We start from the raw sequence: 72,089 nt of genomic DNA, 5'->3' as shown, positions 1-72,089 counted from the left end.
TCGTCCATGCCGACTAGATACCCTGAATTCATCTAGTCCCATTTGCCAGCATTTTGCCCATCTCCCTGTAAACCTTTCCTATTCATACTACTGCCCAGATGCCTTTTAAACGTTGCATTTGTACCAGCTTCCACCACTTTCTCTGATAGCCCATTCCATACATGCATCACCCTCTGCGTGAAAAAGTTGCCCCTTACGTCACTTTTAAATCTTTCCCTTCTCACCTTAAACCTATGCCCTCTAGTTTTGGACTCCCCTATTCTGGGGAAAAGACCTTGGATATTCACCCTATCCATGTCCCTCATGATTTTAAAATGGTCACCCTCTTATAAGGTCACCCTCAGCCTCCAATGCACCCGGGAAACTAACCCCAGTCTAATCAGCCTCTCCCTGTAGTTCAAACCCTCCAACCCTGGCAACATCCTTGGAAACCTTTTCATGAACTCTTTCAAGTTTCACAACATCCTTCGTATAGCAGGGAGACAAGAAATACACGTAGTATTCCAAAAGTGGCCTAACCAATGTCCTGTACAGCCACAACATGACCTCCCAAATCCTATACTCAATGCACTGACGAATAAAGGCAAGCATACCAAACGCCTTCTTCGCTATCCTGACTACCTGGGACTCCACTTCCAAGGAACAATGAACCTGCACTCTGAGGTCTCTTTGTTCAGCAACACTCCCCAAGACCTTACTATTACATGTATAAGTCCTGCCCTGATATGCTTTATCAAAATGTAGCACATCCCATTTATTTAAATTAAACTCCATCGACCATTTCTCAGCCCATTGGCCCATCTGTTCAAGGTACCATTGCAATCTGAGGTGACCTTCTTCACTGTAAACTAAACCTCCAATTTTGGTGTCATCTACAAACTTACTAACCATACCTCCTATGTTCACATCCAAGTCATTTATGTAAATGACGATAAGCAGCGGACCCAACACCGGTCCTCGTGGCACATCGCTGGTAACAGGCCTCCAGTCTGAAACAACCTTCCACCACCACCCTCTTTCTTCTATCTTCGGGCCAGTTCTGTATCCAAATGGCTAGTTCTCCCTGTATTCCATGTGATCTAACCTTGCTAACTAGTCTAATAGGAGGAATCTTGTCAAACGCCTTACTGACCAATGACCAGTTCTGAGGAAGGATCACCAGACCCGAAACGTTAACTCTGTCTTTCTTTCACCGATGCTGCCAGACCTGCTGAGCAACTTTGTTTTTGTGATTTGAAGTTGTGCTACAGCACAAGCATGCACATCAATCACAACTGCTTGTTTTATCTCTACATCATGAGATCATTAAACATGTTCTGAGGAAGGGTCACCAGACCCAAAACATTAATTCTGATTTTTCTTCACAGATCCTGCCGGACCTGCTGAGCTTTTCCAGCAATTTCTATTTTTGTTCCTTAATTACAGCATCCGCAGTTCTTTCAATCATTGAATAGGCTTCATTCATCAAGCATTGAATCTAGACATTGTCTACAAACCAAAATAAAACAGCTAAAATTATTACCAAATGTAACTGGATCAAGATTTAATGCTGGCTGACAAAGTTGAATTGGGTTGGGGTGGAGTGGGTAGGATGCAGTGAAAGAACATTGGAAACATCAAATTACTTCAGTTAGTAGTAAAAGATAAATCTGAATTTCCACCTGCTTCTTTTCATATCAATTTCCAATATCATGGATGCATAAGAGCTCAGGTTCCACCTATCAAAGCATAAGTGGTGTAAGGTTCCAGATATTTGGTCCAATGTCACTTGTAGGAATTCATCCTCACACAGTGAACCATGAATAATAACTCATTTTGGTGCAACATGGGAAGATTTACCACTTTTAAAAATTCCATGATTTGGCACAACTTTTAAAAATAAATTCAGTGCAGGGATTTCTGCTAATAACGTGCGTTTCATTAACACGAATTGGCTATGACACGATTTATGAATAGTGGACGCAGTTTGGATAATGCAAACTTTCTATTGTACAGTATAACGATTTCCCCATAACGCAATTTTCTATGGTGATTTTCTATAGCACGAGGTCACACAAGAATGCAACTATTGCGTTATAGGAGATTCTCCTCCAATCCCTCCAACAGAATCTGAGACCATAAGACCATAAGATGTAGGAGCAGAAGAAAACCATTTCATCAATTGAGTCTGCTTCAGCATTCAATGACATCATGGCTGATCTGAAAATTCTCGACACCACTTTCCCCGTGTCTTCTTTTTCCTCACTGATTAAAAATCTGACCATGTGAGCCTTGAATATACAAGACAACCTAGCCTCTACAGCCTTCTGTGGTAAAGAATACCACAGATTGCAGACCCTCCAAATGAAAAAAGAAATTCTCCTCATCTTTGTCTTAAGTGAGCAACTCCTTCTCTTCCCCTGAGATTATGCCCTCTAGTCCTAGAATGTCATCACAAACGGAAACAAATTCTCTCCATCTATCCTGTCAAGCCCCTATAATATTATATATTTCGATAAGGTCTCCTCTCCTTACTCAAGACTTGAATCAGTACAAGCCCAACCTCCTCAATCGGGTTATGTCATCCTAACCTATCACCTAGCAAACCTTCTCTTGACTGCATCCAATGCCATTACATTTTCACTTGGATAAGGGAACCAAAACTGTTTACAGTATTCCAGGTGTGGTCTGACTAGCACCTTATATTGTTTTAGTATGACCTCCCTACTTTTACACTCCATTCTTTTTGAAATTAAGGCTATTAGTCCATTTACTTTCCCTATTGCCTGCTGAACTTGGATGCTAGCTGTAAGTGATTCATGTACAAAGACCCCCAAATCCTTCTGTGTTGCAGCTTTCTGCAGTCTTTCCTCACTTAAATAATATTCAGCTCTTCTATTCTTCCTGCCTTTAAATCAACTATTTCTTCAGCTCATAGTTTTATGGGGCTCTGACTTACCTGATAACATAGCCTCTTGTGCCTGCTGAATGTTCCTACTGCTCTGGAGAAAGCTGCATGGAGGAGAATTCCAGATGTCACTAATTGTGAAATTGTTCCTATTTTTTAAAATTGGCATGGATCATTTAAAACTTTATATTAGATATTATTTTTATTGTGGTTTTGGGTATTGAACTCCAACATTTTACCAATTCTTGCACAAAAATATACAGACAATTTTGCCAAGTAAAGGATGCAGTCTTCATTGAGGGGTCTTCAATAGGGTTGCAAGTTTCTGCAAGTTGGAATTGTGGGAACAACAAAGCTCATCGGAATCTGAATAGATTTCATCAATTTTGACTATCCCTAGTTCTCTTTCCCTAGTTGTTCAAAACAAGGATGATGGTTACTTATGGCTAGAAGCAAAGAATGGAGACTTTTCCTATGGACAGACTGTTGTGTTGCAGCCACCACATGGTTCTGACTGACAAGAAACACTCCACCCTGCCATAGGTGTATCAGCAGGATTTCACATCAGGATCTACTCTGATCTGGGCAGGTGATGAGTGTTCCATCACCTTCCTGACTTGAGCCAGCTTTTAAATCTTGTTCTTTATTGAATGTGAGACTGAGATTTAGTATCAGGGAAGAAGCTAATACATAAAGGTGATGGAATCCATTTATAGTATCATTGATCTAGGTTCATTGTGTAGCTATTTTTAAAGTGAAGCCTAAAAATTTCCACATATCTATAACATTTGCTGTTTGCAACACCATTAACAGGGCAAATTGAAAATGTTAACAATAAAAGTGAATATTTATTAAAGTAATTGTTTTTGAAGATTTAAGTTGTAGTTAGCATCTTAGAGATGATGTAGTACTCTATCACCTTTTAACAATCCATTAGCTTCCAAAAACAAGCAATTAAATTACACAGTGAGATTTTGGGGAATGTAATTTACCTCAGGGCATGTGCAAGTATTCCATACATCTTCTTCCTCAGGATCCAGGGGGGCACAGCCCAGAATAAATGACAATATCGGAATTCAGAAATGTGTCACTGATGAAGACAGACCCTCATGTGATAAAACATAGGTGGTGACCAGTCTACATGCAGTTTTGTTAATTCTCAGGTGTTTTCCTTACAGGAACTATAGAAATAGTGGCTTAGCCATAAAGGAAGCTGACATGCATGCTCAGTTGGTAAATTTAGAACTTGCTCCCATGTTTAGGCAAGCAAGTGTGGTCACAGCTGACCATTCTCAAAGTTTACTGAAGAAACAGTGTTGATATTTTGTTGTACTGAATTATTCAGTTGTTCAGCTTTGATGAGCAGTAAACTTACAAGGTGATATTTTTCACTACTAGATACGAGAGATCCAAAGTTTAGCCCATTACAAGTCTGGAATTATATGATCTTGGCTAGGCAAAAATAGGGTTCCAGAAATGACCACAGTATGTCTAGGCAGAAAATATGTAATGTAGAAGTTGGACAAAGACAGGAGTGAGTATTGATCTCAGTGTAAAATAAGTCATTGATACTGCCCTCTCGCACTTGTAGCTGTAGCATATTGTAGGTATCTATTGAACAGCTTCCTCCAATTACTTAGCACCCGATCCCTCAACATGTTAAACATTAAACAGATAGAAGGATGCAGAAGTTATGCTGTAGGTATATAAAGACCTGTGAGACCTCACTTGGAGTACTGTTACAGATATGGGCACCACACATTAGGAAGAATGTATTGGCTTCGGAAGGAGATGTTAGGAAGCACTTCTATACACAAAAGATGGTAGATGTTTGGAACTCACTTCCACAAATGGCAGTGGATGCAGGATCAGTCATTAATTTTAAATATGACATAGATTTTTTTTTGTTAAACAAAGGAATTAGGGGAAATGTGCCAAAGGTAGATATACAGAGTTAAGCCATGGATCAGCCATGATTTCACTGAATGGTGGAACAAACTTGAGGGGCTGAATAGCCTAGTCCTGTGCCTATGTTTCTAAATTTCTAAATCACTGTTCTCTATCTCTTTCTGGAATGTAACAATACTGATAAGTTCTGGAAAGAGATTCAGTGTATTTTTTGTTCTGTTTAATTCTGAGCATCTCGATAAGACTGTGTTCAATCTGCTGATCTCATGAATTCACACTAAGAAACGTATCAACTGCTGCTGGAGGACCATCAATACAATAAAAGTGTTCTTTGGTCTGCGCATGAAACCTGTCAGTCTTCCAATGCAGTGACCAGATGTTGCAGACTGGCACATTCAAGGTCGGGGATTAATGCTGTGCGATGTACTAAAGCTTTAGGTGATGCCAAAGGTTCAATGGTGAATGGCTATAGTCAAAGACCCTCTAAGACATATTACACCAAGAGGCTGGAACCAATAAAGAACCTTTTGGGCTGTATGCACCGGAGAATATTGGTGATGAAATGTACATGCATTTTGCAAATAAAACCAGTGAATGTAAGCACAATGAGGCACCTCCGAATGTCACAAACTATATTGAAATAAATGGAACTGTGGTGTACTATATGAAATGTTAGAATTCAACTGTTATGTGATCTTCTTTGACAAACTTTTATGAATAAAGTGTGTGTTTAATGATTAAAATATCCTAAGTCTCATTTTCAATCTTTCTGAGGTCTTGCTGTCTATTTTAGCTCTAAACTTGCCCGCAGCTGATGCTCTGTAGTCCTTTAGTTGTGTCTTTCTCCTGTGTCCACTTCATTCCACAATGTCTGCAGAACCTTTATCTTAAAAACAATTTCCACATTAGAGTGATCAAAATTTGGATTTTGCATTCTAAGCAGTCATAACTTCATTCAAGTTTGAAATTCTTTTTGCTCCTTCTTCTAAAATTCCAGAAACTAAATGCTGTTGCAAACATTTTCAGATTTAGCAAAGTTTCGGGTTTTTCACAACTGATGCGGTTAGGGACATCGAGGGCATTCAGCACATATTCACCCTTAGGTACACCTTTTTAATAAACTTAATGAAGTCACTTTTAAAATATTAATGTTCTTTTATTTTAGGCACACATACTTCTTTTGTGACTATGTTTAGAAGCTCAAAAGCAGTAACACAGTCTTGTCCTCCAAGTCATCACCATTCATTCATCATTTGATCAATGTCCAGACATTCTCTACAAATATTATAACGAGAGAAGCATTATCACAAGGTCTGTAGGTGTTCAAGAAAGAGGTCTAGCACCAATTTTTCAAGGCAACGAGGAACGGAAATAAATGCAGTCTCGAAAGTTTTGTCCTTATCCATTAAACATTTTTTGTTTAAAAGTTGTGATGAATACTTGTGGGCAACACTAAAAAATCTTGACATAACCCAGTTCCCAATGGGAAATAGCCCTCACAGGAAATGTACCTCAGAGGTACACAGTCCATGTCATCATGGTCAAATCAAACAGTCTATGCAACTGAAATTTCCCACAATGTGGTAAATTTTCCAAAACTTTTTGAAAATTATAGGATTGTTGCTCATGATTTTCTAATATGTAATAGTATTAGTTGAGGCATTGTGGCATTTAAACTTAGTGTGTATTTTTAGGCTCATATTTTGTATTTACTTATTCTATATGAAATATTACTAAATGGATATTAGGAATATACACACTGGCTACATTCACTAATTTGATCAAGAGTCTTTTGATCACTCCATATTGTTACCAATTTTGGAGTAAATCTATAATGACATAACTATTTTACTGAAAAATTCCTTTGAACAGTGGGTTGACTGTTGTATGGGCAAACCATAAAACTGCTCATTATGTCATGCAAACTCGCTACTGTTGCTCAGTATAAGGTGGGGTAGCTACCATAATTATCTTCCAGAATATAAATTTTCAAGCCATGTGTGATAGAGGAAAATGAATTGGTAGTCTAATAAGAACAGATTCTTGACATAAACAGGGTGTAGCTTATTGCATGATAGCGACGATGTATAAATTACACTGAAATGATAGACAATCTTATAGTGACTATGAGGAAGATCCAGATGGCAGGTCTTACTCCTTTGAGATCCTGTGCTATTCCCCCATCAAATGTATATGATATCTTCATAGTGGCTGCTGCTTTCAGCTCTCTTCAGCATTAACCCTTTCAAATTCTTGCACCGTTACGCAAAATCTGATCTGACTTCTTTTCACCTAAAATTATTTCCCCCAACTTCAAACAAGAGCCAGAATTCTGCAGTTTCCCTCATAGAGTAAGAAGAATCTGAGAGTTGGTGGGTCAGAGAGTTCTAAGGGTTAATTTCGATCCAAATTCTATCTTTTGCTTCAATTCATTAATTAACTAAAGATAATTCTTTAAATTAAGAGAAATTCAGTGTCATTCCAGGCTTGCAATAGGAGTTTCCAAGCTCCCTGAGAATAGTTGTAGTTAGTTGAATGGCTGGCTTAAATTTTTTTTCTTATGTCAGTTGTTTTACTGAGAACATGAAAAGTGGTCTTCCTCAGTGCTGCCTGAATGATGTTTTGGATACACAGATATAAAGTGATAGTTTAGCTAGCGAGAGAGTCTAACTAAGAGGGGAATGAGATGCTGCTTTCTTTTTCTACCCTTTGCAGCCTTCAGTACTTGGCTCTTACTTTGGCATAAGGTAAGAAACTGATTGATGAGTATTTGATAAATTATTCTACTTACTTTAATTGTAGCAAATCACTTTGAAAGATGCTGTATGGCAGGTCAGATTGGGCAAGTACGATGTACATTTTGCAGCATATGGAAGTCATGGATATATCATTTATCCTACAAGAACACACCTGCAGATAATGTAGGAGGAGGAGATCACATTTATGAGGCATCTGGACCCGGTTCTGGGGCCTGTAGGACCTGTGCAAGCTGGAAGGATTATGTGTTATTAGGACCAGGACTAATATCCTTTCAGGGAGTTTTACAAGTGCAATTTGGAAGGTTTGAGATAGTTTGTTGGGTGTTGGGAAACTAACGAGTAGCTCAATTTGGAAGCAAATAAAGTTGGCAACAGAAAATAGAAAAGTAGTAAGTGAATTCAGAAGGCAGTCCAAAGGAAAACAACCATCAACTGAGCTTAGAATGTGGAATAATGTAAAAGCAGGATTAAGGACAATTTAATTGAATGCACATGGCATTGTCACAAGGTAGATTATTTAAAAGTACATATGAAGTTAAATGGGTATCAACAAATTGCCATTACAGAAATATAGTGGCAGGGTGAAGTAAAATGGATACTGAATATTCAAGGAAAGTCAACATTTAGAAGGAACGAGCAGAAAGGAAAAGGAGGTAATGTTGTGCTGGTAATAAGAGGTGGTTTCAATAGTACACTAGTCAGTGAGGATTTCAGAATGGTAGAATAAAATCAGTTTGACCGCACGGAAGAAGCAGCAAGAATCTGCAGACATTGGTAACACAAATCACCAAATAGTAGTGGTATTGTGTGATATTAATCAGGACATTAGAAAAGCATGTAACATGGATAATGCAATAATCCCATGGGTGATCTCAATCTGTATGCAGCCTACATAAACCTATTGAGTAACTGAAGGAAGAGTTTCTGGACAGGTTTAGGGATAGTTTTCGAGAGGTTAATTGAGGAAGCAACTAGGAAACAGGTTTCTTTATATCTATTGCTATCTAACAAAAAGGGCTACTTAATAGTTACTTCTAAACAACCTGATGTGGAGATGCTGGTGTTGGACTGGAATGGACAAAATCAGAAATCACACAATGCCAGGTTACAGTCCAACAGGTTTATTTGAAGTCACAAGCTTTCAGAGCATAACTCCTTCATCAGTTGACAAAGAGGCTACGCTCTGAAAGCTTGTGATTTCAAATAAGGCTGTTGGACTATAACCTGGTGTCATGTGACTTCTGACTTTAATCGATCTGTTCAGTGATATAATCTTTCTGAAGAATAATTTTCTGAAGAAGGGTCCTGACCCAAAACATCAACTTTCCTGTTCCTCTGATGCTGCCTGGCCTGCTGTGTTCCTCCAGCACTGCATTTTGTTATCTCTGACTCCAGCATCTGCAGTTCTTGCTATCTCAGTGATATAATCAACCTGGAGCAGGTGGGAAATAAACCTGAGTTTAACCACTTCACTACTTTGTAATTTTGCTATGAAAGAACTTTTTACGAATGAGTGACCATAATGTGACAAAATTTTACATCATGTTTGAAAGTGAACTACATCAATGAAAAGCCAGTGTGTTAAATTTGAGCAAAGAAAATCATGAAGGTAGAGAGTAAATTTGGGAAGATGAATTGAAAAGGTAGATTAAGAGATATGCATTGGACAGTCTTTTTGGAAAATTACTTTGTTTGCAGCAACTACACCTTCAACACTCAGTCACAAAAGAAGTCAATCAACTGTGGCTAGCAAAGGAAATTAATATTGCATAAGATTGAAAGAAAAGACCTTCAACATTTCTAGTCATAATAATAAGCTTGAGGATTGGAACAATTTTAGAGCTCAACAAAAGGAGGACCAAGATTGGTAAAGTAAGGGAGAATAGAATTTGAATATAAACTAGCAAAAATGGACTGTAGACATTTATATAGATAAGTAGAGAAGGACCACTTGAATAAGACAAATGTGACTTCATTCTAAATAGAGTCAAGAAAATTTATTATAGAGAATAGGGAAATGGCACAGAAGCTCAATAATTATTTTGTTTGCCTTCACTGAGGAAAATGCAATAAATCTTTCAAAATCAGAGATTCAAGGGACTAGGGAGAATGAGGAAATGAAGGAAATTGATATTAGTTGCGTTGGAGAAATCAACAGGTCTGAACATTGATAAGTTCCCAACATTTGATATTCTACAACCCAAAATGTTGAAAGAGGTACCTATGGAGATTATGGATGCATCAGTGGTCATGTTTCAAAGTTCAATATATTTTTGAATGATTCCTGTAGACTGGAAGGTAACAAATGTCACCAATTATTTAAGCAGGCAGGGAGAAAGAAAATGGGGGACCTAAAGATGTATTAAACTTGCATCAGTAATAGGAAAGATACCTGCATATATCATGGAGGAAGTAATAAATAGACACTAGGATAATAATGATCTGATTTTGCATAGTCAGTATGGATTTGTGAATGGGAAATCATGTTTGAGGGCATTATTAAGAGAAATAAATGGGGGTCAGTGGTTGTAATATACTTGGATTTTCAGAATTTTTTTGATGAAGTCCCCCACAAGAAATTGGTTAGCAAAATTAAAACATATTGGATAGGAAATAATGTTCTGGCATGGATTAAGGATTGGCTAACAAGCAGAAACAGTATGAATAAATGGATCATTAATGCAATGGCAGGCTGTAACAAGTACATATATAAAATTATAATACATGATAGAAAACTTTCCATAAATCTAAAAACAGCCAAAATGTCCAATTTTTTTTTGATCCATCTCTACATAAAACATAGCTCCTGCTCCTTAATCCCAATACCTTGATTGTCTTTCTGTTTCTCTCCTTCTTTCTAAATTTCTTACTAAATTGCTTCCTATTTCTGTTTTTAAAAAAATGTTGCAACAATTTCTAAAGCTCCTCAAAAGACTTTTCTTTAATGGCACTCTTCTTCAGCTTTCTTAATGGTGCCAAGATGGCTTAACATTTCTCTGAGCTTTTTAATCTTTCCTAAAATGGTCCTGATAATCTCCAATGTAACTTTTCCTTCTAATTTTGTTTTATACAATACTTTTAACTCATTTAGCCTTTATTGTTTCATATTTCACTGTAGGACTCTTAAAGTTATTTCCTTTAATTAATATCTGTGTTTACCATTACTTATTTCATTCTTTTTCTCTTTCTTCCCTCCTCACCACTCTTCCACAGATTCCTTTTCCATACATTCGCAAAAATCTTACCCTTTCAAGAATTAACCTTGCTGAATTTTCACCGACATGCATTGCATCTTTAAGAGAGTGAAGTGATAGTGTTGTCCTCTGATTTCGAAGTTTCTACCCACCACTTCCACACTATTGTTACAATTTTTGAGAATTTGCTCATGGGATATGGGCATCACTGGCTAAGCCAGCATGTATTCTCCATTTTCAAATGTCCAGAGGGCAGTTAAGACTCAATCACATTGTTGTAGGTCTGGAGTCACATGTGGGCCACACTAAGTAAGTACAGCAGCTTGCCTTCCCTAAAGGATATTAACAAACCAGATGGGCTTTTACAACAATTGACAATGGTTTCATTGTCACCACTTTAATTACAAATTTCACAATCTGCCATCTATCATGGCAGGATTCACCCACGTCCCCAGAACATAGCCTTGGCCTTCTCGATTAATAGTCCTGCGACATATGTGGCTGTGGGGCACTAGCCTCTGAAGGTTCTGTACCACAATTATGTAGGTGCAGAGTCATAGAGCCATTGAGATTTACGGCACAGAAATATGTCATTCGACCCATTGTGTCTGTGTTGGATATTATGCACTTATCTGCTCTATCCCCATTTTCCACCATTTGGTCTGCACCTTGTACGCTATGGCATTTTAAGTGTTCAACTAAATTCTTAAACATTGAGATGGTTCTCATCGTTACCAAATTTTTAGGCAGTAAGTTCCAGATTCGCACCACCCTCTGATGAAAAAAAGAGTTCTTCATTAAATCCCATCGAGCCTTCTTGCCCCTTTCCTTAAATCCATGCCCCAAACTAATGACCTCATTACTAACCAGAAAAGTTGCTTCCTATTTATAGCCTTCATTATTTTGTACACAAACTTCAGGATTGGTAGTTGCAGGGCTGAATCAGAGATATACATTTCTCATTTCACTCTAGTGCTGAGTGAATGTGAGCCTTGGCTTAAGTGTTCCTTATTTGGCATGATTGAACTTGGGAATCTCACCATTTGAGATTCTTTGGCATCAAGTGGTGTCCTTTCCTTTTCTGGGATAGTAAACTAGAGTTCGACGATGTTGCCCCTAATGTTCTTTCTATCAAAATTGTAAGCTATTTAAACTGAAGGTTTAAAAAGATCAAGCATGGGTCTTCCACTCTTGTTTATTATTGCACTGAAAAGGACTAACATCTGTTTCATGTGGTTAGAAACCATAAATTAAAACGGAGACACATTTTCTCAGGTGCTCTCATCTGTGGTATGAAGTTAAAATGTTACAGGCTCTTGAAGGGAGTTTCTGTTTTCATTCCTTTTAAATTCACTGCAGACATTTTCATAATGCTGTGCATATTCAGACCACCCAGAACGAGAAAAAAGGCAGCAACTCTCTTGAAAAGCTAACTTGTACATGCAATGAACTGCAGCCAAGTATAGTAGTAATGAATTTGAAGTTCTTATTCCTTTATCATTTGTCGAAATATTCAGGTTACATTTAATTAGCACTTCACCTTTTTTTTAAAGATTTTCCATGGCCAAGCATTTGACAAGATATCTACAAGATGAGGTCTGAATTGGCTGTAGTGGACTGGGAAAGAAGTTAAGCAGAAATAATGATTGAGGGACAATGGCAGACATTTAAGAAAATAGTTCATGACTAGCAGCAAAGATATATTCCGGTGAGGAGGAAGCATTCTGGGAAGGGGACAAAGTGACCATAGCTAATCGAGGAAGTAGAATACAGTATCAAATTGAAAGAAAAACCATACGATGTGGCAAAAATCAGTGATAAACCAGAGGATTGGGATTAGAAGTAAAAAAAAAGAGAGTAAATGGACTATGAGTATGTAATTGCTAGCAAACAAATAAAAACAGACAATAAGAGGATCTTTAAATATATAACAAAAGAAAAGACAGTCCAAAGAGAACATGGGCCCCTTCGGGAGTCTTCGTGACAGAGGATATGAATGGCATTCCAAAAAATACCAAATGATCAAGTGCCTCAGGGACTAATGGAAAATGTGAGGTTAAACACTTTGGCATGAAGAATAGAGGAGCAGAATACTATTTAAATGAAGAAAGACTGCAAAAAGCTGTAACACAGAGGGATATGAGGGTAAAATCGAATCAGAGATAGTAGGAACTGCAGATGCTGGAGTACTTGTGCATTAATCTCAAAAAGCTAGCCTCCAAGTTTAGAGTGTAATATGGAAGGAGAATGGACTGTTGGCCTGTATTTCAAATGGAGTATAAAAATTGAGCAGTCTTGCTAAAATTATACGAGGTATTAGTCAGACCATACGTGGTATACTGCAAACAGTTTTGGTTCAATTAAAGAAAAGATATGCTGGCTTTGGAAGCAATCCTGAGAAGATTCACTAGGTTGATTGCAGTTAGACAGTGATTTTCTTATGAGAAGAGATTTGAGTGTGTTGGGCATGTACTCAGTTGAGTTTACAAGAATGAGCAAAGATCTTATTGAAATGTATAAGGGTGTATGACAGGGTAGATATGGAGAGATTGTTTCCCTTGTGGGAGAGTTGAGGATCAGAGCAAGGTGTTGTCCATTTCAGACAGAGATTAAGATTTTTTTTCCCTGAAAGGGTAGTAAATCTGTGGTAAAAATCTGTGGAACTCTTTACCACAGAGAGCTGTTGAAGTTGAGTCAATAAGTACATCGATGGCTGAGACAGACAGATTTTCAATTAGTAAAGTAATCAATGGTCATGGGAAAAAGGCAGTAAAATGAAGGTGAAGATTTTCAGATCATTCTCATTGAATGACAGAGTAGATTTAACGAGCCGAATAGTTTGCTTCTGCTCCCACATCTTACGGTCTTAACCTGCTTTTTCCTTTTATCATTTAGCCCAATGGTGGCCAGTTTCAACATGGTTAACCAGGAGACACTGAAATACCAGAACTAGGGACGTATGGAAATACATAAAGTATAGTAATACTAGGAATAGGATAAGAAATTGAGAACAGAAGCACAAGATAGGTAATTCACTCCTTCAAATATACCCTATCATTTATCATAAAGATTGCTGATTTTCTTCCTCAACTCCCTTTTCTTACAATATCCCCACATCCTTAGTATTCAAAAATGTATTGATTTCTGTATTGAATATATGCAAGAATTGAATATTCAGAGCCCTCTGAGTAAGGAAATTACAAAGATGAAGATATTTCCTTTCATATCAGTTCTATATTATAACGCTTTATTACAAAACCGAGATCCCCTGATCTGGACTGTTCAGTCAAGAGAAACTTCCATCCTTTACCTATTCTATCAAGTACTTTAAGAATCACATGTATTTCAACTATATCATGTTTCATCCTTATTTACTTAATTCTTCTCAAAGGACAAACCTTCATTCATGAACCAGTCTAATGAAAAGGCAAGTATGTCCTTCCTTCAAATAAGGAGACTAAAAGTGTACACAGAACTGTAGCCATAACTGGTCCTTATGTAATTGCAGGAAAAGTAAAGTCACAGAGGACCATTGGGCTGCTCTCACATTAGAGACAAATTTCTGATGCTGGTTTTAACCTGAGGGTCACCACACCTAGGGTGAGGAGAGAGGTTAAGAAGAAGAGTCCTTCATAGTAACCTAAGGCAATCTGGGATTTGAATCCACAATGTTGGCATCACTCTACATCACAAGAAAACCATCTGAGCATACCTGCCAACTTAGGTATAATACAACCTCTTCACTCTTTTCGTCCAATTCCCATGTGATAAAAGATAGAATATCATTTGCTTCACTAATTGTTTGTCACACCTGCATATTTACTTTGTACAATTGATGTGCAATGACACTGAGGCCCCTCTAAATTGATGGAACATGCTGCTGCTACAGTACACTGCTCTGGAGGAGGATTGAATGTCATGGTGAATGGGGGTGCCAATCAAAACGGGCTGCTCTGTCTTGTACATTGTCAGCTTCTCTAATGTTGCTGCATCTGCACTCATCCAGCCAAGTGTAAGGTATCTTATCACATTCCTGAATTGTGCCTTCTTGAAAGTGGAAAGGCATGGGGAAGTCAAAAGGTCAGCTACAGTGTTCGAGCCTCTTACTGCCCTTGTAGCTACAGTGTTTAAATGGCTGATCTGGTAATGTTTCTGTTAATGGATAGTGTGCAGGATGTAGATTCAATAAACATAATACAGTTGAACATCAAGAAAGATGGTTAGATTCTCTTTTCTGGGAAATGGTCATTTATTTACTCTTGTGTGGTGCTAACTTTACATGCCACTACCAATATGTTGGTGCAATTAATTAATTCTTCAAACATTTGCCAATGTTTATCAACTATTCTTGCTTCTAATGTGGTTTCCCAATTTCTCTCAAATAACTTGTCTCCTAGACCTGTATACTTGATTTTCTCAGATTAAAACTTTAATTTTATCTTAACTAAATCACTTGATCTGAAATGGTATCAAGTTATGATCACCCACACTTAGTGATGCCTTCACTACAGAATTTTTAGTTATCTTGTTCTTATTGGACAGGAGTGCTGAGAAATGATTCCCCTGACTGGAGGATATTGGACACTGCATCACAGTCAGAGAATAAGGGCCTCCATTTAATATAAAATAATATTTTGCTTCTGTCCTGTACAGACCATTAGTTTGTAAATTTATATTTGAATTTCAAGCAATTTATGTGAAGGATCACACAGTGAGATTTCATGGTTTAAGATTCTTACTATAACAAACAAACTAAAACAGTATTATTTTCAGGCACTTATATGGTGAAATGCAGAAAAGTTTCCCAAAGTGACTAACAATCCCATACCACAGTTGCATTTTAATCTGTCCCTTAAGTGGAAAATCGATTCCCCAGAGCCACTGTGAAAATATTCCCAGCTTCTGATGGCCTACTTCCCTTTTCCATTCCCAGCTTCTAGTCGCCAAATGACTTTTCTTTTAATTCATTCACAGGATGAGGGGATTGCTGGCTGGGCTAGCATTTATTGCCCACCCTGAATTGCCCAGAGGGCAGGTAAAAGTCAACCATACTGCTGTGGGTCTGGAGTCACATGTGGGCCAGACAATGATGGCAGTTTCCTTCCATAAAGGGCAGTAGTGAAGAAGATTTTTTTTCAACAATTCAATTTCATCATTAGACACTTAATTCCAGATTTCTTTTTAAATGGTGGGCTTCAAACCCGGGTCCCCAAAACATTACCTGGGTCTCTGGATTAACAGCCTAGTGATAATACGACTTGGCCATTGCCTCCCCACACTTTCAATGTGCTGATTCACCTGGTGATTTCTCTCTATGGCGAAAGCTAAATGACTGTTCCCACCTCATTGAAACCTTCTGAACTTGGTGTTTTCAATTTTCCTTTATCTTTCTGTCATCCCTTTTTATTTCTCCTTCAGATTATTGAAGACTGAGCTGTGTGTGAGATTTAGGAATAGTTTAAGAAACCTGCAATCACAATGGTTTTGTATTGCCTTTCCTTCCTAAACTGATTCTCATGGCGATGTGAATCATATGGGCCTGATATCCAAGTCCAAATGCTGATTAACTATCTTCTGGACTCCTACCTGTATTCTATCAGACACTGAATAAATAGTTTAAAAGATAATGGTTTATGAAATGTGACTATTATAATACCTACATATGAGACCTGTACATTAACAGCCTACCCATAGTCAACACAGATCTCACCATTGTGTAGAAAAGTGTACCTTCTTCCCAGAAGATTAACCTGAGTTACTTTTTTTCTTTAACTACACAAACTTGTGCTTGGGGAGAATACAAAATAGGTAATATGACCTCTTCAATCACCCAATTTATCCTAAATGAAAATGAAAATCTGAAAACGTAGTCTGATTCCCTATCAATAAGTAACAGTTTGTAACAGCGAAAGAAACAGCCCAACTAGTCTGTGCTGGATATAATGCACCGCATGAGTGCCCTTTCTTTCATCTTCATTTCATCATATCAGTATCTATTTCTATTCCCCACTACCCCACGCAGACACCTAACATTCCTAAAATGTTTCCTAGCCACTCATCACACCTACTCTCCCAGGTAATGAGTTCTTAGTTTCTAAAAACTCTGTTGACATGACTTCCTTACTGGATCTACTAGCTATTATCTTAAATATATATTGCCCTAGATTTTTCTTCAACTTCGTCATAATGGAAATATTTTCTCCACATTTACCCTAATGAAACCTTTCATAATTTCAAAGACTTCCATCAAGTCATCCTTCAGTCTTCTTTTTCTAGTGAAGTAAGCCCCTGTCGATTCAGTCCAAAGAGAATGGCACAAGGTTCAGGCGAAGATTTCTGTGCTCTAAATTCTATGTAACTCCATATAAGCCAATTTACTTATCCTGTTCCCAAATCCCTACCACATCTTTCATTTCATCAGTCTACTAATTTACTCTTATTTGTTTACGTAACTTCTGCCTCAACCACCAACCCTGGAAGTGAATACCGCAGCTTCATAACTTGCTGCCTACAGTTTGAAATATCCTCCATGTAGTATTGTATCTATGAACCATTTGTTCTTGCTCCCTCAAGTACTGGAAACAATCAGTTTCTAATTGCCAAGACATTCTTTCAGACATTCATTTACTCTCCCTTACTTGAAGGGAGTGCAACCATTTAAGATGCAATAAAAGGAATTACTTTAAGCTTTCACAACTATTTCTTAGTGTCAGAAGTGTACCAACAGAAAGCATTCACTCTCAGGCAAAAGATTGACCAGACATATCTGGGATTTGAACAGCTTAAGCAGTTCGGTTTTTGAACAATGTGTGCAAGCAACTAAAATTGAAGTTGCTTATGAAAATTTTCATGTAGTAATTTTCCTCAGAGTTCAAATATTCCATACCTTTCTCAATCTGCGGGCAAGTTGAGGAACATGAGGATAGCAGGGTTCAGACAGAGACCTTCATAGCTAATGACCTTGAGTTAATACAAAGACTGATAGATGCAGTAGACTGGGTCTGAAAATGTTCACAGATCAGTGTGAGAAATTAGGGAGAGGTTAATACACTTCAGACAAGCTGAATGGGAAGGGGACGCTGGGCAGATAAAGTAGAATTGTTCCCAGTGTTTAGAATGCTTGTTCTGGACAGGAAACCGCCAAAAGTGTTTCCAGTATTGGGTCATGAAAAAGAAAAATTGAGTATTTTTGAAAAAAAAAAGTGAATCAAAGCATTTCCTTTTGTATTCATCAGGACCATTTCCAAGAATACCAATTAAGGGAAATCAACTTTATACAGTATAACAGGAGAGTGTATGCAGCAATTAATGCCGAGTGACTTGTGAATACCAGGGTCTGTTTAGATTTCACAACAGGTAGACTGATTCTGACTTGTAAGGGCATTGCCCTGATAAATGAACCAAAGAATGGCTGTGACCCATTTAATTGAGTTGAAACGGGGGAAGTTTGTGCACAATTCATTGCATTACAAGTGGTGTTCACCACTATTAGAATGCGGCCAAGTCAAAATAAAAATCTGCCTATCACATAAATTAGTAATGTGGTATATGAATTTCAGTGCCAGTGTGATTCAAGTTATGTAGGCTGTACATTCCAAAGACTGGTGGATAGTATCAAACATCATACCCCTTCAGTTGTCTGCAATAAGCAAAATATTGACCTAACTAGACAGCGATTGCAAAAGTAGTGACACAGTGTCTAACATTAGGTGCAATTCTGCAATTGAACAACATTTTATTGTGTTCAGTTTTGGTCACCTCATTATAGGAAGGATGTGGAAGCTTTAGAGAGGGTGCAGAGGAGATTTACTAGGATGCTGCCTGGACTGGAGGGCAGGTCTTATGAGGAAAGTTTGATGGAGCACGGGCTTTTCTCATTGGAGCAAAGAAGGATGAGAGGTGACTTGATAAAGGTGTACAAGATGATGAGAGACATAGATAGAATGGATAGCCGGAGACTTTTTCCCAGGGCGGAAATGACTATTACAAGGGGGCATAATTTTAAGGTGATTGGGGTTAGGTATAGGGGAGATGTCAGAAGTAGGTTCTTTACTCAGAGAGTGGTGGGTGCGTGGACTGCGCTGCCAGTGGTAGTAGCGGAGTCAGATACTTTAGGGACATTTAAGCGACTCTTGGATAGGCACATGGATGATAGTAAAATGTAGGGTATGCAGGGTAGTTTGATCTTAGAGTAAGATAATACGTCAGCACAACATCGTGGGCCAAAGGGCTGTGCTGTACTGTTCTATGTTCTATGTTCTATTTTCTGCATAATTCTGAGTCTGTGAAGAACTATACTATCAATTGATTTAGGATGGTCAGTCCAGTTTATAATACAGTGCACCTGTGTGTACTGGAAGCCTCATACATTAACACACAAATGAAAAGAACAGGTGTTGGATTTTTGTAAAAACCTGACTAGTTCAATAATATTGTTACAAAAGGAGAACCTGCCACCCCATCCTGGTACAGCCACTACACTAAATCTTTGTCCCATGCAACATAGTTGACTTTTAATGACCCAGAGCAATAGAAGTAGCCAATAAATCTAGCCGTGTACATTATTGCCTGTATCCTGAGAATAGTATTGTTAAATGTAATTTGTTTTTAATCACACGGTGTCCTTTACTTTGAGTGCTGTGATCTATTCACCACCAACTTCTCTCTGATCTAAAATTACAGTGTTATTAATAAATATAAAATTCTGATGAGGAACGCAAGAGATGCATATGTTGTCATAGGTTTGCATTGTACTTTGTCTGAGTATTGATAAACAACACACAGTAAAATGTTAGAAATGCATGGTGGTTCAATAGCCAAAAGGGTAAATAACTTAAACTTTGGGGGTGGCACCATTTTTAGAAATAGCCCAATACTCAAAAATATTGATATTTTGTTTAAAAATGTCTGAAACAAATTGTGAAATAGATGAAATAACAATATAAACTTAAAATTTGGCAAACACTACCCATTGTCAACAGCAGGACATTTATTGAGGTGAAATTTAAACCAACTTCCTTGGATACACTTGCAATAGATTTTAATTTCAAACATTTAGTGGCTCCTTTACCATACTGTTAAAAGGTATAAAATATTTAAATGAATAGAATTATATGAGGATTCACTACAGAAATTACATAGCCTCATTATGTAAAGCATCAATGCTATCAGCTTTCAAAGTGAACATTTTAATATGATCTGTGCATTTTGGAAAAGGCACATTATGTTACTTTCATTGTTGTGTGCATTACATCCCAAGCTTCCAAAGAACCTAAAAGCAAAAGTCCGTTGTTTCTTTAACCTATGGGTGGTGGATTTGAAAGCCTCTGAAAACTAACTAAAATGCTAAAGAACAGAAACAGGCTTATTTGTTAAGGCTTAAAAAAAACTAATGCTAGCTTGTGCAAAGAAAATAACAAGATGTATTTTGCAGCAAGAAAACATGCAATCTACTGCAAAAACATAAAGACCCAGACTGAAATGCTATCTGCAGCAGACAATTTCTGCAGTTTCCTTATTCACACTCACTCAATATGGTGCCATTGGAGATCATAATCTAATGCTGGATTATACTACATCATCTTCCTATCGGTTTCAAAATGGAATGATTTGTGTATTCCATGTTAATGGGAATATATTGTTCCTTTGGAATCTCCACACTAGCTCCATTCTTGTTGATTTTCAGCTTCTGGTTGGATCTGTAGAAGCTCTCTCATCATAAATCAGAATGATATGGCTCTATCTCCACTCCAAGATCAAAACACATTATTTGAGGCTCACTCACCAAAACAATGAGAAAGTGTGCGACCATCAGAGATACTGTCCTTTAAATAAGTGCCAAGCTGATGCCTGCTTGTTCAGATGTGTATGTGGCCTCAGTTGAACAAAAGCAGGAAGTGCTATTTTGCCAAGGTTTATCTCTATAAACACCACCAAACAGAACACCTAGCCATTCATGTCAGTGTTGTTCATGAGAACATGATATGCATAAATTGGTGGCTATCTTTATCTGTACAACATGTCATTTATTTAAGTTGAAGGTGCTAAGGATGTCAAAAATGTAACATGATTGGAAGAGTTTTCCTTTGCAAATTCATAAAATGTTTTAAGGTAAAAGTGAATAAAATATGTCTTAATCTGAAAAATAAGTTAGAAAATAAAATAATGTTTGCATTTTAATTTAAGAAGTCTCTGTTTAGAATGACCAAACAAATTTCCGACCCTCATTGAGGAAGTGATTATTTTAACTTGCATTAATTTACCTTCACTCACTGGTTGCAGTTTAGTGCTGAAGAGCTTTTAGTGTTCAATGAATTGGAAAATGAAGCATAGAAAATTCCCAAGCCATTAGTTGCACTGGCAGGTCTATTTTGGAGTAAAATCGAGGGGTTACCAACTCTTTGAAGAATACCATGAACAACTCTTTTGCAGTTGCAATTCTGTTTAAAAGACTAATCAAAAAAATATACAGTGAAGCTACTTTTTATTATGAATTCTTGGACAATGACAAGTTGATTCTTTCAAAATGGGCTTCATCTGGCTAAGAATTGAGCAGGCTCATCTAAACCAGTCATATTATATGTTACTTTGAGAGAGGGTTTCATGTTAATACTTTTAGGATTAGTGTCACTTCAATTGAATGTCTGATATGACTTGCAAGTTAACTTAGCAAATCATTAAGTTAATACTTTTAAATGCTGAGAATTCTGGAGGAAACTTTTAACTACCAGTTGCCAGTTTCTTGCCTAATAAATGATCAGCAATTGAAAGTCAGTGGGGAGAGGAATAGTGCCCTGACTAAAATGTTAGTGCTTAGGGTCAGCAATAAAATTTCCAGGGCGATCTGTAAATAGGTGACTAATGTATCTGTTTGAAAGAGGGAAGCGGATGGGTTAATGTGCAAATCAGGTTGCCTTCAATTTGAAGTGGCTGATTCCGATTTACACGTTCAAATATACAGCGAGGTGGAGGAGGGGGCTCATGTGGTGCAGTCGTAGTGTCCCTAATTCTGGCTCAGGAGGATTGGGTTCAATATCTTTGAATAGGTTGATTAGAAAATGTCTACACAGAATATGTGTCATTCACATCCTACCCATTTGTACAAGGATTCAAGATGTGCAACCAAAAGCCTTAAAGAGAGGACAGGAAACTTTAATTCAGTTTTATCAATGCCACAAGAACCAAGTAGTATTCCATATGCTGCTGGTCTGTTTGGGACCATTGCCAGAAATGTCAGCCTTGTTTCATAGTCAAAGGTCCCACAGTTCTGCATGTGAGTCAGCCAATTTTCTCAGCTTTTTTCTCAACTGACAAGCTATTAAATAAGGATTGGGGTTCAAACTGGATCAGGGCTAATGTGAAGTGGGTGCTCTAACAACTTTGAACCCATTTGAAGTGAAATTTAATGGTCACCCCCTTTGCTTTTAAAGTTCCGTGAGCAACTGACAACTGGGTACTTTGCAGTGATTTATTTTATAAAATCTGAACACTGCTGTAATGCAAGCTGTGAAGTCCATCAAACTCCTCTGATTCCAGCTGTTGACAGAGTATCCAGGAGCCACTTATCTAATTGTTCACCACCTCAGCTTCTACAGGTTGAATGGAGACAAGCGGGTGTGACAGGCAGATGGGGAAAAGTAATGGCTAATTCAAAACATTTTTTAAGCATTCAACTTACATTTTAGAACAAATTCAACACTAAGTGAGTGAGATTTCTCCCATGAATATTTTATCAAAACAGTTGATATTTTAAAAGGGATTGCCCATTTTGTGTCTGTGGCAAAATGAATTTTAGTAAAATTACTGATATGTGGAATTGTGCTTTTAAAATTATCTGAGGAAGTATCAGAACGATTGAATTTGATCTACTCATTCAAAGCAGTGCATGTTTATGAAAATTGTCCTGTATAGAAATAAATCCCTAACCATGAATCTTAGATGGTCATTACTTGGATCACAGAACAAATATGCCTCACCCCTGGTAGAGTCATTATCGATTCAGTATCCAGTTTGATCTTGGTTAAATCCAATGTGACTTAGACGATTCAGATAAAATCAAAAGTGTTTCAGATGAAGAAAATATTGACTTGTTCTTATGAAATGCTTAAGTTCTCTGTTTTAATTAGGGGGTTAACTGAGTTAGAATGAGTGGGTTATAAACTGTGCAGGTTTGTTTTGTTTTCTTTGAACTAAATTAATTTTTCATTCAAGTATTGGACAAAATATTTTTATTGAAGCATACAATGTACTTGTTTAGTAGCATTTTTTAATGTTGTAAAACACTTGCACTCTGGAAAACTAGAAGTCCTTGAATCCATTGAATTATCTTTTCTTAACATTAATTGACTATTTTATGCAAATAAATTCAGCAGCCAATTGTTCTCTAAACTGGATCCTGTGAACATGAGCAATGGACTGTTTTATGCAGTGAACGGAGAGGAATGTTGATCAAGACTATTTCCTGCTCTTCTTATCACACTTTAAGGGTCATTTATGTTTGTAATAGGTGGGTGAGCTGATATTAACACATTAACTGTAGTTCTCTGACTGCACATTGTGTCTTTGGTATCATGTTATCAGCCTAGATTAAGTGTTCAACTCTTAAATTGGGGCATAAACTCAAAGTTGTCTGTCTTTATTGCAACAATGGCTTCTAGTTTGACCAAACTGTAGTCACATTGAAATTAAACTCATCTACACCAAGTTTCATTAACAGTTAGCGAGTGTTCTGGGATTATTCTGCATACTGTGTTGGTGTGGAAGCCCTAGGTTATACACTATTGTGTGTTTAATGGCTTTGTAATTTATGGAGTTATATGTACTATAAGTATCAGTCTCATTGGGGCAGTTAGTTTTCTGGTAAGATTAAAAACGTTAGAATTAAGCTTTAAAACTTGGCATTGAGCCAAACATTGCTTATGATGTATTGCAGCAAGGGAGAAACTTCGATAGTGTTCAACTATTTCTTGGAGATGGTGTTACATCTCTGCTGAGTGCATTTTTCATTACTTCAAATCTAAAATCAGCCAAATTTCAAACTGCTTCAAATCAGCTTTACGTGTTTGTTATGTGTGTCCATATGAACGCCCTTACTCCGTCTTTAAGTACATGAAACTGAGCAGATAAAACCTGAATATTAGAAACCTGCTATTAACAACAGAAAAGTCCAACATAAAAGAAAATGCTGTGGATGCTGGAAATGCAAAGTAGCATCAGAGAATATTGGAAATTTTCAACAGCTCAGGAAGCATATTTCACAAAACAAAAGATCATCAACCTGAAAAGTTAACACAGGCGATGTTAACTTATGGGGGAGTTTGGAACCAGAGGATGTAGTCTCAGAATTAAGAATTGCCAATTTAATACCGATATGAGGAGGAATTTCTTCCTTCACAGGGTTGAGAGTGTTTGGAAATCCTTGCCACAGAGAGGGGTGGGGGCAGAGCCCTTGCCTATATTTAAGGCTGAGATTGCTTCTTGATCAAGAGTTATGGGGAAAGGGCAGGAAAGTGGACATGACAAATGTCAGATCAACTATAGTGGAGCAGTCTCAAGGGGCTGATCGGCCTACTCCTCTTCTTGTTTCCCATGGTATTTCTTATGCCTTTTTGATTCTTTCACCACATTTGCTGCCAGACCAACAGAAAAAAAACAATAAAAAGTTACATTTAGTTAGGCCCTGAACGATTCAGAAAACGCTGGTGATGGGTCAGGGCCTGAAACCTTGAGCTATCTTTAATTCTTCCAAATGGTGACCGGTCAAGTGGACTTTTCCAGCTGTTTCTGTTTCTATTTCATCAGTCATAGCATCCCAATCTCTGTGAAATCGCTTCACTCCGATTGTGACGATATTTCTGGAAAAGAATATTAGACTACTAGGCAGCACCTACGAATAAAAAAGTTAGCAGTTCAGACTGATTACCTCACTCGCTGCAGTTGCTAATTGGGCAGTTAAATATTCAAAACGCAGTGAATAACTCAGCAGGTCTGGCAGCCTCTGTGGAGAGGGAAACAGTTAATGTTTCGAGTCCGAAATAACTTCTGAACAGATTCTGTTTTTCTTTCAACGATACTCGCAGCATTTTGTTGGAAAGGTAAAGTCAGTTTGCTTCGGTGAAGAAATACTGATGAAGACCTTGCCAATTCTGCTTCTAATCGAAAAGAAAATGAAATAAATATACATAGAACAAAACAAGCAATGGCTGTTGAAATTCTGTGTTGGCGTCTAGCTAATTACGTCAAATCCAAACAGATTACTTCTGCACAGTTCTGACGAACGGTCACTGGGCTCAAAAGGTTAACTCGGTTTCTCTCTCTACAGATGTTGCCAGACCTGCTGAGTTTCTCCAGCAATTTCTGCTTTGTTTCAGACAACTTCGCAAACTTTGTTGACGTTAGAAATCACGAATGGCATCACAAATAATATCCCTTCCCTGGTCTGGCCCACAGATTCGGTCACCTCTTGCGTTCATGTACCATCATCTAGCAGATAGCCACAGCATTCAAGCTCATTGTACATGCTCTCAGGTATGAATAAGCGTTGTTCCCAGCATACAGCCTGCCACTGTCTAACAATACCTTACACAGTTTCAGGGTCACTTTTCAGGATATATCGGAGTTGTAATAACTTTCTCATCATATCTAACCGAGCCCTGACGACATTAAGACGCAACGGCTGTCAACTTTTCAGTGTTTAATGGAATTTAAAAGTTTCTGATGAAGGGTTACTGAACTCGAAACGTTAACTCTGCTTTCTCTGCAAAGATGTTGCCAGGCCTGTTGCGTTTCTCCAGCATTTTCTGTTTTTAAAATATATAAAACATAAGACAGTACAGTTCAGGAACAGGCCCTTCGGTCCACCAGGTCTGTTTTATTTCAGATCTCCCGCAGTATTTTCTGTTTTATTTTAAAGTTTAAAAGGTGATCTGTTAAAATATTTGACTAAGCCGCGTTCAGGTGTATGAGGCTTTCTGTCTGCTGGATAATAGTGGCGGCAAGATTGCTTATCATGAACGTTTGCTCCAGACAGATCAAAAATAAACGAAGCTAAAATTACGAATCAGCGACTTACAAATATATTTCAAATATTGGAGGGTCCAATTTTGTACGGAGGAAACACTAGGTGGCACCATTGTACATCGAATAACGTGATTCATCAGACAGAATTGCCGACTTTCAACTCAATGTCCCAACGTCAGAAATATCCTTAGAAAATTCGTTACTTGAAATATCAGGTTTACTTTAGCTTGCAGTGCAAACGTTTTTTTATTCAGCAGCATTTTCAAAGAACGGGCTTTAAATGATGCATGCATTGCTATCGGGAGTTGAAGCAATATAAACTAACTTTGTACGGTGTTTTCTATATGAATTAACCACTGCATGATCTACAAGGAACACTAACTCAGTTCAATTTGTCTCGTATTTGATTATAATCCGCCTGTAATATGAAATATTGCTTTGAGGTCCAGGGAGAATGAGAACTAGTTTGGAAAATATGCATTTGAAATAAGTGAAAAATGAAAAAGAAACCGCCAAGTTCAACATCAGTTAAGAGTCAGAATTCGTCCTTTTTCAGCTATACGAACCAATAACGAAGAGAGGCCGTGAAAATGTCTCCTGCCAATATTCAGCAGGGAGCCTGCAAGCATTACCTTTACATTCATGTAAAGTTTGATGTTAAATATTACAAGATAAATGATTATGTGGCAATTTGTAGGACTTGTCAGTCTGCATTAAGCGCATCTGAAAATCGCTAGCCGGCCTTTTCTCTCAAAGTTTGTATCAATCACTTTCAAAATTCAGCCCGTTTGTTTTATGCAAGTTTATTTCGCTTCATTCACTTTGAACCCGAGTTATTTAAGTTCTGCTCAAAGCTCACAAGCGAAGAGATCTTTCTGGGTGAGCAGGATCGATTCTGCGCAAGGTTTATTTGCCTCAATCTCCTGGTCCCCCAGGTAAACAACGAGTCACCCTGACGACATCTCCGTCCACACGGCGCCGCTGGTTGCTGTCGCTGCGTCGTGGGCATATACAGTCGGGGTGGAGGGGGACCTTTGCTCGGCACCTTCCCCATGAGTCACCATGTTTCCCAGCGGTTTGCAGCGTGTTGGGACTCACTGTGGAAGGATGTTTCGCAAAGCAAGAAAGGTGGAGACATTCTTAACTGTGTGTGTGTGTGTTTTTATATATTTTATTTTACGGCGTCTGAAACCATGGTAAAACCAGCAACACAGGTTAGACCACACCCAGTTCCTTGCAACCAGAAGCACTGGGTTGGGAGGCTGGAGATGGTTTTGGAGCAATATGCTGCACTGCATTTAAAAGAAAACAGAATTTAAGTTAGTGAAGTTAAAGTTGATGGTCGCAGATTAAAGGATTTGGATACTTGTATGATCCAATTTGTATCAATTGTATCAGGTTTTTTTTGCAAATTTTAGCTTAAAGTCTGTTTCAGCTCCACTCCATAAAGTTAAACTTAACATGCAGCCATGACGATGACCCCCACCGAATGTGTCCTGAGCACGAGCGAGCAAGCCATCTCTCGCGTCGCTGTCTATATTTGCAGTATTTGATTTTATTTTAGAGAACTGTAGAAAGTCAAGCCGGCGCTACCACGCCACCCCACCCCGCCCAAGTAGGTCGAGTCTCACCCTTTTTTTGTCTCTCTCTCTAAGAAATCAAACCAGAATTACAAACGGAGAAGTGCCAGTCGGAACTTGTTCCGAGTTCTGTTTAAATTCTTCAAGCCCCTCCAAATGAATGCTTGGAGGGAGCATCCACACAAAAAAACGGCAGACACTTTTAATAGTTGAGGAAGAGCGATAATAGACTTGGCTCCACAAATATGAGCGTGGGAAGTCTGAAAAACTTGGACTGCTTTTCTCGGCGACATCCGTGGAACCAATAAGCTTCCTGTATCCACCCTTCGGTTCCATATAATTAGGGGTTTAACCACGCCGGGCTTGTTAGGTTACATCAGTTTGCTTTGAGTTGCAGTCGCTGTAAGGATCTCATCTCCTCGGCGCACAGTGATGTGTGCATAGTCTGAGCTTTGTATTTTAAAAAAAAGTTGATTTTTTTTGTTTCAAAAAAAGAGACACTGATCGTTGGGAGCAATGAGTGGAACCTATGAGAAGAAGCTGCCTGCTCTCCTCACCGACATGCAGAGTTCTATGGGATGTCACCCAGCCAAAGACTCTCCAACTCTTCCAGAATCGACGGCTACAGATGTTGGCTATTATAATCCGCAATCCTGTCACCCTCAGCACGACTATTACTCGACTTCAGCCTATTCTCAACCCGTGAACCACTATCCGTACCACCAATTTAATCTGAATAATATTCCAGGGCCTGGCTCCTATTCCCAAAAACCCGAGTATGCTTACAGCAATTCGTACCGTCAGTACAGCCATTTCAACAGGGATCCACAACTATCAGCGGCCGAAAGAGGTACGGTGTCTATCGCAAAGATAACTCCAATAGAACGCCAAGTGCAAACTAATTGCTGCTTAGTCATATATAATGTCGAATTCCCTCGCAGAAGGAGAGATTTGCTGTTTGCATGTTAGAGGGAGATTCTTAGTGTAGTCTTTGTGCGTGAATGTTTATACCTGACGGAATGTTACAGAAAGTGATAGCATAATTTATCAGACGCTAGGCCCCCTTTATATGAGCTGACATGCCATACAGAAATATCTGCATCAGAATGAAGTGTCTGACTTGATAGACAACAGACATTTTCAATTCACTATTCAAGGTAGCCTGACGCCGCATTAGATCTACAGCAAGGTGCTACCCGACGCTACATTCACGGTGTCTGGCGCTTTATTAAGGGGTTGTGTTGTAATCTTTTGAACCATCCCTGGTGACCAAAATGTTTTAGGGCACGAAATAATTATAACAATTTCAATCAGGCACATTTGACAATATCAACCAATGAATGATAATCCAAAGTATCTGAGTAAGTTAAAACAAGTTTACGAATAAATTCAAGCATATTACTTTAATTTGCTCGTCAGTGTTACCTAAGAGTTATTAAAAGTGCATGCTCGTGATGTATGCAAGGGTTTAGTAGAGCAGATTAGCTCTTTACAATAACAATTGAACCTAACAGGGCTGCGAGACCAGAAGCTAGACAGGGTACTGGGTTCGAGCTGATGTTAACACCAAAATTGTTTTCTGCATTTGATCAGAATGAATTTGCTTTGTTCAGGCTGAGGCGCATTGCTCTCTTGCTAGCTTGGGAAGCATCAGTATGACAAACGTACATTGTGAACAGGCAAAGTTGAGTGTTAATTTCTGGTCGGGGATGATGCATCCTGGCACAGTTTTAAAAGGGATGAATACAGGTTACAAAATCAAAGCTGGCGACGTCATTTCAAATTGCACACAGTAAAGATTGTCTTCCCCAGTCCACTGTCCTCATTTGGACGCTGGACAATTTCCTTGCATCAGGACGTCTTCATTAATCCTGTGATGATTTTATTACCCTATTGGCATACTATACATATAAAACGTAAAGCCTTAAGTAAACAAAGTTATACTGTATATGAATGACATAGAAAATATGAATAGGGATTTCACTATTCAAATAAGATAATAATCTTGTAATAATAATTAGCAGCTTCTTCCCACTTTCTGTAATAGTACCACACAAGGAATCATTGGCTAAACTAGTAAAATAACAAACTGAGCTTTGAAAATATCTTTCTGTTACACCAGTCAAATATTCAAGTTGCATTCTTATGTTTTAAAGAATTCTGTATTCCCTTTTGATTTATTTTACGTTTGCAATTTGGATTGAGAAGGAACAAAGGAGAATTTTGTTTTTGCCTAGTCTGAATTCTGAATTGCTGCATTGTGTTTTCTTTTTATGATGTGGAGTCTCAACCATTCTGTGAGACCATGTTTAACTTGTTTTTTTTTGGTGTTTGCTTAAGTTTCAGTGAAAGAAGAACCAGAGCCTGAAGTGCGAATTGTGAATGGAAAACCTAAAAAGATTCGCAAGCCCAGGACAATATACTCGAGTTTCCAGCTGGCAGCTCTGCAGAAACGCTTCCAAAAGGCACAGTATCTGGCATTACCTGAGCGGGCAGAACTGGCAGCCTCTCTGGGACTTACACAAACACAGGTATGCTCTATTCACAGTATCGGTGCACCCACTGCCTTTACATCAGTACCCTTGGGCTAAGGCTTAACCTGGGAGTGATTGCTCCACACCCGCTTTACTGCTGAGACAAGTCATCTTTCTTTCCACACTGGCTTATAAACAGGTATACTAGCAACAGACACTATGTTACCTGAGGTGGTGGGACACTTTCAAGTTTTCTCGCTACGTTTGTTTCTCTAAATATTTCTCACAATTATGCACTACCTTGCTTGTGCTTCCATTGCCTTTTTGAGAAGTATTCAGTTATTTGTGCAATTTTACATTTTTCACTGTAGGTCTTGTTTCTTTTTCACTGATTGATCATTGCTATCTTTTGCTATTGGAAAAGATGAAATGGTGTAATGCTGACACTGGAAAGCTGTTACATGCAGTTTGCCAAGTAAATTCATGATCAGACGTTAATTGAACACTACAGTTTTAAAATAGCAAATTTACTAAATAAGTGACAAAAAGGGATTTAGAAGATATCTAGCATTGTGCCTACCTGCAATCATGCGTAATTCTCCACAAAACAGAAGATAAAAGGTATCAAGTCAACAGTATGAAAATTGTTCAAATAAACATAATTCAAAAACCTTAAAAATGTGTTTTCCATATTTTCTCTCCTCTGTGTTTGAATGGAGAGGGATGTTGCATGAGATTGGATTGATATTGATTAAACAAGAGAATCTATGGAGTAAAGGAATTTATTCCATCATGATCAATTTTAAGTACTTTGAAAGAATACAGGAATTAAATAAAAGTACTAAAGATTGAAAACTGAAATAAAAGAAGTGTCCTTTAGTCTCAGCGAACATGGAGAGGCAAAACTTTCCCATAGTAACGGTTATACTTATGTATTTCTGGGAAGTAATTTTTTTTGATGGCACCTTTTGTTAAATATTTACTTGTTTTCTCTATTACACTAAATAACAAAGTCTTAACCACAAGTTCCATTTTTTAATTTCTTTCCCGCCTACTCAGGTGAAAATCTGGTTTCAGAACAGGAGATCCAAGTTTAAGAAGTTGTACAAAAATGGAGAGCTCACAATGGAGCACAGTCCTAACAACAGCGACTCGATGGCATGCAATTCACCTCCTTCTCCAGCCGTTTGGGAGAGCCACAGTTCAACTAGGAACCCCATTCAACACCAAACCCCTCATAATTCATCTCAGAGCTACCTGGAAGACTTTAATCATTGGTACCCACCCCACCCCTCAGGCTCTCACTTAACAGCAACAAACTCACTGCACCAGCCACCACCTCAGAGTACTGGAGCAGTCTATTAAAACTTTTATTTTTACTTCAAAAACCTTGAAACATTTGAACTTTTGATCTCTTGCTGTTTTGGAAAATGACAACAACAACTTGCGTCTATATAGCTCCTTTTAGAGAGGGGGGAGAAATATGCCAAAACTCTTCACAGAAGTGTAAAGATAAATAAATTATGTAGTGAATAAAACTCTACATCCATGCCGCAGAAGAGCCAGGCTATAAATGAACTAAAACCATAAGGAAAATGGAATAAACTTCCAGCATGTACCCCCTTCATTTCTGTAGTAAAGCAAAGCAGTTTTGTACATAATACCAAAAACTGTATATGAGGAACAAAATCGGGGTATTTTGTAACTCTATCAGTTGTCAGATCTCCACTGCACACTGAACTGTTATAATTTTCCCAGTTTCAGTAACACACAATCTTTTGCATTCCTTTGCCTATGTTTTGTTATATTATTTAAGTTTTTTGATCTATTGGAGTGGTTAAATTATTACTGCCTGTATATTATTAGAGAGTAGTGGCCAGTTTGTTTGATGTAGCAGATATAATGTATCCATTGAACGATGTCCGATGCAGTATGATTTTAAAATATGGCATTCACTGTAAAATGGGAATTCAGTTTGCAATAGACAATATGATGGAGTACAAACTATCGACAAAAAGCAGGAACTCTATTTATGATGCTCTATCAGGGTATCTTTTTCTAAAAGAAAGTGTACATAAAATTTTACACTCCAGCTATAAAATAATAATTAAGAAAAACCTTGCGGGTAATTTTTAAGGATATATGTGACACTGGGAGGAACTCCTCAAAATCATGAGAATTTCATTGCAACTTTAGCTTGTAAAGAATGTCCAAGAAGTACCAAGCTCTGTTGTAACTTACATTCTGTTTTGTAATAAATCTTTTAAATGCTTGTTTGACTATGTCCTTGAGAATGTTAATAATAAAAAAAGTCATCATTCCACAGCTTGCTTTTACACTCTTTATTTAGGAAGTAGAAATGATGACAACTTGAAATCTGTTGAGAAGATGGCTTATTCTAAACTGAACTCTCTGTGATTGGAACCCCCGTTTTGACACTGGCCTATTTTTCGGAATCACCATAAAATATTTAAATGTTCACATTTCCACTGAAGTTGCTTTTTAATCGGAGTACCATCTCCGACATTTTTTTACTATTGTACACGTTCTAAAGTTACAATTAAGCAGGATGGTGACCGAAAGTTACGCCTGCATTTTACCGAGATTGAATGGCTTCGAAATGTGACTAAGAGATGGGTTACTTTACCGAAATGGCCCCTTTTCTCAGACAGGGCTGGATACAATGTCGGAATAGAATGAAATATTAAAACACATATGAAAACCAACGAGAACTCCACATAAGGGCAGCATATGGAAAGTAAATAGTTAAACGTACACCCATCTCCAGCTATTAAAGGCAGTTTGGTTTGAGGGCTGCGTGCAAAAGCTCTATAGGCGACAGCCAGGCAGACATTCTGGAGACACTGAGTTGCGTGGAGCAGGATTTTATTAGGCACGACTGCCAGAAAAAAAACTGCTCCATCGCCTGGGGTTAATATCGTGCTAGAGCTCACATACCAGCAAGTGCATCAAAGCTGTTGCAATTGCCAGGCTGACTACAACAGGAGCTGCCTGGTTTAACCCTATTCTTACCGAACTCAACAACCGAATAGAATAGAGGTCCGCATTTACAATGAAAAGGATGCGGCTTCCAGTGGAGGGGAGTGGGAATATAAGGAGTTGGTACTTGTAAGCGAACTTGGAGTCGATAAGATTTCCAGTGACAAAAGTTCACCACCCATGCCCATGCCTGGTGTATTGCAGCGAAGCTAATATTTGGTTTGGAAATGTATTTAGATAAATTTCACTATCCTCAGGTAGTTCTAAATAATTCCCTGCGTAAGCTGCGAATCCAGATGTGACTTGAGATCCAATGGTAATAACTACGCTGATGCATTTTACTGCACAGCATCGTTAAACAGTCTTACTGCTCAAGTTTCGGCCTTGCCGAAGGAAATAAAGCCAAGAAGCGTTCTAATGTAGAACTAGGACAACAAATGCCATTGCTTTCATTACCAAAACGGTAATATAGTTGCAAGTTGACCATGCATTTGTTTCGAATGCAAGCGTTTGGTAGCGTATATCTATAGTACTAGTTCTGTACATAAACAGATCCACGGGTGGTGTATTTCATACAATTCCATAGAATAGTTACCCTGATTTCCCAATCTATGTACCTGCATATAAGGTGGACAGTTCATGTTGTATTCGAACTTACAAGCGGGCCGTGCCACATTGCGAATTCGTCTAGGTCCCTACTATTTACAACAGTGAGTTTGTGAGTCAAGGTTATTTTTCGCTGTGTACATAAAGCGAGTAATAACTAAGGCTGAGTAACAGGCACGCAGCGTTACGAAATATCTTCGGTAGTAATTAAAAAGACATGACGAAATCCTAAAAGCGGTATCCTCGCCATGATTGAAGGGAATGTGTGTGTGTGCGTATGTGTCATGTTGCAAAATATACGACGTGGTGATAAGTTGGGGGAAACTCAAGGAGACATTCGAAACTTTGAGGAACGCACTGGTTGCGTCGGGTGTATTAGTGCCAAAAGTTACCACTGATTTCACTGTGCTATCAACGGCTCTGCCCTCTATCATGTTAATATCTCCAGCTATTCCACCAAATCTTACATAGAATCCCTCCAGGAAAGCCGATATCACTGTTGAATGAATCGTTTCTGTTTCAGTCGGTAGCAACAGCTGTAAAAATCAGGTGGAAATCCATAGATCAAAAGAATGGAATTGTTTGGCTAGACCCTATGCAAGGACTGCGGTTGTAGAGAATGCGATGAACATCAATTACAGGCTGCAGTTAAAATACAATGCTCAGTTATCAGTCATCAGTCATCATTATGAAGCATACAGACATATTGGTTGAAAATTATCTCTGATCACATTACATATTGTTATGTAGCCCAATAGCTACATATAGACATTGCGATTGATGTTGTATACAGAATTCTACCAAATGCACACACCTTGCCTAATGAGGTAAATGGACCACCTATTGGAACTGATCGAAGAAATTAACATCACTTTACGTTCATTTAATATAAATGCATCATTGTGCTATTTCTTTTTCTTTAAAGAAACGCTCTTGCAAGTATGTACAACTATATGTAGAGAACGGGAGAACTCGAGCGAAATATTCTTGCAGATCGGTGACAGAATTTCGTAGACATCATCTGAGACGCTTTAGAAATGCCCCCATATTGTTTCGGAAACTTCATAATTCCCCCGACAATCTGCAAAAATGGCACAAACTCAAATTAAGTTGCTCCCATAACCATACAATAGAGTATCTTTAAGACGCCGTCACTGTGGAAATGCAGAACAGTTTAATGGAGCTTTTCCTTCGTGGAATCGGTTGAACAAAATTTCATCTATTGTCATCCTCTGTACTTCCGAGGTATTGCAGTTCGCACAAAGTTAACTCAAAAGGAGCTCCTTAAGCTCACATTGCGGCCGGGAAATGAAGTGTTTTGTTGTTATTAGAAACAAAAACAGAAGTTGCTGGAAAAGCTCCGCAGGTCTGGCAGCATCTGTGGAGAGAAATCAGGGTTAACGTTTTGGGTCCAGTGACCCTCTCTCAGAACTGGGTCCCCAATTTCTGTTTTTGTTTCTGATTTCCAGCATCCGCGGGTCTTTCGGTTTTTGTTTTATTTACACCTTACTGTATATTTTAAATCTCAATTTCGGAAAGCAACACTTCACCGTGAATACCTTGTCAGCTTTCACCGTAGTTCGCATCCAAAGAACAGAAAAGGCTTTCTTAAATAAATGTACCTCTATTTCTTTGAATGATATTTTTCTCGATTCGAGAAACACGAATTGCCGGTTTGTTAAGATCAGACTGGTGTGACAGTCACAACAATGCACTCCTACGTAGATATTTTAAGTCCATAACACACGAATTTCAAAATCAGCAAATAAATTAAGTTTTGTTCTTGAACATTATCCGAAGTCTGTCTATGGGTCAGGCGGTTACAATCCGCTCACCTTATTTTGTGGTAGAATTTTAGATGACTTTACCTGAAAATTCGCGTTTGAAGGGATAAATAATAAATGAACATTCGCTAAAATATTATTTAAATGTGGTTTCTTTGAATAATATATAAGAATCCGTTTCTGCGCAGCGAAATGTGTAAATATGTCGAAGATGAATTATGTTGCAAATACATTGGTTCCAAGCACACTCGCGGACCAGTGTGTAAATGCATGGTGCTTCGTCCAGTACGCAAAGGAACTGACACTTTACTCCGTGTTTACTGGCTCTAATTGATGATACCCAGTGGTGGAAGGAGGGTAAAATCGTTTAAAATTGACAAACCAAAAAGGTGGAGGCTATCTAAACCCTGGCATTTTACGTGACACAGATAGAGGGAGCAGTGGACTGCAGTCGTCTCGGTGAGAATGACAAAGATAATGCTGTTTTCAGAAGGACGCTTTGCAGTACAAAGAGCAGCTCGTCAACACTTTGGTTAGGGTTAGAACCATGATTTAAAAAACAGCCCGCCCATTGAAAGAGAGAAAGTGAAACTGGCGCGGGTGGGTTTCTTCGTGGGGTGGGTGGCTTTGGGGGCTGAGGGATGGGGGAATGCATAATTGGAAATACGTTAAAGCTTCAGTTTCATTGTTGCAAAATGCCCGTGATTTCAAATATTGCCAATGTTGCACTTACAGCATTTATGTTGTGCGACCGGAGTTGAAAGGAAGCAAGCAGTGTATCCAATTTCAGTACTAGGTGTGCATGTTAAATATGACATAGATGGCATATAACAGCATTCTGAAATCATTACATAACATTTAGCATGTAACATCGTCCCTAAGAGCAATAATTAAGTGTAACCCTTTGCGGACTGAAAGGCACCATTTGCATTCAATTATATTCCTCAGCCTGGGAACTACGATATTGTGATGAATCCCCTTGTACTGCTGTAGCGTTGATTCAGTTAAAGCGAAGAATTGACAATCCCAAACATGATGCCAGGATTCTGTGCAGAGCTTCCCGCTTGCAGTCTGCGGAAAGTTAAAACGAAACCCAGTCTAACAGCCTTGTCCAACTGAACATGCCGTACGATTCGGTCGGGAGTTGAAGGCTGCCCGCCCCACCCCCTCCCCCCTCCCGAGTCTGCACTCACGCTTTCGGCGGAAAAGAAATACCGAGATCTGGCGAGGCGGATTGTTATTATATGCGATTCAAAACCCTGATCTTCAGGCATCAAGGCGAGCAGCAGAATTTCATTCACAATGCCGGAGCCCGGTTTGACCTCACAACTCTTTTCTGTTTGAACCGTTACAACGGGAAGTATTTCGACAAAGCCCATTGAAAGATCCCTCACCTCACCTTTAAAAAGGCCATTTCCCAACCTTTCTTTTACTCCACACAGAGAAAAGGGGGCATAAATGCCCGGTCTGATCTCGGCTCCTCACTGTGGACAAGCAGTATCCTTCTCAGATTTACTGGAGAATGTGTCCCAGAGGCTCGTAATAATAAAAAAATAATCCGAACTGTAATTATATCTGTACGATTTGTATTCATCAAACAGCCCCAAGTTCGTCAAAGAGAAGAGTAAATAATGAATTCAGTTCTCTGGAGTTCCTAAACCTTTCCAGTAATTATGCTGTTTGGAAGACTATACGTAGGCTGTCCAGATTGGACTGCTATTATTATAATCTCAAGCTTTGAAATTACCTATAATTTGCAAAGATGAGCAATTTCTCTATTCAACACATTTTATCCCATCTCTCGATGAGTAAACATGGCCAGTAATAAAGGCTAATTGAGCTGAGAATATAAAGAGGACGCTGATAGCAGAATTAATTCACACTTGGAGCTTTAACCAGAGCTAGCAGCACCGGCGTTGTTAGCTCCATTTCCTGCACTTTTTTTACCGCATGCATTTCAGGGGAAGAAAATAAAAGAGGCTAACAAATTGCCATTCTGTGCAAGCTGCAAAATAATTTCTGAGTAAACACCAGCCACAACAGGTAAGCCCTCGCCTTCGTCTATGCTTCTCGTATTCTCTTAGACAGGATATTTGCTCCAGTGGAGTTAAGAAATATACTGCCCTGTGTATTGAAGGTGTTGCTACATAGAAGGGAGGAATGTTAGGATGCCCAGCAATATCGCAAAGCAACATATTAAGTTTCGATCTAGGAGACGAGTGTGTGTTCTGCTCACCCCTGTGGTTGCGTGTGGTATGTTTCTTTTGCTTGGAAGGCGTTCGTTTCTTAACGTTTGGCAACCTGATTCGGTATATTATTAGTCATGCATTTTTTTTTGTATCGGTGGTCGACCCGTTAGCACAGATAGTTCGCTGAAAACAACGGGCAGGATAATCGACGAGTTAGTTTTTCAAAGGACGTAACTGTACAGTGCGGGAGTCAATGGAGGTTCTTTTTTTAAAAGAAACTAAGCTACCTCGATTACATCAGCCAAGATCCATGTTTTGAAATAATTCCACACCCACTTATGATTCCCTTGTGTGCTCCATTCACCCATTTACCCTAAAGGTATTGGGTGTACTGGGGCATAATCTGCAGCCACCACTCCACCACCACCCCCCCCCCCCCCCCCCACGCCTCCTTTTACCAAACTGGTTTGTTGTTAGAGTATTTGCTGAGTATTCCAGTGCATGAAAATTGCTTGCAGGCCTGGTGGTATAAATGGGTAGGCCAAACCGAACTCACCAGGCAGGTCACTTGAAAATATATGCTACTATTCAAGAGGGGCATGTATAAGATTTAAAATATTTTAAGACCGAATATGCCATAATCAACAAAAAGGATGTGTTTTGGTGATATTTTGTATGAAATAACAAAAGTGCGTGCACTTACACAGACAAATAAAACACACCAGAACGATGATCTTATCTTTCACTTGACTTGTGGCTTGACTATTTTGTAGCTCGGCCATCAGTTTAGACCCAATGATACTGGATTCATTTTATCGTCGTGTCATTTGATGGAGTTGGCGGGGAGAGGGGGCGGATTGGCGGTGGGGTGGGAGGGTGTTAGGTGTTACAATTTTTCCTACAAGGCAGTGAAAGTTAGGAGATAATAAAATTTCACTGAACTGTTTAGCAATTTCCTATTAAATAGTCTACAACGGCTTGTCCACATTGGCACGAAATGCCTATTAGTGAAGCGAACTATTGTCTGCTCGATTCGCTAATTCTGTAACGGATGTTGTATTTGTGTTGCCGATTTCCTAGTTTGCTGTTTTTAAAAAAAACTATCGATCCAATCCTATTTCTTTTGTACATATATTCCTTTATCAGTATTTTACTGATTACAATATACACCTGCAAGTAATTTAGGTAATAACAACTCAAATCTGTGCTGCCCAACTGCAGCCGGTGCATCTGCCTGATTCGCGTTTTTTCCCCCACTCCGAATTGTTACATATTAAGCAGTGCATTTAGGCGACTGAAAATTGCTGGTAATTATCTTGATGGAAAGCGCTTTATTCAGGGAGCTACAGTCAAAATTGCTCTAATTACAGCCCTTTTCACACAAGCATAAAAAAATCTTAAAATAGCAGAGAAGTGGGCTTTGCACACGGCTTCCAGTGCAGATGTTACGGGGGGAGGCTTGACATGCCAGCTATTATGCATTAAAATCTGTAAACACCACTATCTTGTCTTGTAGACTGACTTTGACAAAAAATTGGGAGAGCAAACCATGGATTTCAATACGTGTTGTAGTTTGTGAGGCCTGACAAGTGGAGATCAGAGACACGTGGTAAGTAATGAGTTTCTTAATTGGGAATGTTAGATACAGGTGTATCTGTCAGACCGCCGAACGGGGAATATAGATTTATTCTTTTACCCCAGAAAAACGTCAAACACATTCTTCCAGGCCCGAAGGTTTAAAGGCCACTAGCCCTGACTGGCAAACAACACAGATCATACCTTAATCGATCTCCTTTGGTAGGACGGATTTATCCGTTTATTTGGCAAACCAGAGAAATACTGTAGCAGACTCTGCCTATTCATTCGGTATAGAAATATATCCAAAAGGCATGACAGTGGATGATTAGTAACATATGGGGGAAGAGAGACTAAAACACGACCCTGATACAAATGGCGCTATTCTCCTTCAGTGAATATTGTTACAGAGAACAGAGTTAGCACAGAATTTGGATCGGCCTCCACTGATGTAGTGCAGCCATTGAAAGGCAAATGAATTGTTGATTCGACGTTGGCACCATTTTATTAGTTTAAGGAAGGCGGCGGTTAAAAACAGCTGAGAACTAAATAACTGTCATCGAGATGCATACACTGAAGGGTTGATCAGGATGAATGGCAATAAAAATCAAGATTAAAATATTAATGTCAAAAGTGCAATTAACTATACAAGTTGGAGCTTTGAGAATGTGTACTGTTCGTTGGTGATAACATCGACTGGCCACAGGTAGTACAGGATGATGTACAGGCGCAGGAATCACTTAACAGACAATACATACACCGCACATTGGGAAAAAACGTGTTATTATCTACAATTATTCCTTATATGACAAGTACTAACTTTTTTTTCTGTTTCACGTTAGGACCTTTTTAATGAGACGTGCCCTTTTATAATAGAAAAAAAATCTCCTCCGACATTACAACTATCCCACCCCAAAATATATACTTAGTTTAAAGGGAAAAAAATGTCTCGGAATCATTTTAATACATTAAGGTTTTAAAATCAAGAATCACAGACCAATTGCGATTAATTTCTCCATCAAACCAAATTTTCCACAATATGTCGCCTGTGTCGCTTGTGAGAAATACAAAGGCAGGGCGCTCGGTGACCACACTGGAAACCACAGCTTAATTTTAAAAGTTCAGGTTTTTTTAATCATGAAGACAAATAACATTTCCAGAAATGCACCAGTTCTTGGCGAATCCAAAATGTGGTCATGCAAAAAAAAGCCACGTTTCCTGCACTTTTTAACATGACCGCATACATTTTATATATTTATATATTTTTAAATTCTGTTGAGGTTCGTCTTTATGTTTGACCCCAAAGGAAATTGAAGCGAGAAACTGTGATGGGAGGTGCAATGAATGGAATAGTTTGATCAATTACATGCAAACCTTGTGCCTTTCCTTTACACATAATTACAGTTAAATCCACAGTTAAGTCGGCATTGCTTTTTTAAAAAAAATGCTAACACACTTCGGTTTCTATAATCCTGAGAAACGTACTATTAAATTGAGTAGCCATATTTGTTCGAATTGGGTCGATTGAACGCGATGACACGGGTCTTAGAATAATGAGACATAATACATATGCACTATTTACAACTAATTTAACAATATATACACACGTAATGTTCCCTCGCTCTCTTTTCTCCAAGAAATCGTTTACCTTCATATTGCTTGGGAGAGATAAGCATAACCCTTTATTTCACAACATAGGCTGTATTTCAAATTTTAAAAAAACACATTCTTCCTCATCTCTTGCATCATGCCACGTTCATTGTGAACAGTATTGTTTATTCTTGAGAAACTAGAGGGGTGGGCACAGAGTGCACCCTGTTGAGAACCCTGTTGCAAACGATGAGAACGACCCATCCTAGAGACTTCCGCCTCCAGTTAATTTTAACCCTTGAAAGATTTGAACATGGCACCGCAGGCTGAACTACTGCCCAGAGCAGTTCTACAAATTGGAGATCTCAATGGAAATGGAAGTTTAAACTAGCCCGGTTCAATTACTTACAGTGCAAATCAAACGGATACTGTCTTTAAAGAAAAGAAAAGGAAATGCCAGAAAGATAGAATATTTCTTGTAGAATCTTAAATGGCTAACGTTTGAGGTATTGATTTTTTTTTCCCAGAAATTCAAGGGAATTTCTGATCAACAATCAAAACCGGCACTTTTTTTTTTAGCAATACCGTATAATCCATTGTGAATTCCCATACTTGCTGAATCATTCCGATTATAAACGGTTTTGTGATTGTATGTACTTGCATTTACCAAATTCACTTCATACTAAACAGATTTTTTTTAAAAAGAGAAAACCTGAATATTCCAGCCGCATACTCTCCAATTAACCAGGTGTTTGCAGCTCTATCTGACTGAAGCTATATATGGCAAATGACACTTTCATGCTTCAAGTTTGAATTACGGTAATTAAATAAAAAGTACACAAAAAACTGATATGGTAAGAGCCCAAAGAAGAGAATGGATAATTTATCGGTAAATGCCTGAAATACAGCCTATGCACTTTGCCCAACTAAGAAGGATTTGCATCCTGGAGTTTAAAAAAAAGTTTTAAAACACTAAAATTGAGTTTAGTAGAACAGGTATAAAATCGGGGTTTTTTTTGTAATTCACAACGTAGATTATAGATACATCAAACTACTCCAATAGAATTACAAACATCGTACAAATTTGTGTTGCACTCGTTAGAGGAGTTTGACTCTATATACCCATTGTATTTCTGGAACAAACCTGTTTAGATACGACTGAAAGCATATTGTCATTGTTATCTGGATTCAGTCGCCTTTTCTCGTCCATAAGACTATTTGAAATCATGTGACAGATTGTTTTGAGTGTTTTTAAGAAGTTTGTGGGAATGATTGTACTCTGGGTTAATCACATCATTTGGGGTCTTGGCATGGTGTCCTGGTGGGGCGGTGGGTACCATGACCCAAAACTGTTAATGTAGCTGTTCGGCGGCATAGTGGAGCCCTTATTTGGCATGGGAACGTCCCAGACTGGTGGGATATTGGGCGAACACGGAGACAAAGCAGCAGAGGTGGGTAGGTGGTCGCCTTCTTGCACATTGGAACTGTGTTTCATCAATTTCTTGTATTTGGAGCGCTTATTCTGGAACCAGATTTTCACCTGAAATAAAATGAAAAACAAGCGCATCACATTTTACCGTACTGCTAAGCTAATGTGCTAACCCAGCGCATTCGGCTTTTGCAGAATGCCATCGAGTCCACTGTTTTGTTTATAAATTAATAAAAATGGGTTGTCCATGTGTTTATCCATTCGCAAGTCATCTAGCCAAAACGCCCCCAAAAGGACTCCCATTTAGATTTTAATGTGTTAAGTTTCTTTTGTAAAAACAAACTGGTTTCACATTTGTTAATGCTCATAATGGATTAATTTGTTATATACACAAGACTAAAAGCTACTGCAGCCGGTTGCCAATGATCGTGTCAAACCATTGTTGCCCGAATGTTCAGGCTCATCTTAAAAAAAAGACCATGAGTAAATAATTACTGCATTCACATTCAGAAACTTCAAAAGCAATTGATAATATGCATATTAAAGATTCAGATAGCGTCGTTCTGAAACGTTTCAATGGGAAAGTACAAAAAGACATAAGCTAACACGGAGTGCCCTGGCGGTTTTAAACGCAAATCAAGACGAGATGCGACTGTCCATACTAAAAAGTACAGCTTCTTTTCAAACCATTTAGGAACCTGTAAAAAGTAACACACGTTCAAGCAATGGTAGGATCAAAAAGCTGTAGATTGACGGTAATAAGTCAAAACATTTGGTGATTTTAATTGCCCTGCAGACCCACAATAAATACGAGAATCCACAACGTCTTTTCGTCGAATTTGGTTACAGATAGCGATTTTTAATTAAAAAACAAAAAAAAGTTGCTTCCTTAGTAAAGTTGCCACAGTTTAATTTGAAGTTAAAGGTATCCTTTTAAAGGCAGAGACCTGTGGCATTTTAGGAATTTGGCTCATGGCAATTTAACTTTCATTGAAAACCCCACGTCCTTGTTTATTAGGAGGTTTTCAAATCTTTCGCCAATGAAAAACGACTTGATGCAGGCCCTAGGTCCTCAGGCAAGACAAGATGGTAAAAAAAACAAAACTCAAGGAGACCACTGTCTATTTTTCCTCTTGCTCCAACAGTTCAGGGAGAAGAAAGTGACAGATTAAAAAAAGTCAACAAATGAATGCAACATCTCTGAACGTTTAATCAGCATTACAAATCCACAAAAATCACTACTTTGGTTACAAATTATTTTACTAACCATCCAGCGTCCAATTATTAATTCCTTTAGCCAACGAATTGGTGCCTTCATGTAGGCCGTGGGATCTGTATTGCACAATGTATAGATTCTTTGGACTTTTACATAAACCGGATAAAGACGTTATTCCCAAGATGTTCCCATTTGGAAATACCTTGTGATTATTTCTAATTCCTTGCGAGCATTTTTAATTCAGACACAAAGTCAATGTCAAAGTGTCGCTCGCAAACATGTTACCTGCCTGGTTTAACTGCTCAACTGCTACTGGGGCAAATTGTCCACAGGAGGATTGGAAAAAAAAACCGAGCACAGAACAAGCACCCAGACAGTTACTCAGAGTTTGGAAGACAGCAGTGTTCAGTTTTCTTAAGTGTGTGCAAGCTATAATTCCTTCAGTTGCTCTGAGTAAAGCATTTTGAAAGTCCGCTAAATTTGTTGCAGCAATTTGATTGCTAATCTTTACTAGCTGAAACAAAAGGCTGTCGCTAAATCCGTATGACATTTTAAAGAAATAATGCACCAATAATTGAAATAAACACAAACAATTGAATCAAATGGCATTTGTTTGACAAGGAGGGACTGTGGTAATACGGGTCAATTCTACGCATAATTTACACTTTCCGAGTCCAAATGCTTCCCCTATCATTCGCTGACATACATATTTTAATAATATGGTGTGCGAGAGACTTTGTTCCAAACAGGTTTGAACTGTCTTTCCAATAATAGTTCTGGATTATTGCGTTTGGCCTATTCAAACTGGAAAGGGTCAAGTCAAGCAAAGTAGACATTCAAATGTGCGAATTAAAGCATCAGAAATACCAAAACAGCCGAATGCGAAAATAAGTTAGATTTTTTTTCTGCACGCAGATGAATTACGTGAAGGAGGGTATTAATTTGTTTCGAAATTTCCTTTTTACATATATGCAGTCTGCTTTAAGAATGCCCAATTAATAACAGTAGAAGAAATTTGAAGGGGTTGTCTATATGAAGGATCGTTGAAATTATCGTTGATACCTCAATCATGTCTGGATAGCCTGTTGTATTTGTATAAGGCTGAAGGCAGAGTGGCACAATGGGCTGGTTTACTGAGAGTCGTTGAAACAAGTGATGATTTTAGTTGTGTGGAGGAAGCGACGCGTCCTTTGTGAATCCTTGCAGTGTGGATTTATCTAATACACTGGAATACATTAGGGGTATTGGAAATTGTTATCTTTTCATTGCAGACGGCCATTTTGGATAGGTGAATGTGGGTTTTTTTTAAAACCCGTGGAAGTGACAGTGAAAGAAAGGCGCAGCAGTCATGTGGCCCCTGGAAACGCACTATTCCGCCCTGAACTTCCAATCACAAAACAAATGATTGAAGTTCCTGGAGAACAGTTATTAAGCTGCAGCCCATTTTATAAAAGAAAAACCTTTCGACATGAAGTTGACGCATAAACGATGAGTGCTTTATTTTGCAACAACCCCCAACCCCCCCCCCCCCCCCAGAAAAAATCTCTGCCTTTGAAGGGACAGAGGCTTCTCTACATGACAGAATTTTCCAACGCCACACCCTCTAGAAGATTAAGACAAAAACAAAATCCCACAAGGAAAGTTCTCTAAAGCAGCATCACGCATACAAAGTCTTGTAATTAGATCCTGTGCCGTTTTTTAACAGGGGATACACGTTTCAGACCACGCCACATCTTCTTGCATCTCAACAGCACACGCTGTCATTTAGTGAACATGTGGTGAGATATTCCACAAACATTCCAGCTCCCTTACAGCTTTGAATGCGTTCGGACCTGGAGTGAACCTTGTAAGGATTCCAAGGATGTCATGTTTATTATTGTTCCTTTTTAAAATTTAGTTCATCACTCAATTCTAATTAGACGAATTCCATCCCCTTTAGTAAACCACCAACAGAGACGGGTGAGGATTTTATTTTACATTTTGAGGACAGATCTATGTTTGACAGACGAGGCTACGTTTGAACAAGTTTTCAAACACCACGGATGGCCTGTGTGTTTTTACCCAAGAACAAAGAGACTGTGGTTTAAAACAAAAAAAAACACAAAATGGACTCTCAACCCTTTAAAAGGGGAGACTTGTCTAGCACCCTACCTGTGTCTGTGTGAGTCCCAGAGAAGCTGCTAACTCTGCTCTCTCTGGCAGCGCCAAATACTGTGTCTGTTGGAAGCGGTGATTCAGAGCTTGCAGTTGAAGACTCGAGTAAATGGTCCTTGGCTTTCGGATTTTTTTCCCTTTGCCATTCAATCGTATTTCCCCATTTTCGATTACAGTCGATTTCTCGTGCTCTTGGAGTGAAAATAGAAAGAATATAATTTAGGGACCATCAGTTCTAAAACACGATCCGCTCCCCACAACAACAACCCACTCCCTTTCAAATAAGAAACATATCAAATGTTTTCGTACTCATACAGCCGTGAATAGATGACCCCATTAAAGACGAGAGTTTAACAATGTGAGTGATAGAGAAAGAAAGTAATGTTTTGAACCGAAGTTTGGTGCTGGACGCGCTGCAGAAACTCAATTCTGATATCTGCGTTTTTCTCCCTCACTCGGAGAGGCCTCTACCTCACACACACACACACACACAAAAGAAGCACCATTTATTTGCATTGTCTTCCAAATCGTGAATATTTCCGTCGACCGCTTAATGTAATGATACACTTCTACAACCAGCCCGGTCGATCAATTTCCTGGTCAAGGCGGATCTCTCGGCAAACAATTTTGGCCGTAGCGCTAATCCGTGAATATGACTATTTGGGCAGGAAAGGGGAGAGTCGTACCCAGCTCATGTTTTCCCAGCACCGGTTTTGTCCAATTGCAGTTGTCTATTTAAAGAGAGCAATTTTTAAAAGTGAATATATAAATAATTTCATCAGCGAGGCCTCTCAAATCTCAGTAGCGCACTCTTTCCCAAAGGCTTTGACTCTAGAATTGCAGCGTGACGATAGAAACTGCGGTGGAAAGCGATCGCATACATTGCTTTCTTTACACAATAAATTTGAAGTCGCCGGCCGGAGCCCGCTTTCTTACCTGTGTCTTCTAACCTGGTGTGCCCCAAAGTGCTGCTGTTCTGATAGGGCATGTACGGATTGGGTGCGTGGTTGCTAACTGAGCTCGGGTACGGATAACCCAGCGACCTGCCGTAGGAAGAGGCGCCGGAGTAAGAGCCATCGTGTTGGGAGTGTCCGCTGGAGTGCAGGCCGTGCACCGGGTAGTGTCCATGAGACATGCCAGGGGATGACTGCTGAGCGGGATGACCAAACTCCAGAAAGGCCGACTTAGATGAGTCTGGTGCTAGCAGCCCGTCAGCCATCGCGGTCATAGTCATCATTAACGAGGAAGTGCACGGGACTGACTAGGAATTACCAGCGTGCAGGAAATTGACAAGGAATTGACGCGCCACATGAAACTGACCCAGGGGCTGCTCGCCAAAACCAAATCCAGGCGTCTTCCCCCTCGATTTTCCCGAGCAGAGGCGAATTTCCCGCTTGTCGGCTGAGTCGAAAAAAAAACAGGGGTTTAAGTTGAGAGAATTCCCCGTGAAATTCAGGAAAACTTCTGGATTTGCATGGCTGCTTCATGCATATGGATCTGATATGCCAACGTATCCAATTGGCTGTCTCCTGCCGTGTGATTGGACGACGGGCGTATTACATCATCTCGCCGGCGGCGATCCTAATTAACTTTAATTAGGACTCAGTTAATGAGAGCTCCAGCTTCAGCAACTGGCAGCCCCGTCCGTCCCAGATAACCGGCAGACAATCTCTCTCTCTCTTTCACACACATAGAAAAACATGCGAGGAAATTGTCCTGTGGGCGGCAGCCAATATGTGTCCTTTGGGTGGGGAAGCTGAGTTTGGGGTTGTGGGGTGGGGGAGAGGTGAAGATGGGGGGGTGGTGTTGGTGGGTGGGTGGGAGTGGTGTGGGTTGGTTTGGGGGGGGGGGGGGTGGGGGGGGGGGAGGGCTGGGAAGATGACAGAGCTGATAAACAAACGCCCGGTGAGTCGGCGAATTCCCAGCCATCAACAGATAACGCAGCTTAGTAACCGCGACTCGAGGTTGAGTTTGAAATCAGTGAGGAGGGCGCAGTAAAACGAGGAATATTTTTTTGAGGAGGAGGGGAAGCAGAGATTGGAGGTGGGAATACGAGTATAGATAGGAAAAAACCGTGTAGATGCCGCCACGATCTGAAAGTTTGTGTTTCAAATACAACAAAACTGCAATCTACTAGAGAGGCAGGATGCTTTTTCCTTTAAAAAATGGTGAAAATGGCCTCGAAACATTGTACCGCCAGTTACGGAGCATGGTGTTTAGAATGGCACTTATTAGTAGCTGTGCATTCCCTCGGCCTCTCGTCTATCTGTTCCATCACGTTGTAAAAAGCTTCAGCGGTGGAGGAAAAGGCGCAAAGAAGTTGCGTTTTAAAGTGCGATTTAGGACATTTACCTTATACATTATCCCTTAATTAGACCTGGTCTCTTCCGCTATCTGTTAATCAATGCACCGATGTAAATGACATTCTCATGTGATACCCACTTCAACTATAAATATCTTTAGTCCTGTCACAAAGCGGCGAATTGTCAGGCGCTGTCACTGCCGTCCTTGAAGCCTCGTGTCTCGGCCACACCAGGTATTTGTCCCGTCAGAGTCAAGGCTCGCATTGATCATTTGATTCAATCTTGGTGAATGTAGGTGGGACAAGTTTCCGGAACTTCGTTTTAACAAGTCAAGATCGTTTACTAATTTCTGTACATTGTTCTTGTTCTCTCTCCTCTGTCACCGCTACGTTCATTTCGCTTCTGGCGTGTCAGTAAATTAACGGGCGATTAGCGGATCAGTGCTCGGATGTTTTTTTTTATCAATTTGATTTTAAGTAGCTGCTTATATTGTCAAGGCGATGGCGGGTTGGAATAGGTTTATATATATATAGATATAATTATAAACGACATTTGCACACAGGGTGAACGAATTGTCAGTGAGTTGTTGGAAAACCAACAAAAACTTTTTTTAGACACACGTGTCAGCGGGAGATGATGGGAAGGGTTGTGACAGCTTTGGGTGACGGCTATGAAATGCATGAAAGCGCTACCTGAGCTTCCGCTTCACCGACCGGAGGGTTCAAGGATGCTGGAAAGCATGTGGAGAGCCTGAGATTTTCTTTGTTTGCTTTGCTTGTTAACCTCGGAACGGAACACGCGAGAAAGAAATCCGATCTTCCGACGGTCTGGGAACTGTACAATATGAACCGCTCAACCGATCTTTAACGTTTTACTAAGAGTGCAAAAAAATCCGATGCTGAATTCCATTTATTTGTCGCCTTTTCCAAAAAAAACAAATAAAAACCAATTGAATTCCTGATTCCCAAACTGTTTAGTAAATACAACTGGAGGATAGCCACCCTGCTTAAAATCTAGTATCTATCGATATGTGGACCATTAAAATAACTGGGATATCTCTTTCCCAACAGAATAAAACGTTGGGGATTGGGGTGGAGGGTAACTTTAAAAGGCTCGTAGCGAACCGTCCAGATTATAATTTATTATTTCTTAGTAGCCTGAGTGTTTTTTTCATCTTGAAAGTGGATCCAGGCAATGCAGAGAGAGAGAGAAAAAGCTTGCTGTTACGATTAAAATCCTCGCTTTCCACTGTTCAAATATCGGCTGGTTTTGCCGAAACCTCAGGCACGGAGCGATCTGAACAGGTGAATGTTGACATGTGTGGACAAAACTCAAGGGTTTTGTGAATCGAAACATTTCCCCATCACCCACCGCCCTCCCTCCCCCTCCCCCTCCCCCTCCCCACCCCCCAGCCTTGTCTTGAAGCGTGTTGCCTTTATGTGTATACTCTGTCGTTGTTCCAGTACTGCTTTTAAACGGCTTTTTTTTAAAAAATAAAAGAACGCTGCGGGGTGTAGTCAGTATTTAACAATTTCTTGCCTTTTAACGGCCCGTAATTACTGCCGATCTGTGCAGCATGAATAAGCCCTCATTGTGAAACCCCCATCCCGTTCGCTACGTTTGCTTTCTCCCGCTGAGTAGATGATTTGCAGCCTCCCAAATGCACCAGGAACGGCCATTCAAAACCAGGCAGAGAAAAGATTTGCACTCACAAAAGAGAGAAGCGGACTGTTAAATAGTTAATTATATAACAGGTGCAACCAGTCTGCGGAAATTGGGGGTAATTTTCGCGATTTTGCTTGCTTTCATTTTAAAAAAAAGATATATAAAATATAAGGCTTTTAACTAATGAGTTCGGGGCGATTTGAGCAAACTGGAATATTATTCATTCCAAATTGGAAGCTGATTGGGAAATACGGGTGATAAAGATATCACCATTTCGGTGTTCCGAAGAAGAGCCATACTGAACTCGAAATGTACCAGACCCGCTGAGTTTCTCCAGGATGTTCTGCTTTCTATTATAATATCAGTAATATGAAGACTAGCGACATTTTTAGATGAAGTACGATTGGATGCGGGAAATTTGCATTGGTGTGGTGTCAGTTAAAATGCACAAAGACTGTAGATTGATAAGCAACTGTATCTTGCCTATACGCCAATGTCCTATGTGGCAAGGCTTAGACTTGTTAGTTTAGAAACGTGCGCCGAGCTGTTAATAAATGAATTTGGTGTTGGACACTTGCTATTTTGTATGTACCACGCGTCACCTTCTAAACCAGTCTTTGCAAAGATTCAGAAGGAGTCTTAGTTAAATGTTAACAAGTACTTTGCGGAACCTCTGATATTACTGTTTGAGTTCCCATCCGGAGGTGTGTGATCTGCGGTTGCACTAGTTTATTCCGGGGGGCGGGGTGTATTTTCAATTAATGTTGGAAATACGCAGTAGGTCTGACAGCATTCTGTGGAGAGGGAAACCGGGTTAATGTTTCAAGTTTAACGACTTTCCTTTGGAATGGTTCACCAGAGATGCTCGCAGACCTATCCAGTTTTTTCATTTTTTTCTCCGATTTTACTTCAGATTTCCAACATCACCAGTGTTTTACCTTTGTATATGTTGAATCCGGGGTTAAAATAAGCATGGTTGTGTTTCATTTAATTGGACTGGAATAATTTATAATTTAGACTGAACAACCATCAGCAAAATTTAAACGATAATTTATCTGATGGAAAATTTCGACATTTATTTTGATAGGGGAATGGAGTTCACTTGGCAAAACAGGCACAGACAGTTATCTCGAAGGTCTTAACCCTTCCCGTATGTTTGTAATCTTCATGCACACAACTTGAGAAATGCTACTCCCCACCTTGTGCAAATCCATCGTGCCCATTTTATTTTATTCTGTGTTGAAAGCAGTATTGTGTATTTTTCGCACTTTGCAACTATTCCCCAAACTTGGTTGGTTTACAGAAGTATCAAAAGTCCTATACCTCCTTTGTACCCAGATGCTGTTTGTGATATACCCGTGTCCTTACGACGAAGAACAATTGTCCAAATAACGTGTATTAAGTTATATATTCCTAAGCCTGTTGGAGTTAGGATGTGTTTCCATCAGCCATTTTTAGGAGCTTTGCGAGAAGTTCATTATTCGTATTTTTTTTTTAAAAATTATTAAACTTTGTCCAGTTTTGGCAAAAAAAAATTCACCTAATAATCTAAAAAGCGGAGTGCGGATTGCAAGCCTCGATTGCTTCAACCCACTTAAAACTACAGTCCAGACGGAGCCCTTGATCACCGTGAAGGGACCTTTGTAAACAGAAAGTAATTCCTACAGAACAGTTGTCATATTCTTTGCGTTGAGAATTTATTTGTTTCAATCCAGCCAAAACCAGACCTGCGGTATTGCAGACTTTGCGTAAGGTTGCTACATCGAATGCCCCTCTGCACAGTCTAAAGCATCAAATGCGGAAATTAAGCTATTTCCTTACGTTTGCCCTTTAAAAGCGACATAATAAATAACTCCCCCGCTCGTTGTGCACGTGTGAGGGAATAGAATGATATTGAGAGGCTAATGTTGAATTGATTCTAAAATCCATTTCTGACACAAAATAAAACTATTTACGAAATGCAAACTAGCTGCAATAATTAGGCTTAATTTTGAACCATGTAGAATAGTTCCTTCAATATTTCACTGTAGTTTTGGTTTTTGTGTCGTTTTAAAGGCAAAACCCGCGTTCAGGTAAAGACAACGAATATTGTGGAAACGTTTGACCCTGCCCAAATGATAGGTACATCTGGGACCTTTATGTTTTGTAAAAGCACCTTTTTTTTCGTTTAGTTGTTGGACACATCGACGGCTAACAGAAGAAATGCGTAATTTCACCTACCAACCACGGGCTTATTAAGATGTGAAGAAAACTGAATCCCAGGCCCCCTTTTTTTAAAAAAGTAATGTCCATTCCCTGAATACTGTAACACTGAAGTTTGAGATATGAATTGAATGGCCGAAAATGTTAATGGGGCCTGTAAACGCAGTGATAATAAAACAAGTATCTTCCAGAAATGTCAGTTTGTACTTTAAGGACTGTTCTGGCGGAGGTCAGAGCGAGAGAGATTTTTAAAAGACTTCAAAAGACAAACTTGTAATAAAAGTTAACATTCGCTGGACACAATGACAATTGCTGCATGTGTGTTCACACAAGACTCGTTAATGGCAAGTCAGTAGCACACCCTAGCTTGGAGATGTATTCCGGTAGAAGTGTACGTGTAAATCTCTCGAAACTTGGTTTGCAAGCAGCGTTGTGGGGACGAAAAGTCACATTTGCTGATCCAGGCAGACTGCTTTTAACTAAGTTACTAAATCGACATTTCAATCTATTTTTAACACATTTCTCCGTGTTATAGTGAGGGAGCATGTAGTCAAGTCAGACACCACAAATGCTTTCACCAAGAATATGAGACCAGCACAAATAAATGGAATAACGTTCAAGAATTTCCCACATACATGCTGGACATAACTTTTCAAAAAAGCAAATTCACGTTACACCATGAAAGGAAAAGATGAAGGCATTGTTTTCTTACTGGAAGTTAAAACATTGCGCTTGTATTTACTTGTGTATTTGCCTTTTTTAAAAGAAACATACTTTCTTTGCTTTGCAAAGCATAAGTTTTAAACGCTAGATTAGCAAATCGTGCAGGGCAAGACGTAAATCATTTGGTGACAATTCAAAGTGGTTGTCATAACACGGTGAAGCACCGAGAAAAGGAAAGGTACCCTCTTTTAAAAGCTATAATTATGGATAAAGCAAGAACAAAGGCGAGCCCTGGAGCCATGCATTGGAGGCTGAGGATTCAATGTGCAGTAATAGAAGGAGAGAAGCTTTAATAACTAGACATGGGAACGTCAGACCAGACATCCAGGCGTCTCAACACCCCCACTGCACGACTTCGAAACGAATTAATACGTTTTAAAAACAAGACCAACAAGCTTGGTGTAAGATGGGCATAAATAATAAATGCCCCATTCAGATCCACTAAAGAAACTGGACTTTTTGATTGGGCAAGAGAGGGTTCTCATAATTCACATAACCAGATACTGCTCTTTAATCAAGATAAATATGGTTTCTATTGCCAGAGTCAAGTTAAAGTGGGCAACCTTGGCTTAAGGAAAATTACTGAGTTTAACTATAATGACACAGGGGAAAAATGCAGAACAGCCGCTTTCTTCTAACTGTAAACGTTTCTTCCGTGTTTGGCTTTGCAGCAGTGCACTCTTTAGGCAGTGTGCGTCTAGCTGTGCTGCCTACTATGAACACAACGCGAAATAACATGAAAACAGCACTTTACAAATGCCCATCTGCCTAGACAAAGTTACACGTTCGCCGCGAATAATCAAGTTTAAGTTGTCTCAGAAATGGAACTCGGTTATTGTCGCTTTTAGTTGCTTGCACTTTGTCGATACAATTCCTTTTTGTTTTGGAACGCGTTCTCTAATTCAAATGACTTTACCATTTTAATCTATCAAATAGGAATGCCAATGCGGATCGATCACACGCATTGGTAAAACCTACTAACTGGCTTGTTGTGAATTGCAGACTTTAAATTTGTAATACTAAAACCATCTTTTGAAATGGGTTCTTGCTGCATTTTTTAAGCACTGCCCTTATGCATTACCAAATTTAATAACTGGACACTTGGCTTATAAGACACGGTGGGCAGACCCTTTCAAATTAACGAATGCAGTTAACACAAATTTACCTAAAGTGTCGATTTTCCACAGTTGAAAGAGGAATGGGAGACTGTACAGGCGACCGGTCCAGTCACGTCACTAGCCAGCCAAAACACAAAACAGAACCAAAGGTTTGAACCGGTTTGGGTGGCAATGTTTGTTCATCACAGAATTAGGTCCGAAACCATTGGGGACTTTTCTCTCGAGTATAGCGGAAAACACAAATTGGAATTTGACAAATAGAATCCAATTATTCGAATCATTAGCTGTGTCTTTGCTTGTAAACGAAACAACAAATTTAATTAGAGCTCTTATTGGTGATTTGGGACAGTGAATTGCTATCAGTTTTCAATTGGCATCACTTAGTTCACCGGAGTTTTAACACCGACAGAACAGACACTGTCCCGATCTGAGAATTCCGCAGAGACACCGATTCTGAATGGGCAAGTAGTTTGTTTTTGGAGGGGGTGCAGCGAGGAGAGTTAGTGGGGGGCGGTGGGATACGCGGGGGGGGGGGGTGTGGTGTGGATTTGGGCCCAATTTTCAAATTAATTCGCTACCCATTCTTCGTCTGTGATGCTTCGAATTTCGCCAGTGTTACTCAGCTACAATTAACATTTTCTGATGGCACAAAAATGACTATAATCGCGACTGGATCGGTTTGAGCTCTTTATCAGCAGTAAACAGAAAGCAACTGCACTTCCAATGATTAAAACATTTACAAAGCTCTTCAAAATTCAATTGGCATGACGCTCCCCATCTTGTGAAACAGGTTTGGCTTGTGGTGGTTTGCAATTCATTCAAAAAAAATGCCCCGAGATGGATGCACAGATAATTGTTTTGTTACATCTTCACACAGAACCTATGTACAGAGCACCTTGAATCACAGATACGCTGTTTAACATATTACATCGCGCTGCTGTCTCATCACTTCAGTTTTCTGTTGGTAATTTCGTCACACCAAATTTTAAAACCTTAATTTGTATTTTTAATTACACCAAACATGAGCAGTACACCAAAGACCACAAACATTGCTGTTCAGCAAATCATATTATTATTTAATGTTTAATTTTCTACTTCAAATAACGGAGCTCTCACAATGGTTTTGTTAACCTTAACGTGTTATTAACATTAATGTATTGTTCACCTCCTAATCAGCACTTTTGATCTGCAGTTTACAAATAACAGCCCATAAGCAAACATATAATCAAATTCGAGTTCCAATTCGTGCAAAAGAATCTAAACACAACAGAGCGTCCTCTTGTAAATGAGCACGCACTCGCGCCTCTTCGCAAATAAAAATGAACATGTTTTTGTTTCGCTGCTGACTTTGGAAAGTCAGTGCTATGTCTATTCCATTTGTGGTACTGGAGAGTGGCCAACTATCACATAACCACTAGATGTGTTTAAGCTTGCAGGTTTGGAAAGAATTTGCATCAAGCTAAGAGAGGACAGGAAGGGCACTAATCCTGCGGTTGCTCCGCACATTCACCACCCCCCACCTCTGGTTTAAGAACCACTCCGCTCCCGCCATTTATCTCTTGAGGAGGCGAAATGACCCTGTTGCCTTGGCTGCTGCGTAAGCGAATGACAAGTCGCCGAGAAGTTCGGCGATTCAAAATGAATTCGCGGGAGTAAGGCCCGGATATACACACACTGGTTTGGCCAATGTGAATTATTTTGTTTGCCATGGCCAGCAAACAGTCTACCCTAATTAATGCCGGAGTAACCTGTTGCGAACTCTGCAATTAAACGTTAACATTTCAAGATATTGCACTTGATAACTTTCATGCATTCATACTCTCCTCCAACATAATTCTGTTGACGGATAGGATGGCGTGTATCATTACTAAGTGGAAGTGCCAGCAATGAAAGGGGCAGGAATGGAATTCGTTCAGCAACTCTCTCTTTGCTTAAGGTCCCAATCGTTTTCTATCCTTGCCGGTCTTTAATGATTTTAGAATTTTTTTTCCAAAAAGCCAAATTAAATCTCACGTATATTTGTGACATTCGCTTACTGGTCACTAGCGTCTAGGATTACTGCCAGTTTCATCACCTTTATTGTAAACATGAAAAAAAGGTTTAAATGGGTTAGTTGCTCTTGGTGATCACAGGTAAATCTTCGCTGGCGGAAAAATTTATTGTAAGATGTTCTGTCAGTTGGATGGCCCAACTATGTCTATGTTTATCACGTTGCAAAGGGATTGTAATCAGTGTAATTGGTGATTTTGTTTTAGAAATGGGTATATAAAGTGATCAATAAACATTTTTAAAATATGTTTCTTTGGTGAATTTCACACAGTGCAAATGAGGACATGCACATAAGAAAGCAAACAATTTCAACAGAATCGTGTGCATAACAGAAACGGTCAAATAAAAACAAAGCTTTGATCAGTACAATAAAGCAGTGAATGACGTAAAAAGGCCGTATAGAATTTAAAGCGCAATTAGAGGTCAAATTGGGTCCTCCTTCCAATGTTTTTGCATCTCTCGCTGACTCTGTAAAGAAAGGGGGAGCAGATTATATGTGCCAATTCCGAAAGAAATATTTTCGCACACGTCTATTCTGGTACACAGTTCAGTCGATATAATAAGGGGGAGCCTGTTTAAGTCAAGGTCCGTGCCACAGACAAACAAGCAAAAGCAGCACGAAATGTACATTCAGTGAGTTAACTTTCAGCCACATTGGATGATTGATGAACATCCCTGTTCGGCCGGCGTGCTTATTTTTGTAGGATCAAGTGTAGCACTTACACCTCCCGAAATAGTGGAACACATCGGTCCATTTTCATTTTGTAACATACACACAAATGAACATGATATCTCAACTTCAGATTCCCGCCTCCGAATAACTTCCTGGTGATTTTACTCCACCTGCCTGGTTTCATGTTCTGTACTTACTTGCACTTTGTTTTTACATGACTGAGCACCACTCCGTCCCATATTTATTTCGCATTTCATTTATTATTCTTAGCAGGTATAACATTAGACATTGCATTCCCTAAAGTAGTAGCTGGTCAGCGGTAAATCAGAAATAGCAATTGGGTTTTATCCGTCCATTTCTGCTCTCAATGATTGGACAGAGACTTGGCTGACCTTAGACTTGTGACCAGTTCTTGTGTAATACCAACTGCCTATTATTCTACATATGGAGAGAGGGTATTCTACATTTAGAGAGATTGTCTAATGATGCAAAACTGCCCACAACGTAAAGGAGTGGGGAATGACCAATGTTACAATCACATGCTATGAATAACGCAGGAGCCACTAATTTGTGAAGACTCACCTGAAGGATCCTGAAAATAAAAATGGCCAATTGCATTTTATTGGATTTTGTTTGATTCCTCTCAGCACATGCTATGATACTATTCTAAAATCACACAAAAATTCTTCTACTGCAGGAATATTCGATAGTTAGGGGTTCAGGCAATCATTTAGTTGGAATATGGTGCTCTTGTAGTAAGATAGTGGTGTCCCTTCTTCAATGGTAGTATCCCCATCACTGAACTAGCAGGCCTGTGCTCAAGACCCATCCTCTCCAAAGGTGTGTATTAACATCTTTGAACATGTTGATTAGGAAAATATCTATAGTTGGAGGATGTCACCAGTTATTGGGAATCTGCGCACACTGCTCCCATCCCTTCCTTCTTTGGGCCCATCTGTTCTTAAAGTTTTAGAAACATAGAATTCACATTCCTTCCAAGTCAAGTGGAAGTACACAAGATACATTTTACCACCCATTAACTGATACTTTACATTTCTATGCAAATATTATACGATACACTGCCTATTGTAGAAAGTAAGTAGCCACATAAAATCCATAAAGTAGGAAAATAATCCACTTTGTGATTAAACCATTTAAATCCAGGAAAATCTCAGCTCCAAGATATATAAATGATGATATTTTAATCATTAACTGCTAACTGAACCCAATGTGCTGATTCTTTGAACTTGAAAAGGCATTCTTTTATTAATCCATCTGTACTATAGCACACCATGATTTATTTTAATCTGTTCCCTTAATTATTCCTCAGGGAATAAAAGCTTTTGAACATAAATATTCACACAGAAGATTCCTGCTATTTTGACTTTGAGTAAATACTTTGGATTTTTGTAGCTTATTTAATTTTTCAAAGAAAGTTCCATTTTCATACTAGTTGTACATATTTTGCATGAAATGCAATTTATATCCAGGCGTATTATTAATAAGGTCATATTTGCTCATGTCCCCTGAAGATTGTTGCAGATCATTTTAGTTATTTAAACAGATGTTAATTTATGAATTTATACAATGTCTTGCTTTTCCCCTACAGTAAGGGATCAAATCAGTATCTGAGTTGATTCATATGGATTATAAACTCAGCTGTGTATGTAATTACGAAGTAATAATAAAAGTTAAATTATGAATACTTTGCTACAAAGAGAATGTTATATGTCTTGCAACGAATACAAAAAGGTGATGTGATTTAGCAATCCAAATAATATAAACCACAAATGTGATAATTGAGCACTTCGATCACTCAAACTAGATATAATATCACTTTATTATTCTGTTAATATATTATGAATTTTGCAAGTATTTTTTGCTTAATTTTGAGTCCTCTTTCCGTGCAGTGCTGTGTGGTGATACTAACTTCATGCCTATAGCATAATCACTGCGAGTTCAGAAAAACTTACATTTTATTAATAGGAGGAACAAATAGAGTTATATTGGTATATATTAATAGTAACTTCTATTAAAATGATATGTTGGACCTGTTATCCAATTAAGAACAAAGAAAATTTACAACCATCAAAAAGCTAAGTGAAAATCATTTTCAATGATACAGTTACAAATCAGTCACTGAGATGATCTTGCAAGTAGTCACAAAAGGTTGCAACTTAATTGCATAATCAGATCATGATCTGATTGGGTGTGCAGTGATGTGAAACCTCCCTTAGACTGGACTTTACATGAGGTATAACATGAAGTGTGTTCACATGAAGTGTGAAGTTGAGTTTCAAATCTTTTTAACTGGTAAACTGGGAATCTTCTCAAATAGTCGTATTTATTCTTTGAATTGCTTTGAGACCCTGGAACCATTCTAACCCTAACCTTATTCACTTACCCACTTTCCACAATTTTTAAAATAGATCCCCTTAAATTATTTGGGATATACAAAACTGGCAATTTTTTTTTTCTTTGGGTCAGCACAGCTCTAATGACACCAAGAACAGAAGTTGTATTCAGTCAAATATTTTCATAGAGTCATTGAGGTCCACAACACAGAAAGGGCCCTTTGGCCAAGTCAGCAGAAATTGCAGAGACCATGGACAGACAAGGGATTTGAATGACAACAATTTAATCATAGTGATTTAGTAAATATCAATATTTAGCTTGAAATTCAATTTTAAAAAAACTAGTAATTTTTAAACCCAGGATTTTGGACTAGACACTATAACTTGGGAAGGATATGAAGGCATTAGAGACATGACAGACAAGATTTATGAGAATAATTCCAAAGAATTTCATTTGGTGGATAGATTGGAGAAGGTGAAACTATTCTCGCTGGAGAAAAGCAACATAAAAGGAAGTTTAATTGACATATTTAAAATAATAAGTGGTCTATTCTACATAGATGGGGCTAAGGGTTTCCTTTGATGCAGACCTGAAAACAGAGGACATCAATTTAAAATGTTTTTAAAATTCATCAATAGTTGTCACTGGCAATGCCAACAATTTTTGTTCATCTCTATTTGGCCTGTAGAAAGTGGTGAGCTGCCTTCCTGAACTACTGCAGTCTAGAGGAAGGGCAGGCGAGTACAGCATTGTTAGAAAGGGGTAGCAGGATTTTGATCCAATTATAGAGACTCACTGGTGATATAGTTTCACATCAGGTTGTTGTGTGGCTTGGAGGGCAACATGCAGATGGTGGTGTTTCCATGCATCTGATGTCCTTGTCCTTCTGGTTGTAGGGGTCATCGGTTTTGAAAGTTGAAGGAGCCTTGGTGAATTGGTGTATTGCATCTTGTTGATGTTGCACACTGCTATCACTGACTGCTGGTGGTGGGGGAATGAATATTAAATGTATTGAATGGGATGCCAATCAAGTGAGCTGTTTTTTGCTAAATAGTGTTGAGTTTCCTGAATGTTATTGCAGATGCACTCATCCAGACAAGTGGGGATTATTCCATCACAATCCAGGCTTCTGCCTTGTAGATGGTGGTGAGGTTTGGCAAAAAGCACAGAGACATAAGCAAAACATTTTTTAATGCTGTTACTGATTTGAACCTGGAATGTACTTCTTGGAGTGTGGCTATGGCAGATTTATCAAGGCCTCCAAAAAATAATTGGTTAATAACCTCAACAGACAAGGATTGCAGGATTACAGGGAAAAGGTGGGAAAGTGAAATGAATTGAGGTGCTCTTGCAGGGAACCAACACAGACAGAATGTGCTGAATTACCTTCTTCTGATTATAAAAACCATTTTAGTGGCATTTTTGATTATAATGGGAAAATCAGGATTTTAAAGTCAAAGATTTTTGAAGGATTGCTGCACATTATTAAAAGCAAGTTATTTGACCCTCATTGTAAGTGTTGTTTACATAGCTGCTGGTTCAAACAGTGGATCCTAGCTACAGACCAGTTGACACCAGGGACTGAGTTTCTGTGGAGATTTGGATGTCAACAAATAGCTGAGTTGCTTCTGAATAAGTGTCCAGTCATCATTGAAAAAGGCCTCCTGTCTGCCAACATCTGTGTGACTGGCTCCCAGCTAGGTGGACAGCTTGTGGATATGAATGTTCTGGGCTGAAACCATCAGACCTTTGGAAGGGAAGGAACTTATTCTATTCTGCAGGACAAAAAATCCTAAGCCTGATGATAGCCAGTTAATTTTCCCTCACCAGTTGTGGTTGGGTATAACTTTTAATTAATTAGTCAGAGACCTTTATAAGTGTGAAGTAGCCACCCTGAGTTTCATGCAAAAAAAGTGAATGTATCTGTAGAAGGAAGATTCGGAAGTAGCATTCTGATCAGCAAAACGATCATCTCAGCAAACACTGTGGACAGAGACCATTAAATTACCTTTCCAGTCTTTCTCTCCCCCCATGACATACATGTTTATTTTTGTGTACCTGTGTGGTTAAGTAGAGGGGTGTGTTTATAAGGGAGTTAGAGTTTTAACCAGTATATTTACATGTTGATGGTTCATAATTTATCATCTGCAGTTAGAATCTACTTATTTGCAATAAAATATAATTCTTGTTTAATTAAAGAAACCTGGTCCATGTTTTCTGTCAACCTAGATCTATAAAACAGTTAAATTGGGGGATTCTTTATGATTTAAAACTTTTTTGATGTGTCTGTGAATAGCAAGGCTTTGTTTCCAGAGCGCTACCCCAATGAAGCATGTCATGATATGTAACCAACCTGTGATTCTGTGACATTATCAGTCAAAACTGGAAATTTACATAGAAGATGCTTTCTCACTGTCTGAAGAAGTCATAGTCAACTTAAGAAGTTTACTGTTTCTCTCTCTACAGATGCTGCCTTACTTGGCAAGGTTTTCCAGCAACTTCTGTTTTGATGGCAGCTTTCCAGCAGTATTTTACTTTGACAGTTTTGGAGTGATGCATATATACATGTACAATTGGTAAGTAGTAAATGAATAAAAAAAAAAATTGAGATTCTATTTATGATCAATTTTGACAAGTACATAATTTTATGAATTGAAAGTCAACAACAAATGCTAAAAAAAAAGTTTATATAGTTTTTAAGACACAACCTACTACCTGATAACAACCAATGAAATAGATGGCTTGGTGAGTATTTCCTTTGGATTCTCTTTTGCCATCACACCGGTGATTAGGGGTTCATTATAAACATTACAAAACCCTTTCATGCACGTAAGAAGGCATCACCATGTTTCTTTAAGGATGCTTAGTTAAGTTTATTTCAACATTAACCTAATATTTAGAGTCTTCATCGATTGTGTTTATTTCATAAATAAATTGATGAATTCTAATTTTTATTCTGCTGCATTATGCTAACTGAGGCAAAAGGGAATCAATGTAACTATTATAATACATAAAAACATATTTTCAAACAAATTAACACAAATTAACTGTATTGCAAATAAACACACTAATGAATTTCCCAGGGAAGCACAATCAAATTTGTTTTTGAGTTTCACACCTTCAGTTATTTGCTAATCTTCTGCTCTTGATAAATCTTGTCAGTTCCCTTCTGTCTATCACTAGTGTTGATTATTCAAAATTTCTCTCCAATTGTATAAAAGCCTTCCGGAACCTTTGGGAAGAAATAGCAATTGAAAGAATACTCTTATCTGTCCAAGATTACTTTTGCTTGACACACTACTAAGCATTCCAAATTTCTGCACTCCTCCAAAAATCATTAATTAGACAAACTACATTTTCCCGCATTTTTTTAAATTATAGGAACTGGTAATGGATGTATTAGCAACAATTTTAGGGTTCACTTGTCCACTTGTCTTGTTTTGAAAAATTATGTACAAAAGAATTTCTATGATAGATCCTCAAGACCACAAATCTGTAACAGAGCTTTCTTTGCGGATAAAAAACATAATCAAATCAAGTTACTTAATTATTTCATAACATGTCCATCAAGAATTAAAATGGCAGTGGAAGTGTTTCAGTTCAGTTGTGGTATAGGAAAGCTATAGGTGAAGGGAGCAAACTTTAGGGTTCTTTCCTCAACACTATATCCTAGAAATTTACATCTGTTCTATTTATTTGATAACAATCCAAAGTAAAAGAAAATGACAAGTGATTATAGGCACATTCACCATAGTTGCCCAAACAAACTGGACTGTGTTATTGAAATTCCTGAATGTAGCATTTTTATATTTTGAAAGCACATTCTTGTTGCTTTTTCTAAACATTGCCATTTTGTTTTACAAATATTTGTTCATTGGACTTCATATCTCATTAAAAAAAGATAGCATTAATATTATGAGTGAATGGTATAGTTGATAGTTGACAACTTTCGTGTCAAAATACAATCCACTTTGCATCACAAAGAACATTAAATAGCGTAGCAAAAACTAAAGTCATTAAGAGAATGAACAGCCTACAATTTCTCTCTTGTAATATTTTAACACAAAACAGCAATAGGTCTGTTGGGATAATAGACATTTTTTTCACTGAAATTGATCAACTTGAACAAACCTTGGCTTTTAAAACAAAAATAACCACCAGGTATAAAACATTTTAAATTGTCCAGTCATTATTTTATTGAAAATTATGTTGGTATTTATCAAAATAGAGATGGCAGAATATATATTTACATCACGTGAAAAGATGAATGGTGTTAGATTCATAATCACAAATCCTCTCTGGGGGGTGCAACCAGCGATTTTGACATTTTTATCCACTGTAGGATTTCTCAAGTATTGTGCACTGACGAATTCCATCAAGAGTTACCTATTCTGTGGCCTTCCACGGTGCTAACTGCTTTCTGAATGTTTTTACTTCATATAACCAAATACTATTTTGTCTGCATTCCCTGAACAGATCAACCCATTTAATGAACACATGACCTTGAATAGAATTGAGCTTTCTAATCCTTCGCTGACCTCCGGAGGACCGGTGTGGCATAAATCAGGTAATCTAACACGGTAAAGCAGGGAATTACACTCCCATGAAGCCAAAAACGTTCCTGGGTCCTCCTGTCCACCGCAAAAAAAAATTGAATGAGACAGGTTGTTTAGGACATACAGAGCCAAATCAACCTGTGTGAAAAAGAAATTCTTAGCAGGTTGTCCACTACGCCACACTAAATTAGAAAGTCTGTTTTGCAATAATAATTAATTGAGACAAATTTGCAAAAAATGCATTCCTCAACTGAAAATTCCTCACTTCAATCGGCACAAATATTTCTAAAACAAGTAAGCTTAAGTAGTTAGGTTTTATAGAACTCCTGATCATAATGCAAGAAGTTCGGGGGCATTAAGAAGCGAGGCATCGCAAACTGAATATTGTTAGTTAAGAAAATACATAATTGAATTTATCTAACTCCTCTCAAGACTTCAGGATTCCCCAAAGAACTTCACAGCTCATCAAATACTTTTCGCGTTTAGTCACTTCTCCATTGCAGTTAAATGCAACAGCCAACTTGTTAGGTGCAAGTTTCCGCAAACAGCGATGAAATCAACACCACGCTATTCGATTTTAGTGACATTACTTGAGTAATAAAAACCAGCCAGTACACCAGGGAGAGCCACCTAATTTTCTTCAAAAAGTCCCAAGGGGTTTTTGTTTATTTCTTGGCGGTCAGACAGAGTCCCAGTGTAATGACACCTCTCTCAGTATTATACTGGAGGATCAGCTAAGATTGAAAGATTAAATTTGTGGAGTAGGGCTTGAACCCCAAATCTCTGAACTCCAAAACCAATGAGGGTGCTACTACTAAAACATGGGTGACAGATTGTGTTATATTGTAACATACATCATACATAAAAGAGCAGTGACAAATTTAGGTAAATAACTTTATCTAGATATTGTCATCCGTTTTTGCAATAGGAAAGCACATATATTAAGGAACAGAACACAGTTGACCATTTACCAGACCTTTGCATAAAGCAAAAATAAAAGCACTGTCTCTTTAACAATTCTTTATATTGAAATACTGTTTTTTGGAACAAGGACCCTGAAGTGAAAAAAGCGACTTTTTATTATCAAGCCTTCAAGAAAGTAAATCAGATCAGCAATGTTCAAAAGGTCTATAATTTTAGCCCAACAATCCTGCAAAAATCTTAAAGGAGTCTGCAGCAGAAATTTCTTTAATTGGCGCGGAAAATGGTAGTAGGTGGAAGGGACGTGCCATGAGAAGATAACTGTGTCAGTCTGCTTGATTAACTATGTTCAGCTACCTTGTGCAACAAACAGGGATGTAGAGTCTATATTCTGATGGAAGTTAGTATATTTTCAATATCCTTGGATATGAAGTACTCTAACTCTTTTGATCTTGGTGGAAGGACTGGAGAGGCATTTCCTGAAATATGTAATCCATGTTTCTGTCCTTTTTTCCAGGTGCAATAAACTCATTGTTTTGCTGTATGAAGGATTCTAGTGACAGCTTAAAAATATTAAAGTTCAAAATGCAGTAAAACATTTGTGGCAAGTACTAAATTGTAAAGCTATATTTAAACCATTATGAACAAATAGGTCATTGTTAGCAATTTCCACTCATGTCAATCTGTCAATTAATCTATTGCCACTTTCTCTTCCATCATGTTAAAGTGTACATTTTCTTTTAATAATAAATTACTCTGCATACCTTATATTTTCAAAATAAAATATTCTGATTGCTCTATTTAATTTGTTATCTTGAATAAATTATAGAAAAAGAAACCTGAAAAGCATATTGAAAATATATTTTAATCTGGTGTATTTATGGTCACAATTATTTGTATCACATACCAAAAGCTAACTTCTTAAGGGCCACTGTGCATCTTTAAATTGAAATGCAAACTTGAGTATTAATTGAATTGGGACTGGGGATGAAAAAGGCAGTAGTCCTGTACTTGATTGTACAGCATATAGTGACTTTTTAAGTATATCTTCACACATGTTTTTTTTCCATTTGGGAAACAGTGGGAAGGTGGCAGAAGGATTCCAAAGTTGATTATCTGCCCATTAAACCACATTGTGAATACTCCTTCCATGGCCAACAAGTCCTGGCAGGAACTTGAACCTGAAGCTTCCAGCCTAGACATAGGAGCACTACAACTGCACCACAAGTCCTGCACCATTCCACAAACCATCAATTGCCACTGGTATGTTCCTGATTTTTCTGTTAGGTGGGACACTGTTCTGAAAATGGTTAACATTTTTCGGATGAAATAAAAGATCTGACTATTGTAAGAGAGAAAAATTGATAGCTTCAAATTAAAAGAGCAGATGAAATATGAGTCCTTAATTCCAATTCTCCAATTTTAAACATTGCTTCAAAGACCAAAAGAAGAAAGTCTTTTGATGAGCTTAGATGTACATTTCCACATTCATGGAGTTCTATTTCACTCCAGTGACCTTCATATATGGTTGAAATCAATGAAATAAAGATAAGCAGATATTGCCTCTACTATAGCTAAGCATTTCATGTTACAAGGGTGTATTTTTGTGTAAGTAATTTAAGTATAAAACTCTTCTCATGTCTTATGAGAAAATTTGGGGTCTCTCACATCCTTCATGGTGGGCCTTGGGCCTCATTTCAATAAAGAAATTGAGTTTTCTGATAGCAATATTGAGACTGGCTGTCAATGTTTGGTTGAAGCCTGAGTCATTGAGATACTATTATTTTCTATCAGGCAAGTGATGGAGAGGGTTGACCATAGATGGCTTTATTGGATTTAGTAGCTTGTGGGAGTAAGGAGGAAAGATGGCCCATTTAGGTGGTGGGCTGGAGGGAGGAGTTAAGGGAATTAATAGTTAGAGTATTGGTTTGACAGCAATCTTTCAATGTTGGTTTGGGAAGAAATGTTTGTTCCACATTCAGTTAGAAATATTGATATTTCTTCGAATATCTTTAATTACAGTTTGACAAGTTTTCAATGGTCAAGTTTTAGGCAGGCCTGTTATTCTACCTGGCAGGTGTTGGGTGCTTCAGGATGAATCAATTTTGCAGTGAGGTTCTCAAAATTGTTAGGCCCTTATTTACAAATGAAGCTGATGCCTGTTCAAGTACAAGCATCAGTTTGTGATTTTTTTTTTGCCTTTCACAATATGGCTAATGGAGAACTTCCTACTCGCAATCAATCCACTTGAATTTCCTGCTGCCAGAGAGCCAGGAAATCATTTAGAGCTTGAATAAAAAAAAGTGCTGTATGGCCAAATTTCTCATCCAATGAATCTTTGTCTAATTGGATGTTGCAATTATTATTTTTTTCAAAAATACTTTGTTTGTCAGCAGGATACTCTTCATCATTTAGCCAGCAAATGATTCTTTCTCTTGCTGCAATGTGCAAATATTGTCTGAGAATTTAATTAAACCGATTTTGACCTGATATGGGTTTGCTTTTTAACAATAACAATGAAGAGACGTTGGTTATTCAATGAAGCTAGTATTTATAATTCCAGACAGAGTTTGCATATTTGTCTATCCCACACACACACATAAATAAAGACGACATAAATTCCTTGCAGAAATAAGTTTATAGAAACCAGTTTTAATTTAATATTAATAAGCAATACTTCTTGTGTGCATTCACACAAAAAACATATGTACCCAAAGGACAGAACAAGCTGTTTCCAAACACTAGTTAACAGAAACAAGTTTAAATTTGTCAAATTTTGGCCCAGATAAATCTTCAATGGAAAGACATCAAATGTAAAAATATTATAATTTGCAGCATGGGTCGATTACACTTCTATGTATTCTTTGCATAATTATCTACTTATTCTGTTAACAGCACCAATTAGGAGAAGATTTAAAACTAGATTGATTTTCAGTCAATGGAAAATTTTGCATATCAGATATTCACTTAGCAAGAGTATCGCAGTCAACTGAACTTAAACCATACTGTTACATTAGAATTTCTTCCACATGTAATAATATATTCAGAGCTTCATGATTACTGTACTTTATTATTCATGGCATTTAAATCAAAACATTGCTTGGCCCATAACCAACTAAATCACTGAAACAAGCATTAAGCAAAATCTGACATAGTGTATTACATCTGAAATTTTGGCTGAGCCTCTTTACTCCTGGTTCAGTGGCTCGCTGTTTGTTCATTATTGGATTCATACTTGAACCAGTGCCAGAAACAATTTCTACAATAATGTCTTCTAGTCGATATATACCTGACAATCATTTCTATGTAGTAAATCTGTTGCCCTGAAATAATGCCAAGGATACCCGCATATAAGTGTTTAAATTCTTTACCTGAAATTCCTTCCTCCACTGTTTTGTCACAGGGCTTAAGTAATTTATTTAAAATAAGCTAAACCTCTACTATATCAGTAGAAAAAAAATTCTGTTACAAGAATCAAATATCCATACTGCATGAGATAGGTTCAGGCATTTTTAAAAAGCCTATGAAAATCATTCCCTCCACCTTTCAAATAAATGAAATGTTTGCTAATTTGGTGAGTAAATGTTTACACTGAAGTAGATTGTTCAGTATTTGTGGTCAGCATTCAAGTTAATGTAGAGTTCAAGTTGAAGAAATTTAGCGTAAATGGATCTCTTCTTAAATTGAGAACAAGATGATTGCTCTTCATTGGAAAATATGGACTTGATTTCTTTATCTGTTATTTCAAGTGACGGAATGGTGAAATGCTGCACTGAACAATTCCTGGTCCTTTGAGCAAATCCCTTTTGTACCAAAACATTAACATTGAGCAAATGCACACTATATTGAGAAAATAACTCTTCAAAGTGTTTGAAGGAATAGAGCCCCTGAGTTTATAAGGTATGTCCCAGCAAGTTGCTCTGTTCTAAATTGTATAATATACTAAAGAGATTTAACTACCACATTCTTAGGTTAAGTAGATGTGTGTAGTTGATATAGGTCCAGTAATATTGCCGAAAAGTTGAGAACAGACAAAAAAAATCAGTGACCGATTTTACTTGTATTATCACAGAAAAATTCCTGAAAATGGAGTACAAGAACTGTGCACTACTACAGTGATTATAGCTCAGAAGTATTTCATTGGTTGTAAAGTGTTTTGGAATATCTGGGTTGATCAACAGTGCCATATAAATGCAAGACCTTTCTTTCTGCAATTGACATTTAAGTACAAAAGAATCCGAGCCATACCACGACTATGTTGAACTTCTCCTTTAGTTTTATTGGCACAAAAGTTACCCAGACAAGCTGGGAAGCTATTCAAATCCAAATAACTAGAACTGTATCTGACCATTAATCCCACAGTGAAATAATGGTTTGGCTCTGTTTGGGGAGAAGCAATAAAAACTCAGCTCATATCATTTCTTACATCTTCATAAAAATGAGATCACTTGCAAGATCTACAGCTGCAACCATTAAAGTTTCCATTGATTTCATCTTGCTTACAGATGTCATTTTATATGATTCCATCTCGCACATGATAAAATATGACCAAATGTTGCTGATGACATCTTCAAGAATCAAAACAAAAGGCAAAGGAACTGATGCCTTTTGAATAAAGCATTTCGTTCACTTTTTTTTTAAACGATAAAATGGTCCTCATGTTATTTCTTAAAGACAAACTTTTTCTTCGTGCTGTAATTGCACTCTACATGAGAATTCACTTTTTCTTCCATTTTTAATGCACTCAGAGGAATGTATACTTTCTGTGAAGATGTATACATTACAATTGGTGTACATCTGTGGAGTCAGTTCAAACACAACTGCAAAAAGGTTGGTGAATTATTTGTTAATCAATTAATTGACATGAAAACATTATCAATAAAATGTTTTGGCAGTGTATCATCCAGTCGTGGAAAGCCAACGTGTAAACATCCACAAAAATATTGCAAACAGTTTGCATCATTGACTAGAACCTACTAATTCTCCTAGGTGGCAGGAGGAAAAGGCAACAGTTTTTTTTTGGTTGAAGTGAATTCCATAAATGACACACAACCAGAAAATATGGGAAGCATTAACAATGAGTAAAGCATCTCTGATACTTGTGGGAAGGCAAGAAAACAGGTGGGGAGTGTTGCAAGGAAGGTGAAGTCCAGAAATCCAGAGGAATTAAAGGTCCTGTTTAGTGATAAGGTCTTATGATCATTTTAAATGCAATGTAATTTAATTTAGTTTCCAATTTAATTCAGTCAATAAAATTGATAGGCTGGCCAGTTTCCAGACAGAAAAGCTAATGGTAGGAGACCTCATTTCCTTCAGATAAATGCTGGCTTGAAAGATCCCTTCTGTTCAGGTAGTCTGCCAAATACAAAATCTGACAGGTTGAACCTTGCCAAGTTCATAACGAGTGACTCTACATGCTGACATTAATTGGGAATATAAATGAGAAAATGTGAATGAAATGGAATTCTTCCAATTGGGAAAGGGTGTGGCTGAGGGGCCGTGCAGTTGTGTCATAGCCCAGCAAATGTTCCCACCTAATTTGTTCTGCCTGTGAATTCTCAGTCAGTCATATTTTATGTGCTAAAGTTCATATATACAGACACACACGCATGCTCCATCATCCCAAAATTCATGACTATGTAACATCAGCTCTTTTTAAAGAAATACCACAAGTCAAGGAGATGGAAGGAATACTTCAAGACTGATTGTTTTTGACCATTATCCACCATGCTTAGATAGTAGCTCAGAGATTTATGCTTTGGAAAGTATTAATAGACTAATGTGAGACTCAAAAGGGAAAATAGCGGACTTAGAGGCTCAATCAGAAGGGAATGTTGACAAATAGAAATCTAGAATGTTCATTTGCTGAAGTGAATTTCTATCTAATTCTGATCTCATGATGATATATTGGATTATTATTCTGAAAGGGTTACTATTGGAGAATGCATGAAGCTCCACCCAAACTGATCTTGGCTTCCATTTCTGAGTGGGCAAACGTGGAGTCTGGTTTGAGATCCTGATGGAGACAGACGTGTCAGCATTATCTCTTGATAATCTTAGTTATGCCTAACTAGCCATTGTTACTTGTATCGATTGCTATCACGCAATAGGCCATGTTGTTAGGACAAATACCTCTTCTCATTAAGAATCATCTATGCTTTATCCTCTACCACTGTGAATCAGATAGTGCCAGTATGGAAAAGAAGATTGGTGCCAGTACCTCACCACAACTATTAGATAGTGGTTAGTTCCACAACACATAAAATATGATCACCAATACGCGACTTTGTTGCTTGAATACCAGACAATAAAAATGGTGAAAAAATCTTTTGGACTTAGGAGGAAAGAAAATGTCAGAAGAAAGGTGAATTTATAACTTTAAATACTTTATGGCTGTAAGAATACTCAAAGAGTCAACACTGCAAGAGTTTGAGCAGACAAGCAGTCAGCCGAACTTATGGGTGAGACAACAAGGTAGAAACAACACTGCAGGCTAAAACATTCACTTCAGACCTGGTAAAAAGTACAGGACAGTGTGACCTAATGAGAGCTTAAAAAATTAGTTGCACTTGGTAGTTAAAGAGTTCTTGGAGTAAAATGATCTGTTAGTGCATTCTTGATTTGGGGTTTAGCTGGGAAGTAACCATTTTGGATCTCTGTGAATAAAGTTAAAAGTCCCTCTTAAGCTTGGGAATGAAACAGTAATGGTGCAAAAGATCTAGCTGGGAAAAATTGAAGTCAAGAAAGCAGAAGTTACTATTCATACTGAGTGTTACTGATATAGCAAGTGCAGAGTGTGAGGCATGGCCATAGTAACGAAGTTAAGGACCATGGTTTTATTTTATACTGAAGCATTGGAATTGTCATGGGGAAGACCTAAAGTGACCAAAAGGACAATTTAAATATTAAAGAAGGCAGAGTCTAACAGAAGGCAATAATTAGAATATTTCAAAAACATACCAAGAATGGGACATTAATAATTCAAAGGAGTATTTCAATGTGAGGATAATTTACTTTGCAACTATAAAACTTCTTTGAAATGTTATGGAAGCATCATGTTTTAGGCTGTGAAAAAAACAGAAAAATGTCCACTTTGCTTGCAAAAATGTAGGAAACATTTATTATGGGTGCAGAAAGCAGGAAAACTACCATTTTACCCACATAAGACAGGAAGCCATCTTTTTGACTGTAAAAGGTGAGCAGCCACACAATAAGCAGCACAGAATTACCTCATGAGATAACAAGGTGTAGAGCTGGATGAACACAGCAGGCCAAGCAGCATCAGAGGAGCAGGAAGGCTGACATTTCAGGTCTGGACCCTTCTTCGGAAATCTCGACCCGAAACATCAGCTTTCCTGCTCCTCTGATGCTGCTTGACCTGCTGTGTTCATCCAGCTCTACACCTTGTTATCTCAGATTCTCCAGCATCGGCAGTTCCTACTTTCTCTGTAACATAATTACCCCATTGTTATTTTACCGCTTTTAAAGCTTGAATAGAAGAAAATGATACAGTATTGCCTTAATATAGAATTCTTTTTTTTTGATGAACATAATGGAGCATTGATAAAATACAGAATCCAAACAAGAAAAATGATACAGTATTGCTATCTTACAGTTTCAAATCTTGTAAAATGAAAGAAAAAGTGTGACAGCATTGCTAGTAAAGCAACAAAGAAAGAGATTACAGCAACATTGATCTCCTGAGGATTAACTGCTGTGAGGCCCGAATACAGCAGCTTTTAGATATTGTAGAAGTTAAAACAACTTTACAGAAAGAAGAAGAAAATAAAATCTCATTAAGAAGACATAGCAAATGAAGTAATGCTGCCACAGAGATTAAGTGCCAGAGATGGGCCACATGGAACACAGGACTGGACAACCTGGAGAAAACTGTGCTTAAGATATAGAATTGCTTCAAAATTAAATATTAAATCTTAATTCGAACAAGTAAGTACAATACAGTGTTCAATAGGACCTACAGCTACTTTATACATTACCAACATAGAGTCATAGTCATAGAGATGTACAGCACAGAAACAGAACCTTCAATCCAACTTGCCCATGCTGACCAAATATTCTATATTAATCTGTTCCTGTTTGCCAGCATTTGGTCCAAAACCTTCCTATTCATATACCCATCCAGATGCCTTTTAAATGTTGT

General features: G+C 38.3%; 2 protein-coding genes and 1 long non-coding RNA gene across 4 annotated transcripts; 2 read left to right on the top strand and 1 right to left on the bottom strand.

The window, feature by feature from the left end:
• The first annotated feature begins 27,429 nt into the window (after positions 1-27,429).
• dlx3b (distal-less homeobox 3b) lies at positions 27,430-32,145 on the top strand. The gene is made up of 3 exons (XM_020510222.2): positions 27,430-28,196; positions 29,687-29,877; positions 30,880-32,145. The coding sequence occupies exons 1-3, from the start codon at positions 27,863-27,865 to the stop codon at positions 31,183-31,185; spliced, it is 831 nt and encodes a 276-aa protein (XP_020365811.1). The 5' UTR covers positions 27,430-27,862; the 3' UTR covers positions 31,186-32,145.
• A 4,968-nt stretch (positions 32,146-37,113) lies between these two features.
• On the top strand, positions 37,114-64,552 carry LOC125486607. Of its 2 annotated transcripts, none has more exons than XR_007265249.1 (5): positions 37,114-37,253; positions 38,916-39,008; positions 60,918-61,027; positions 62,928-63,018; positions 64,446-64,552. It is a non-coding gene; the product is annotated as an uncharacterized LOC125486607 (long non-coding RNA). The 2 variants fall into 2 exon arrangements; XR_007265248.1 differs by lacking the exon at positions 37,114-37,253 and adding an exon at positions 37,364-37,463.
• Positions 39,968-46,866, bottom strand: LOC109910937 (homeobox protein DLX-6-like). The gene is made up of 3 exons (XM_020510202.2): positions 46,300-46,866; positions 45,361-45,554; positions 39,968-42,104 (listed from the first exon to the last, which is right to left on the bottom strand). The coding sequence occupies exons 1-3, from the start codon at positions 46,598-46,600 to the stop codon at positions 41,853-41,855; spliced, it is 747 nt and encodes a 248-aa protein (XP_020365791.1). The 5' UTR covers positions 46,601-46,866; the 3' UTR covers positions 39,968-41,852.
• Positions 64,553-72,089: the final 7,537 nt, after the last annotated feature.

This window comes from Rhincodon typus, chromosome 30 (genome assembly GCF_021869965.1).
Source record: "Rhincodon typus isolate 14 chromosome 30, sRhiTyp1.1, whole genome shotgun sequence".
In the NCBI taxonomy this organism is placed as follows: domain Eukaryota; kingdom Metazoa; phylum Chordata; class Chondrichthyes; order Orectolobiformes; family Rhincodontidae; genus Rhincodon; species Rhincodon typus.
Note: the sequence above shows the minus strand (reverse complement) of the source record. Positions and strands in the feature narration are given on the sequence as shown.

Excerpts from the sequence above, each read along its gene's own strand:
- dlx3b (XM_020510222.2), top strand. The coding sequence starts at position 27,863 with ATGAGTGGAACCTATGAGAAGAAGCTGCCTGCTCTCCTCACCGACATG. Across the intron at positions 28,197-29,686 it reads ACTATCAGCGGCCGAAAGAG|TTTCAGTGAAAGAAGAACCA; the intron begins GTACGGTGTCTA and ends TGTTTGCTTAAG. Across the intron at positions 29,878-30,879 it reads TGGGACTTACACAAACACAG|GTGAAAATCTGGTTTCAGAA; the intron begins GTATGCTCTATT and ends CCGCCTACTCAG.
- LOC109910937 (XM_020510202.2), bottom strand. The coding sequence starts at position 46,600 with ATGATGACTATGACCGCGATGGCTGACGGGCTGCTAGCACCAGACTCA. Across the intron at positions 45,555-46,299 it reads CACCAGGTTAGAAGACACAG|AGCACGAGAAATCGACTGTA; the intron begins GTAAGAAAGCGG and ends TTTCACTCCAAG. Across the intron at positions 42,105-45,360 it reads TGGGACTCACACAGACACAG|GTGAAAATCTGGTTCCAGAA; the intron begins GTAGGGTGCTAG and ends ATTTTATTTCAG.